General features: G+C 43.5%; 2 protein-coding genes across 2 annotated transcripts in view; one reads left to right on the top strand and one right to left on the bottom strand.

Annotated features, from left to right (window-relative positions):
• Positions 1-6,933: 6,933 nt before the first annotated feature.
• LOC147898764 (transducin family protein / WD-40 repeat family protein) lies at positions 6,934-57,923 on the bottom strand. The gene is made up of 13 exons (XM_087379049.1): positions 57,789-57,923; positions 57,628-57,706; positions 57,474-57,542; positions 54,676-54,729; positions 54,381-54,500; positions 54,057-54,202; positions 52,820-52,967; positions 52,413-52,496; positions 36,478-36,593; positions 36,311-36,369; positions 8,009-8,099; positions 7,742-7,896; positions 6,934-7,459 (listed from the first exon to the last, which is right to left on the bottom strand). The coding sequence occupies exons 1-13, from the start codon at positions 57,816-57,818 to the stop codon at positions 7,390-7,392; spliced, it is 1,221 nt and encodes a 406-aa protein (XP_087235175.1). The 5' UTR covers positions 57,819-57,923; the 3' UTR covers positions 6,934-7,389.
• An 11,764-nt stretch (positions 57,924-69,687) lies between these two features.
• SEC15A (exocyst complex component sec15A) overlaps positions 69,688-72,089 on the top strand; it is a 3,227-nt gene continuing 825 nt past the window's right edge. Inside the window, exons 1-2 of the mRNA XM_087379089.1 lie at positions 69,688-70,042; positions 70,173-72,089. The exon at positions 70,173-72,089 is cut by the window's right edge and continues 825 nt beyond it. Of these exons, the coding sequence (XP_087235215.1) occupies positions 70,194-72,089 (1,896 nt within the window). The 5' untranslated portion in view covers positions 69,688-70,042; positions 70,173-70,193. The remainder of the gene's footprint in view (positions 70,043-70,172) is intronic.

The following is a 72,089-nucleotide window of genomic DNA, read 5'->3' on the forward strand; positions in this document are numbered from 1 at the left end:
AACTTCCACACTTTTTTAGCACCAGAGAAGGTGACCAAACAATGAAAAACATCTTCTTTAAAATTAGGGCATCTTTTATATATGTCATTGCCTTTACCAATTCTTTCACTTCTACAATTCTTCCATACTATTTTTTGCATGATGAGCCAAAGTAAAGTAGACATTCTTTAGTGATTTTCTTGTCCCAAATCAAAAGGAACTTGCTTCTCTATTTGCAGAAGTTGTCAACAACTTTCCATCGAGTATTAAGAGTTATGACTCTCTCTTCTATTCCTTCCACAGGAGTTGTAATTGGCAGAAGATGGGACTACCCAGCCAACTAAACTGCTTGGCAAAAATGAAAACATGACCCCCTTTCCAATTTAAGTCATTGGTTTCACAATAATATCTTGCTCATAATCAATCTCTAGCCCTAGTTTGTTAATCTAAATTCCCTTCTTATTTCCAACCAAGTTTTCCATATAAGATTCCTTTTGTGCCAATCCTAGTCCCATGTCTGAAGTTCTTTTTTGAATATGTGCTAGGATCTCAAGAAATGAGTGTTCATTCAGGGAGAAGTTTTTAAAGAAGATATAGACCCAAATAGATTCTAAGCACATAAAGGAGACTTTCCTTGAGAAAATTTTGAGGACTCACTTGTTCAAAGGTAGACCATACAGTTGGATTTCCTTACTTCGGCATGACTCAAGATTACAAATTGATGATAATTTAGAGTAATTCTCCCATTTTGGCACCCTTAAGGGTCTGACATACTTGAAGTTTCGAAGAAGAAGGTTAGCATAGTCCATGTCAGGATGAAGAATTTCTTTAACAATCCAAGTGGCTACTAGTTTTTAAAATGTTTGTTGAATGTCTACTACTCCCAGACCTACAACAAAATATTAGAACAACAAGGCCTACTCAAGAACAAGCTAAAAACCTAAAGAGAAAAAGAACAATATTATCTCATGCTCAAAAATATGCAAAGAAGATTCTTGATACACCAAGTTTCCCATGCATTTGTTGTGGAATTTTAACATTTCGAGCAAAATTACAAATACTAAAACAGGACGGCTATTTTTCTTGTATCTAATGGAACACACGAATCAACAACTCAATCAAGCAAAGCTTTTCTATGCAATGTATACTACAAAGACATCAAGAATGATAAAATACCGATGCTCTCTACCAAAAATATGAAAATGGTAGAAGTCAAGAGTTGCACAATAAAACTAAATGATATTGAAGCACCTTTGGTTGCTATTAGAATACCATTTGGTCAAATAAGAGAATTATCATATGAAGGACAATTTGGGCTTCATGGAAGTGTTGTGAATGTTTTTGCTGATGTCGATAGAGCACAACAAGTTCTATCATGCTTCTTGGACCAAAATGGCACTATAGTAGTGGCAATCAAACGAAAGTTATCGTACCAATATAGCTATATGAGTGGTATAGTTCGTCCAACTTTCACAATGCTTGCCCTAAGAGAATTGTAGAATACGCCACTGTACATGCAATATAATGTACACATAAACAATCTTTGGAAACAACATGTAAAATGTCTTCAAGCAATGGAAGATGAAATAGAACTAGATACAAACAACATTGTCGAAGATGAGGTTGTAGCTGACACTTTACTTCACCGCATCTACAGCAGCCAACAAGTAGTTGACTATGAAAACCAAAAAATTGTTGTTGCACCATCAAAAGGCTTCTCCCCACTAGGCATTTTCAAGGACAAATTCTGTGAAGAGCTCGCGTATCCAAAACTTTTTTTTGGGACCGCTCGGGCATACACTATTCATGAATGTACGTCCTACCAAACGATAGTAAAATGGGAATTAATGAACAAAGATAAACACTTTGCACTTTCAATAGATAACATTTTTTTCAAAACAATGAAAATTCTCGTGAGGCAGATATTAACTTCATCTTGGGTTCGCATGCACAAAGGCCAACCACAAGGGGGGTCACTCCAAGCAAAGGATGCAATAATAGATACTAACATTAAGAAACTCTTCCAATCAAATATAGGTTATCGTGACTTTACCCACCTTTGAACATCAACAAACTACAAATATTATCTTTAAAAAAATCTTTTTGCAATAGTAAGACAATTGGGAATGCCAACTTTCTTCATCACATTGTCGTCTGCAGAGAAACTTTGGAAACCACTTATAGATTGCATTCATCAACTAAACCCAAATGCATGTACCACTGACCAAGGCAATTTAAACGCCCAACTTAGAAACCTTATATGCTCAGACCCAGTTACTATAGCAAGATATTATGTCCATAAATTTCAAGCTCTTAAAACATTGCTTCGCAATGACCCATCCATTCTAGGGAAAATGAACGACTTTTTTTTTATCACTGAGTTTCAAAATAGAGGAAGCCAACATGATCGTGGTCTCTTGCGGATAGAGAGTGTACCTATTTTTAGAATTTCACCAAACAAAGATATTGAAACTTTTGTTGATAAATACATTACTACAAACATATCTTTGTTTCCATTTGAAAATAAAGAAATTCAAATTCATAAACATCGCAAAAATTGCTACAAAAGACATAAGCAATGCAGATTTGGTTTCCCAAGACCCCCAATGAGCATAATAAAGATTCTAATTCCATCAGAACTTCATTCAAATGACAAGACTCTAGAGCAAAACATGAAGACAATCAAGTCATTGCTACTAGAGGATTCAACATTTCACTAGACTATGCCTATTTCTTAACGGCTACAAAACTATCTGAACCAGAATACATTCAAAGCTTATGTTCTTCTATTACAGGGAACGACCATTTTTTGAGCAAAATCTTTCGAGCGTTCAAGCGAAGGAAAAAAAAGCTTCCAACTATGTAAAAATATGGCAAAATTTGATCGGAAGAAAACATAGTTTCACTTAGAAATATGCAAACTATTATAGAAATGGCTATTTTATACACAAATCTTTACATGAATCTTTGGGAATGGTGAGTAACTTAATGGGATGGCTTTTAAAGAAACCCACATGTAGAATAGACTTCTCCCCTTATGATCCTTCTTACAACTTTTCCTTAATAGGGGGTGACATTGAAAATCCTCTCTCAACCTATCTTCATGCAAGGGTTTCTCCAAAGAAACCTCATTGAAGCAAGCCATCAAGGTAGTTTCGCCACCAGCAAAACCCCTTTGAAGTAGGCCTTCCAAGGTAGTTTCGCTGGCAAAACTACCTTGGACAACACTTTTAAAAGTGGCATAACTTTCACATCCAATGTCCAAATATAGTCATTCAACCACTCATATTGATCAGAAAACCCCATTTGAGCACATCTATGGGGTTATAATATGTCAAATCTTGTATATATAGTATTAAATATTACATGTATTTTATGAGAGTGATATATAAGCCCAAGTTAGTACTTATTTATAATAATTTAAACTTCTCTAGAAACCTATCCATAAATATCTTATTATTTATGCTATAGAAACACTAGAAAGATCTTGTCATATAATATAAATGTGTTTAATAAGTAATTATATATGTATAATATTATTACATTGAGATTGATTATGAGGGATGTTTCTGAAAGGAATTATTTTTCAACACTTTTTTAAGGTAATAAGAGGGTACAAAGGGATGTATTTTATGTTATGCAAAAATGAATGAGTGACTAGTCTGTATATTTTTATGATAAAGCGATCTAGCTCTAGTGAAAATAAAGTGTAAAAACCATATTTCCCAAATAAATATAATTTTTTAAATCTCTTGAAAAACACGCTCAGATAAACCTGCTCATAGGTTTTTGCTCGTAAAATTGATGCATCCTTCTATTACACAACCCACAATTTTCTTTAGAAGGGATCCTAAAGATATATATACAAACAACTTTAATCCAACATTGTCTAATTTATGGGGAGCAAACACTGATGTATAATTTATACTAAATCCACCTGGGTCTGATGCATACTGTACATCGTACATGACAAAGATAGATAGAGACTATCGAGGTAGTGAAAGCTGCTATGTCACAAAGTATGTGGAAAATGCACAACCCAACAAACGCATCAGACGCATAGGCAATGCAATTTTAAATACTCAACACATAAGCATACAACAAGCTATATACTTATCCCTCTCACTACCACTTTCAACATCATCTAGACGTTTTCAATACATCAACACAAGCCCTCCAGAAAAAAGAACATTGTTGTTGAAGAGACGAAAACAATTAGAATAACTAGACCCAGATAGTACAAATATCTTCTTTGACGATATCATTACCAAATATTTGAGGCACTCAATGAATCTACACCACATTTGTCTAGCAACCTTTGCTAGTCAATACACCCTCTCACCAACAAAACATAAACAACAAAAGAAGGAAAGATTTATACGGTTCAACAACTACAGCGTGAACGTTGATCCTGAAAACCACTACAGAGAACTATGCACTTTGTTTCTACCATACCACATTCATGAACCATCTCTTCATGACATAAGTACTACATGGCATGACAAATACAATGATAACAAAGAAAATAGAGCACATTTTAACAAAATTCATATATCTCTTTCACTAAACCGTCCAAATGATTCCAATACTACAACAACCTCAAACCAATCCAATGACTAAAATTTAAATATGTACGACATTGCCATTGATATGCCAAAAACAAGAAAAGGAAATCCAACACCAAAAACATTTCTCTTAACGTATAACCTAACTACACAAAATGACTATTACGCCACATTTAGAAACTAAATAACCAACAACATCTAATTGTCAATGGCATCATGTTGAAAAAAACATTGGATTCAACACAAAAAATCCATCTCTTCTTGAATGGCAACGCAGGTACAAGTAAAACTTTCACATTGCTACTCATTGTACAAGCGCTTTCAAGATATTACTCGCATAAGCAAACTACCAACATTGAATTGCCAAAACTTTTGTTGCTTGCATATACTCGCAAGGCAGCCTTCAATATCGAGGGAACTACTATTCATGCAACTCTCCATTTGTCTCTTATGGTATCCCATTAGACAACCCTTTCAGCGGAGAAGCTCCAAGAATTATCGCAACTTTACAAAGACTTGGAACTAGTGGTATTCGACGAGGTATCTCTAATTGGGCATAGCACACTAGTTGCTGCAGGTTTGCGCCTTAGGGAAACCAAACATAACCACATGCTACCATTTGGGGGGGTAGACATACTATTGTGCGGAGACCTATGCCAAGCAAGCCCCATAAAAGATTCATGGATTTTTATGAAAATTTTAACAAACAATTCAAAAATGTCTACCTATTGGGTAGAGAATGTACTCATGTATGAGCTAACCACCCCTATGCGCCAAACAAATGAACAATATATTCAAGTGCTAAACAAAATAAGAGTGGGAGAACAAACTCTCGATGACATAACATATATAAACAAAAATTTCTATCGCAAGCTAATACACAAACAAGACATACCTCACTTATTCTACACAAATACAGCAAAAGACATTCACAACAAAGAAGCATTTGAATTGCTAACAACAAGCCCATATATCATTCAAGCAACAGACAAAAAACTAAAAACATGTAGCAAAAAAATAGCAATCCCAAAAGACCCTAAGAATACTACTGGACTCCACAAAATATTGCACTTGAAGCCTGGAATGATAGTAGAAATATACTCCGAAATTTTGGACATTTTAGATGACTTGGTCAATGGTGCAGATGGAATATTCAAAGACTCAAGTGGAAGTATAGAACCACATGTTCTTTGGGTCCTCTTCCACAACACCAACATCGGCAAAATGGCTCGTCTCCACAACAAGCACATCTACACTGACAAAATCTCATCCACTTGGACACCAATACATCCAATCACATGCGAATTCCAAATAGGGAAAAACAACTACTACATGGAGCACAATCATTACAATTTAATGAGAAATGCTGCAATCGCCTCTTGAATGACCCAAATGTTTGCCTCTGTCTAGAGAGATTTGACCCCAAGGACCCTTCTCAAGATTCTTATTTCCTCACAAGTATTTGATATATTTCTCATTTAATGGAGCGTTGCACTGAATTTCAGATAAAATTGCAAAATGAATAAGATGATCAAGGTGTCATACCAACAACACCACATTGAAAAATGCAATCATGAACTGAACGCGATAGGCATGGTTTTTCATAGTCTTCTAGAAAATGTATTATTAAATCACCATACATGGCATGAAAGATTGTCGACTCTTAAGCTAGAAGTTAGATTCCTAAGTCAAGGCATTCGCACAATCACACATTGCGAGGTGAACATTAAAATCAAAGGCAAAGAAAACTAATTTCAAGCAATTCAATTATAAAAATACCCAAAAACAATAGTTTGTGAAGGATTTATAAATGGGAGCAAGAAATGAAGACAGTAGTTTAAGTATTTCAAAGAGTAGAAGAAATAAACGGCTATAAAAAAGCAACAACTTCTAACCATTCATGCTAAAGACTACTGAACTATGCATATCTTGTTCAAAGACAAAAGGCCTAGAAATCAAGGCTTGGCTATTCAATTTAATGTCACATTCAAAGCCTATGCTATTTCATTAACAAGCTCAGTCAAAATAGTACATGAAAGGCATGTTATCATGTATGAGTAATAATAGAAACACAAAGGATAAATATAAAGGGGGATTAAATGATGATGGGGCTGTACAAACAAGAAATCTGATTGATAGCATATTTAGAATGGCATTATTTCCAAGAAGAAACACAATTGAATATTGGATTTACATGTTCACTAAATGGATGAAGATTTTTAAGTGAGCCAGAAAAAAAAAACTTAAGAAGCAGAGCACTTAGTTGCATGTTGCAAAAGGTAGTGTTGGATTGAAGCATCTCTTTAAACACTCAAGGATTCAAATAGTATTTACGACTCCAGCATCATCTAGGCACCTAAAAGCCATTCCAGGATCAAAAACACAGCTCTTGTATGACTTTCACATTCAATAGTTATTTAAATTTACAGGTTAAAAATAAGAAAACTTGCAAGCATATGCCACATCATCACTCTAAAGCCTACTGTGTTTAGCAGGGGAAAAATCCCTTACATCCAATGCATATTTAAGCCTAATACAATATTGCAACTCCATTATCCATAAATTATGCTCAAGTTGTTAGTCCTTCTGAATTCTATTATAAAGGTTGGATTTCCTCCTTTATATACATGCATACATCATCATTAGCTTTCTGCAATCTGAGCCTCTTCGCAACTGCTATAAACACCACCGAGTTTCAGCTTGCCCTGTCAAAACATACTCGTAAAGGGGGACCTTTTTACCTGTTCGGTCAGAAATTTGTACTCGGCAAGCAGCATAGTACTTAAAGGCATCTTTTTCTCCGATCAGCAACATACAAGAATTGGTATCTTGTCACATGTCATGCTCATGCCATTGTAAATTCAAAGGCACGGGCAGTGTTGTCATCTGAGCTTGAAAGGATGTACCTTTCCCCTCTGCACCAAAAGTGAGGATTTTAGTTTATCTCTCTAGCCAGCTTTAAGTCTTTGAGTAATTTTAATAGCAAGGCAGGTATTTCAAGAGACTTATCATACTCAAACTACATACTAAATTATTTAGATTTAATTCATGACAAAACATTTCCAACATTCAATTGAATCTTTCTCTCCTTTTCACTACATAATCCTGTAAAAGTACAACAAATCAGCAACCTCAAACCAATAAGTAATATTGAAGTGTTCAACGTCAAGCTCGCTAACAATGGTCATGATACTCACTGTGATAGAGCAAGGTCCAGAATACCATCTTTGTGTCCATGAAAAGTTTTCTCACATATTCCAGTCCGGCAATCCCAAGCTCTTACTTTGCCATCAAGGCATCCAGTCAATATCATTCCAGATGCTTGAGACCAGACCAATTTTACAACACCCTCCTGCACAACGTCCAAGAGCAATCATACAGCAACAGAATCAAACAGACCTAATGAACTTCGAACAACCACATATGGTGACTGAGAATGCAAGAAGTTCATCTCTGGATATTACCTCATGCTGACAAGTGCTGCGAGGGATAAGCGTCTGTAGATCCCAAATTATAAGCTTTCCATCCATTCCGCCTGTGGCAGCCAGAGGGAAACTGAAACAACAAAGCAAACAGTTATCAGACACTCCAGAAAGCGTCAGAAAACTAGTCTTATTTCTGATCCAATGCGTGCGTGCAATAACCAAATACGTCAACATACTGTCACAGCCTACAGTAAAATCGATAAGGGTTACTGCCCTCAGACTAATCCTTACTATGCACTCATGCTGCACACACAAAATTATCATGTTTCTTATCACAGGTACAGTTCAAATATCAATGAGGGGGAAATAGGTTTGTTTAATTCTTATTAGGCCCACCGCTTATTATGATGTAGACGCGCGTCTGCGACTCAATCCAAGATCAGATCTAGCACCTGGAAACAAGACTTGCTCCCATCGGCTCCCTGAGAACTGAACCCCTGGGCCCCTTATATAGACTCGGGCCCCAAGCGCCAAAAATAGCGAAGACCTATAACTGGTCCGTACCCTTGCCACTCAACCCGAGACTCAAGCCTACCTAGCTCTAAGCCTCCCCAGGCTACCTGAGCTAGTCTTGTAAACCCAGTACACGTCGGATACCAATCCGTGCACATGACACAGACGGTGATCATGCCATAGGCACTGGGAGGCTTGGGTATCATTGATCCGGAGATGCAGAGCAGAGCCCTTCTGGGCAAGTTGGTGGTTCATGGCCTCACCCCAGGTGCAAATTCTTGGAAGCTCCTCTTACAGCGAGGGCTTCTAAGGAATACCCCATGCACTGGGGGACAGTGGCAGCCTTCACATAGATGGATCTTCTCAGAGGCAGGGTCCTTTGGCTGTTGGAGCAGATTACCCATGGAGGCAGATGCAAGGCTTGATGCCCTGGCGCATCTGCGAGGGACAGGGCAGCTGATGGGCGACAGTGACTTAGCCATTCCTGAGTCCTGGTAGGAAGAACTTCGCGTTTGGAGAGACAACAGATGGTTGGGGCAGTTTTCCCGTACTAGAGTTCCCTTGAGGATGTTGATGCAACGAGGCAGCACACACCCCAGCTTCTTCCGTGTAGGACCTGGAGGCCTACTCCAGCCACTCACTGAGAGAGACCCCGAGATGGATGGGAGTCTTGATGGAATTCACTTGCAGATAATCAGAATGGTGGGACGTTTGGTGAAGGAGTGGCACATTGACCCTCCCAGTATCTCAGAGCAGGATGCCCCTAGATGGCGTCTTTGGCTGTGGGAGGGTAGACCCCTAAGGGAGGTCCAATGGGAACCAGGAGAGTGGTTCTAGCCCTTTAGGGATGGCCTAGCCGAGCAGGTGGATGAGGTGCCCTTCTTTTCCTACACCACACGGATTGGTAGGAGGCTTCAGATGGACTCGTCGCGGTGGACCCCGTCGAGGGAGAGGCATTGGGTGACCCAGAGAGTGCCCCGAGATGTTCACTCCAGGTTTTGGACGCGGTTGTGGTCCAGTTTGCGGCCAAGGAAGATTTCATACTTCTTCTGGCTGGCCACCCACGGAGACTTGCCCATCGGACCGTGGTTGGAGCAGATGTAAGTGGAGGGGCAGTGCCATTGTTGCTCCGATGGTGTCCTGGAGACTATCCCACATTGCCTGTGAAGCTGTCGTAGCACAGTGAGGATTTGGACGGGAGCCCTCATGATCATGACACGTATGCAGAGTCTTCAGAGAGACTACACTTAGGGGATGGTGGCTTGGTTGACAGAGGGAGTACACGCGTTTTAGATTGATGAGATCTCCCCAGCCTACAGGATACAAGGTCAGAGCATCCAAAGGATAGCACTCCACGAGGTAGTCCCTCCTGACAGCCTAGCTCCTCCTCCTTCTAGGGAGGACAGTGTTTGGGAGGTGGTAGCCAGCATCACGGCTTGGAACATTTGGGTGGCTCGTTGCAGTCTTGTGATGGGTGAGCACTAGGTTCCACCCTCGGCTACCCTAGTTGCCATCTGGTAGGATATCATTCACACTCTACGGTCCACCTGGGAGCGTGGGACTCCAGGCTCCAAGGTGACTATCGAGAGGCGTGCACGTTTCTGCAAGGCTTGGCCTGCAGGAGTTTTCTACACATTCACTCCGTGAGGGATTCACTGGTTGTATAGTCCCCCTACTTGGCTGTTAGCCCCTGTACCAGAGATTCCCTAGGCAATGAGCTGGGTTTCTCTGGAATAGGCTGGTTTCTTCTTTCAGCCTTTTTTGGTTTTTTCCATACTCTTCACCTTCGGGGCTGCTGTTTTGTATGAGGTTTTCTTTCAAGCATTAATAGAAGGTTCCTTTCTTTGAAAAAAAAAAAAACTCATAGTGGAGTATCGGATGCTATAACTACTATCATTCTCGATCATGGAGCCTATGCACGTTCCAGCTCAACATGGTCCAACTTATAGGAAGGAGGTGGGGTGGAGAACAGGGCCAACCTATGGTGGGGGCTTGCACAACAAACATGGATAATGGATTTTTGTGACTTCGTGGGAAACGCTATTGTGTATTAAGTGAGAACTATTATGTGTTATCCACATTTAATAGTATTAGATTTTAGCTAAAATTTGAAATTTAAACCTATCCATTTAAAAGCATAATAGTTTTATATAGATTTTTATTTTGTCGATGGTTTTAGCAACCCTACACTCAAAAAAACATTGCTTTTTTATATGGATCTTTATATATATATATATAATTTTAAAATCCTTGATAATTTCTCAACCAAAAATTCTGATAAGATGCACCTTATGATGCATATTTATTTATTATAGATTGATATTTAGGACAACTTAATGAGATAATGTACAAATACTATTTATTTATTATAGATTGATATTTAGGACTACTTAATGAGATAATGTACAAATACTCTCCAAGGGAGACTCTCTTTAACATGAGAAGCACTGTTTAAAGCAATCAGTGCTACTTCAATCTCTTTCCTTCTCCCTCCAAAGAGAGTTGATTATATTACTTTATTTTAACCTTTCAAAATTGCAAACTTTACACACTTTACAGTTGGAAGCCTTCATCAATTGGATCGTTTAAGTATGATTTTTAAACACAAAAGCATCAGTTAGATTTAAATAGGATACCTCCCGCCTAAAAAGGATAACAAAGATGATATGAAATTTTGAAGGAAAACATTAGTAATTATAATCTTCAAAATTACATAATAAAATATATTAAATAATGTATTGATAAGCAACACTTCAATTTGATATTTAAAATCGTTTTAAACAAAATAAAGAATATTCAACAATCAATTACCATTTGAGCAATCATAAAGGGGATAGAAGAGCTCAACTCTAGAAATGTGTCTGCATCGGAAGAATTGGGAAGCTCTTTTAATGTTAGGGTTATGATTATGTTGCGTCCCACGTGCCACATCAGCACTAGGAGTGGCTGTGTGTCATAGCCTCAGGTGGTTGTATGCCACTGCAGCCCATCTCATCAAGATAATGGATGGCTGCAAACAGATGCCTATGCATCTCATTTTCACCTATGGCTTCTCCTCATTTGCGGGCCCTTTAGGTGAGCAACTAAGGTATAGTAAAGGGTAACAGAAAATGGAGCATTGATTTCCAACATCCCTCTTAATTTCCACACTTTGGGCCATTGCTTTGGTCTGATGCTGAGAAGCTTCAACATATACTCATGAGTCTCCTAACTAAGTGCCTTTGTAAAGATAATTGAAGAATTTTCCAAACGAAGTGCCTTTGTAAAGATAACTGACGCATTCTCCTTGGTCAGACATTGATCTCTTTAATAATGGTCTTTTCACATTATGGGTTGCTCCCCTGCAGGTTACCATGTCAGCACCATACACATCCACGTGGCTGTCTTCCATGTCAGCAACCTTCAGACAGCTGCCATGTGTCCCACTTGCCACATCAGCACCTCAGAGTGGCTCTGTGTCATCATCCCAGGTGGTCGTACATCATATTAAGATGATGGATGGCTGCAGACAGATGCCTATGCATCTCATCTTCACCTATATTATGTTACATGCTTATGGCTTCCAATCATTTGGGGGTTTTACAAGTGAGCAGTAGTGAAGGGTAACAGAGAGTGGAGCATTGACCTCCACCAACCCCCTTAATTTCCACACTTTGGGCTATTGCTTTGGACTAATGCCGAGAAGCTTAAACATATACTCATGAGTCTCCTGACTAAGTGCCTTTGTAAAAATAATTGAAGCGTTCTCCTGACTAAATGCGTTTGTAAAGATAATTGACGCATTCTCCTTGGTCAGACAGTATAGAAGATCAAACTCTTTGGGGATGATCTTGACAATACTGTATTTCAATATGCTTTATCCGAGCATGGAACACTAGGTTGTTTAAAATGGCTATGCAACCCTAGTTGTCGCAGTCTAGGATAGTTGAAGCATCTTGTCCAAAACCCATGTCACCTATAATCCACCTGAACCATACTGCTTTGAATGCAAGCAGCTAGGTACTCTACCTCCGTTGACAGGAGTGCAACTATAGCCAACGTAAACCGATGCCCAAAAGTAGACCTCTGGGGTGTCGAGATCTCCCACCCAACTTGAGTCACAAAAACCACTAAGTATATCTCTCCCTTATTCTGACTCAGTAACACAACCACAGAGCTGAAACTGGGACTCATATTGGGGAGATAAATGGGGTTTCCAATCAATCTCTGTTACTCTGTGATGTCCATCAGTGAAGACAAGTCTTCCTTGATTAGCTTTGTGTTCACCTCCATTGGCATCGTTGCTGGTCTACAATCTTTCATCTGATAAGCCTCCACAATCTCTCTGGTGTATTTCTTCTGAGAGGTGAAGATGTCATTCTTATCGGAGCAAAATACTAGAGAATCCTCTGCTAGACTTGCCAATATATCCAAATCCCAAATAGCATCTTTAGTATGGTTCCCAGTTTTGGATTCCCAAGTCACACCAACTAGAATCTTTGGATTGGTTCCTAGATCTGGATTTCCAAGTCCCCCCCTATGGGATTTGGTGGATTGGAACAAAAATATTTTTGAAGCACAACAATCCCAAGAAAGTAATGCAGTAATCTCACGTTCATCATCTCGACTCTTGGTCAATGAATCTCCTTCTTGCGGTCACATAAAGGGATTATACCGTTAAGATACAAAAGAAGCATTAATCTCTATTCTCCTTCCTGTAAGAGATGTAGGCTGGTATCTAAAGAACTTCTGAACAATCTGATCCGTCTTACAAATGTATCAATGCTTATACAACGAGGGCCAGTATCAGCCCATAGAGTGCCTTCCAGAGTTTGCACACCTTATCACTTGAAAGCTGACACCCTGGAGCCTGTTCCACATAAATTTCTTCCTCAAGGTCCTTGTTTAGAAAGGCTGACTTCACGCCTATCTGAAGTACTAACCATCTATGATGTACAGCAATAGCAAGAGTTATCATGATGGTAGGCATTCATGCTGTCAGAGCAAATTTTCGACAGTCAAATCCTTCCGCCTACTCGTATCTTTTGGCTGCTAGTCTAGCCTTGTACTTGTCCACTGCGCTGTCAGACTTAACTTTGAAGACCCAATTAGTTCATATGACCTTCCTCTTTGTAGGCCTAGTTTTGGAGTATAGTCTTCACGGCTTCCTCCTAGTTGGGGTTTCCCTCTACTCCATCAAATGTCTTCGGCTCCACGATTTTAGAGGAAGTCCTGATCGAAGACTAGAATGAGAGTAGATTGACCCTGCTGCTTCTGCTCCCCCTAGCTCCTCACCCCCCCCTTCGCTCCTCCCTCCCATCAGCCCCTCCTCTCACCTGCACCTCTCAACCTCCTCTAGTCCCCTAAGTCTCCCCCCTTCGCACCACCCCTGCTCTGCCTGTCGCATCTCCCCCCGCCCTTCTTTCGTGCCCCCCCCTTCCCACCACCTCTTGCTTCTCTGTCCGTTCTCTGCTCCATCCCCTTCTACCATCTTCGTGCCTCTCTTCTGCCCCCCCCCGGGGTTTCTTCCTGGACTGCCTGTGGGGGTTTTGACCACACTTTTTCGAGCTACTAAGGACTATCACTCCATTTTGTCTTCTATCAAACGGTGCTTTGGCATAGTGCTAGAGCCTTCACCCATAGCAACCACTTCCCCCAAGACTCAAAGTAATTGCAGAGTGCCTGGAGTCGTACCACAGGAGATCTTTCTAAAGACCTTCAATGGGGGTCCTTCCGTCAAAGGGTCAAGACTCCCATAGTAGTGCTTGCGCAGCAGATAGATGGGGCACCTTGCAAGACCCTTCCCACGCAATACAAATACATCCACTGCTTGCCCACCTCCTTCAGGACAGCACCGAGAAGGCTGTGTAGAACAACGGGAGGGATGTGTAGAACTGTAGCAGGAGGGCTATGCAGCCAGGCCACCACACTCAGACAAATAACAACATGCAGCCCACACTCCTTGGGTTGAGCCTTCTCAGGGAACTTGGACTCGATGGATCGAAAGAAACTGGGCAAGCGTGCCGCGAAAAATCGCAGATGCCGGGCACATCATCGTCAATAGGGGGTTGGACTCTCACTAGCCCCCACATTGTAGGAGTAGGAGGAGGAGGAAGCCCTTACAGGTTGACCCCAGACACTAAAGCGGACGTCATCTTCAATCTTCCGACGGGCCCGAGTCTCCCAACTGCCCTACAAGGCTCTCGACGGGTTCTTGAGTCCACTCCTGGCTTTAGCTCCAACTCTCACTCTAGCTCACGGAAGCTACCCTTTTCCATCCCCCCCCCCCCCCCCTTGTTTGCATCACTCAGCAACCCCCCCCTCCCGGCCACTACCCCTGGATCCCCTCCGCCGACACCTCCTTCCACCCCCCACTTAGTCCCCACCTCCTCCACTGCCCTCTGCTTTTGTCGTAGTGAGGTCACGGATCACCTTCACTACCCATCCCCCCTTCCCTCCCCCTCCTCCCATTGTCACAACCTCTTCTTCCTTACCCCTCCCCCACGGCCGCAGTTTCTCCTTCCTCCCCCCTCCTCCGCCTTGTCAGCCACTCAACGTTCTGCCTCTGCCCAAACCCCCGAGCCAAAGTTCATGTTAAATGCACCCCTGCACTTGGGTGCATAGTGACACACTGGCTACATCGACAAGTGCATAATAGTTCCCTAATAGGAGATTTTGTCGTATGTTGTGACCCCTTCGTGAGCCCTTGTCTAGGGACAGTCAAGCACAAGCTACTTCTCTCAGTCTTAGGTCAAGTCAGAAGATCAGTTCTTGTTCACTGGTACCCACTGGAGAACACTAGGTTAGTGTTTCCATCTTAGGTTTAGTGATAGGTCTGGGTCCAACCTAGGATACGAGCCCTTTCGGGCCCCCTCAGGGATGGAACATATGAAAGGGAATGGGCTGGGGGAGGGCTGCTTATATTGGCTGCCCCACACCCTACCCAAGGTGGGCTTTTATGGGGCAAAGGGCTGCAAATCCAGCCCTAAATCAGCCGACTAGAAGTCCGGGCAGGTTGGCTCACACCCAGCCCCCTATTTAAGGGGGAGGCCCTTGCCTCTTTCCTCATTCAGTTCCCTCACACCTTCAGCCTCCTGCAGCTCCTCTCCAGCCCCCTCTGAACAGCCTGACACTCACCCCCAGTGGCCCTCTGACCAGCCTAAGCCTTTGGCATCAGTTCAGCCCTCTCGGAACATGTTACTCAGCGCATCAGACGGGGAGTCGGGACAGCAAAAGGAGTAAGGTTTGGGGTCTGTTTCAGCAGCTCTTTTTAGTTATCTTTTACAGTTTTACACAGCTCATTCTCAGCTCTTTATTGCAGTCATCTCTTAGCTCTCTTATAGGATCTATCATTCCTAGCTTTCACTCTCTCACTCACGCAGTAACCCTGCATTCCGGTGGACAGCACAAGCCTCTCCCTCGCCTTGTAGAAGCGTCCTACATCGTCAGTGTGGACAGCATCAAGGTCTTGGTATTGGTCGGCGTTGCCTCTCAAGTCTTTGGGTCTGCTATACATGTGCACAGTGAGCTCTTCAAAAGCGTGTTTCCGTGCTCTCTCAAAGAGTGTTCTTTGTATTTCTCAGTTCTCCAAGTATGAAGCAAATTCCCCCCTAATTGAGGGAGGGGGCCCTCAGTGGGTACAGGAACCCAATCGGTTCTACTCTCTCTCTACCCTCATCTCCTTTGTCTCTATATGGTGTGTAACGCTAATACCTCGCTAAAGGTTTAAAGAAAGTCTTGCTGTGAATTACACGATCAGATTACCGTTACATGTTACATTGGTATCAAAGCTTCGGTCTATATCCAGCTTGACTATCACAAGTGTATGGTTGTGTTGAGATCCGGAAAGGACACACAATCAAGCGCCATGGAAGGGTCAAGAAAAGAAGTCATCGTTGAAGACTATGAAGAGAAGAAAGACCACCAACAAGATACGCTTCCACCAAGTGATCAAGAAGTGATGGCGAACCTTCTAGAGTAGAATCACGTCCTCCTACAGCAACTCAAAGAACACTCATCCCAGCTAGAAGAAAGCAGAAGAGAGACAGCTAGACCAGACAAAACAATGTCTGGAGAAAAAGAAGTAGAAAAGCCGCAGAAGAAAGAGGAATCATAGATTTCGCAAAATTGCTCTTGTTGATGCAAAAATAAAAAGGCATGCGACGCAAAAATAAAAAGGCATGCGACGCGCAGAGCTCGCCCAGGCAGAGAGGCAACAAAAGCTAGACTAAGGAGCAATGCTTCTCCAACACAAACAGATGTTAGCCGCTATGCAGGCAAGTTTGAGCACAACAACCGTCACTACCACAGCTTCGTCATCGACAAACGTAACACCACTCACTCGGTCCACTCCAAATTTTATTAAGTATGATGGTAAGTGTGACCATTCAGCAATTTTGCAACTTATTCATCAGTACGTAGCTCATTTTCCATTAGCACGGATTCAAGATGAGCAAGACAAAGTCCACCTCGTAGCCCCTTATCTTACGCGTGAGGCGGTTACCTGGTAGCAACATTGGGCTAGTAAGCATATTGACCCAACAACGTTTAAGACAAATTTCGTTTGGGCAACGTTTGTGACCGACCTCAAAGCCGGTTTTCTCCCATCCCAATATGAGCTTAACCTGGAGGATGAGGTTTCTCATCTCTCTCAAAATGGTTTGCCTGGACGTGTCGAAGAGCGCCAAGATGAAGCAATTCATTCGAGGATTGGACACCAACATACGCTATACCATTCAGAACTTGGACTTGCCGGATTACAAGCGGGCGCTGACTTTTGCACAGAATCAGGAGATGATGCTAAATGGGAGAAAGCCCAAGCAGGTCCAGAAAGATTCCAAATCCCTGCAGCAATCAAACAACACAGCGGGTAAGGATCAGAAGAAGGACAACCAGTTCCAAAAGAAAGATGGCCATGCTTCTGGCCAAAGGGAGTCGTCCAAGCCAAAGATGACTCCAGATGAGAAGGCTAAAGCGGTTATTATGGGAGGCTATCAACAACCCGACAAGCACAAGCGGTACCACCAAGAGCATCGTTGCTGTTATTGCCACCACATCACTGGGCATGGCAAGAAGGATTGTCCGAAGTGGCTTGCCGAAAAGGCTGCAAAAGCGCCTACTTCGTTCGTCCAATGTATTGGCTCTCCCAGCTCCGCCTCCATCCTTAGCTATGAATGCCATCTTCCCTGCTTTGAACGCCGTTCCCATGGTGGTCTTTCAAGGTAAGGAGGAGGGCAACTTCTTGGATCAAAAGAAGGCGCTCATTCGAGCGTACGGCACAGCTAATGGGCATCAGTTTATTATCCTTTTTGATACGAGGAGTTCAAAAGTGGGGTGAACCTTGGTGCCTCACGAGCTTGCAGTGGACAGGTTCATGTCCGGCTTGCGCACACATCACGCATAAGGCCATCCATTTCGCTTTTTCAGTTCAGAAGGCCATGTTTACGTGGGATTTTATTCTGACTCCTTTAATGAGGTGCAACATGATACTCTGGATTCAGTGGTTCCGTGAGCATGTACCGACGCCTGATTGGCGACAAGATACCTTCACTATTGTGGAAGGTTTAACTGAGCCTGTCGTGATATGCCGTGATCGGAGTATACTAGGAATCTCTTGTATTCAAGCAGGCCACGCCGCCTGCAAGGGTGCCATGTGTGCACTTCTCTACATCCAGTGTCAAATCACTGCAGTTCAAGCCGCTTCTCCGATGGGGCAAGCGATGGTGGATCTACTCCAAGAGTTCCAAGACATCATGCTCCGGGATGATCTGCCACCCCAGCTTCCTCCCAACCAACCGGAAGACCATCACATTGATCTACTTCCAGACTCGACACCTCCAAGTTCATTCCTGTATCAACTTTCCAAGTCTATGGAGGGGGAGTTAGGGCAGCAGTTATCTCAATTATTGCGCGCAGGGTTTATAAGACCTTCTTCACCTTTCGCTGCACCCATTCTATTTGTGGCAAAGAGGGATAAGTCCGCACGACTATGCGTCGACTACAGAGCACTCAACAAGCTTACAGTAAGCAACAAGTTTCATATGCCCGCATTGAGTATATCTTGGAACGACTCAATGGTGCAAAATTTTTCTCAAAGATTGACCTCAAGCGTGGCTACCATCAAGTCCGGATTTTTGAAGCTGACATCCCAAAGACAGCTTTCCGAGCAGAGCGAGCTCATTACGAGTTCGTTATCCTGCCCTTTCGTCTGAAGAAAGCACCACCAACATTCAACAAGATGATGTTGCGGGTATTTGCAAAGTATATTGTGAAGTGCATGTTCATCTTTCTCGATGACATCCTTATCTTTTCCGCTACACGGAAGAAGCATATTAAGGATGTGTGATGTGCCCTACAATTATTGCGCGATAACCAGCTATACCTCAACACAAAGAAAGTGAATTCAGCTTGCTGGAAATTCAGTCTTTGCGCTACATCATTAGTGCTCAAGGATTCAATTTAATCCAGATAAGATTCAAGCTATCACAAGTTGGGTTGTCCCCACGACAGCTCAAGAGATCCGAACCTTTGTCAAGCATACAGCTCGCACATGGATGGTTTCTCGACACATGCAGCCCCTCTTACAGATTTACTAAAGGGGATAAAGACACGCAGACAAAAAGTTCAAGTCACAGGCACAGCTTTGCAGGACTTCCATGACTTGCAACGGTTGGCCATGACAGCACTAGTTATGAAGATCACCTCTTGGGCTAGCAATGTCGCCATCGGGAAAGTCTTACAGCAAGAAGATAGGCCCGTGGCATATTACAGCAAAAAGCTTAACGATGCCAAAAAGAACTATTTAGTTTATGATAGAGAGCTCCTCGGTGTCATCCAGGCATTAAAACATTGGAAGCCTTTCCTATACGGACGGACTTTCACGGTTAAGACAGATCACCAAGCCCTAATGTGGCTTCAGACAATGCCTAGTTCACAATGGAGTGATCGGCAACAACGGTAGAGCCAAATATTCCAGCAGTGTGGGGGAATGATTGAGTACGTTCCTGGCAAAAACAACCCCGTTGCCGACGCTCTCAGTCGGAAGGTTCTATCCAGACCATTGAGCAGGCCACTGTGCTCGAAATCAAAGAAAAGGATCTTGATAGCATGAAGGCACAATACGCGGAGTCAGCAGAGTTTGGCACGCAATTCCAGTTAACCACAATACTTGCCCCATGCCATTACTCATTAGAGGACGGTTGGCTTTACTATAAAAAAAGATTATGCGTACTCAAAGACAAACCGCAGTTGCTTCTTCATGATGCCCACGACGCCCTTACCGATGGTCACCGAGATATCAACGGGACTTTGGAGAAGTTAGAGCGCTATTTCTAGTAGCCAAAGATGCGAAAGGATGTATACGGCAATGTTCAGAATTGTTAGATATGCCAAAAGGTCAAGGCTTCCCACAAGAAAGCGGCAAGCTTACTTATGCCATTGCCAATTCTCGACGGTCCTTTTCAGGACATAGGTATGGATTTTCTGGAGCCACTTTCAGCATCCACAGGTATGCGTAACACTCAATGTCTTACTATTGTATGCTTATTACCTGCACACACGGCCAGCGCTAAAGATGTAGCTCGTTTGTTTATCAAGTATTGGTATCCCATTGGAGGGTTGCCAAAGACCATCATATCTGAAAGGGACTCCAAGTTTACATCTAACTTTTGGCGAGCCTTGTTTGATAATTTTGGTACTAAGCTGCAAATGTCCAACGCTTTCCATCCGCAATCAAACGGCGAGACGGAAAAGTACAATGGTATGGTGTTTGATATTTTGAAATCAAATTGTCATGATGCTCAGGGAAAAAGTAGGAGTAGTTTCTTCCGCTTGTGCAGGCCATTTTGGACGATACCTATTCTTCAAGTATTGGTCGCACACCTTATGAAGCGGCGTTTGGACAACGATTTGCATCACTCCTCACCCGGATGGTGTCTCCATCTCTTGAAACCAACAAAACCACCGAATCAATGGGAGAGATTATGGAGTCTGTGAAAAGCCGCATCGCCAAAGCTCAAGCATTGTACACATGCTAGGCTAACAAATCCAGACGAGATGTCCACTATAAAGAGGTATTGGTCGCACACCTTATGAAGCGGCGTTTGGACAACGATTTGCATCACTCCTCACCCGGATGGTGTCTCCATCTCTTGAAACCAACAAAACCACCGAATCAATGGGAGAGATTATGGAGTCTGTGAAAAGCCGCATCGCCAAAGCTCAAGCATTGTACACATGCTAGGCTAACAAATCCAGACGAGATGTCCACTATAAAGAGGGTCAATGGGTGTATTTATGCATTATCAAGCAAAGATAGAAGCAGGTGGGCAAGCGATGCCCTAAGCTGTCCTTCAGGAGCGTCGAACCATTTCCTATTATTCAAAATATCAACAATGTCTCAATGAAGTTACGCCTTCCAACCAGTTGGACTATGCACAATGTGTTCCATGTAGCTTGGTTGAAGCCATATTTTGGACCTCCTCTTTCAAAGATTTCCAACAAGCAACAACCTGAAGTTCTTGATGAAGCCGAAGTTTTGCAGCCAGAACAGATCCTTCTTCATAAATTCAAGCATGGGTCAAGAAGTAGGATCCAGGAGTTTTACACAGTTCCGTGATCAAGGTACCCATGAAGCAGCGTGGTTGGACGAAGATTTTTTCCAAGAGTTTCCCCATATATTGGCGAACTACTTGGAAGCAATGAACCTATCGCCAAGTAAAAGAGGAAATGTCACATGCACCCTTGCACTTGGGTGCAAAGTGACACGCTGGCTACATCGACAAGTGCATAATAGTTCCCTAATAGGAGATTTTGTCGTATGGTGTGACCCCTTTGTAAGCCCTAGTCCAGGGACAGTCAGGCACAAGCTACGTAAATCAGTCTCCCAGTCTTAGGTCAAGTCAGAAGATCAGTTCTTGTTCGCTGGTACCCACTGGAGAACACTAGGTTAGTGTTTCCATCTTAGGTTTAGTGATAGGTCTAGGTCCAGCCTAGCATAGGAGCCCTTCTGGGCCCCCTCAGGGATGGAACATATGAAAGGGAATGGGCTGGGGGGGGGGGCTGCTTATATAGGCTGCCCTGCACCCCACCCAAGGTGGGCTTTTATGGGGCAAAGGGCTGCAAAGCCAGCCCTAAATCAGCCCACTAAAAGTCGGCCTGTTTAGGGCAGGTTGGCTCAGACCCAGCCCCCTATTTAAGGGGGAGGCCCTTGCCTCTTTCCTCATTCAGTTCCCTCACACCTTCAGCCTCCTGCAGCTCCTCTCCAGCCCCCTCTGAACAGCCTGACACTCACCCCCAGTGGCCCTCTGACCAGCCTCAGCCTTTGGCATCACTTCAGCCCTCTAGGAAGGTGTTATGCAGCCACCATCAGACGGAGAGTCGGGACAGAAAATGGAGTAAGGTCTGGGGTCTGTTTCGGCAGCTCTTTTCAGTCTTTTACAGTTTCACACAGCTCATTCTCGGCTCTTTATTGCAGTCATCTCTCTGCACTCTTACTAGCTTTCACTCTCTCACTCACGCAGTAACCCTGCATTCCGGTGGACAGCACAAGCCTCTCCCTTGCCTTGCAGAAGCATCCTACATCATCAGTGTGGACGGCATCAAGGTCTCGGTATTGGTCGGCGTTGCCTCTATGGTCTTTGGGTTTGCAATACGTGTGCACAATGAGCTCTTCAGAAGCACGTTTCCGTGCTCTCTCAGAGAGTGTTCTTTGTATTTCTCAGTTCTCCAAGTATAAAGCAAATTCTCCCTTGATTGGGGGAGAAGGCCCTCAGTTGGGTACAGGGACCCAATCGGTCGTCGACTCTACTCTCTCTCTCTCTCTCTCTCTACCCTCATCTCCTTTCTCTCTCTATAGTGTATAATGCTAATACCTCGCTAAATGTTTAAAGAAGGCATGCTGTGAATTACACGATCAGATTCCCGTTGCATGTTACGGTTCAGCTTCATTGCCTCGGCATAGCTTTCTTCATCACAAGGTCAGGGCGAGACTCCTCCACTTCCAGCTCAGAACATCTTTCCCTTTCCTTAGACTCCAAGGCCAAAGCCTCACCCAAGGATAGAAACTTCCACAGAATTTGTGGCAGCTCGGGCCCTAGAACCATCTAGACATTCCACACGATACCTGCTTGTACTAGAGGTGTCAGGTATGATCTTGAATGCATCATGTCTCGTCCTATTGGGGCTTCATCTTTGCTTCCACAAGAGAGGAGTGGATCCGCCTTCTTCGAGGTAATGGTGAGGGATCAGATGTTCAAGATGACGGACAAGTGGTCGGGGCAGCAGGGGGAGAAGTTTTGGATCACGCATGGACACATGGCTACTTTCCAGTTGGCTTTCTACCTTGGCACACAAGGCTAGGGCCTGGCAAGTTTAGACCATCACAAAGCATTGCCATGGACTTTATTTTTTATCTTCTCTGTACACCAACAAGTCATTATGGTATGTGGACCATGATTTCTAGGTTTAGCAAACAGGCCCATTTTATTCCAATGAGGAAGAAAATTTCAGTAGATCAGATGGCAAAGCTATTCATGTCCCATGTTTTTAAATATGACACGATGCCACAGTCTATTGTCAATGGCAGAGATCCGAGGACTGTTTGAGAATATGGGTACCACGCTAAAGTTCTCATCTTCGGTTCACCCACAGACTGACTGACAGTTAGAAGAGGCAAAATTCCACGATCCTAGATCTTTTGAAATGCTATGCCTCGGAACACAAGGCAAAATGGGAGCACTATTTACCACTGGTTGAGTTTGCATACAACAATACAGTGCATACTTCTACACGAAAAGCTCCGTTCAAAATCGTGGAAGGAAACAGAAAAGTTCCGTCCATTTCGCACACCAAAGATAAAAATTTTGCATACAACATACAGTGCATACTTCTACAGGAAAAGCTCCGTTCGAAATCGTGGAAGGAAACATAAAAGTTCCGTCCATTTCGCACACCAAAGATAAAAATTTTGCATACAACATACAGTGCATACTTCTACAGGAAAAGCTCCGTTTGAGCTCGTGGAAGGAAACAGAAAAGTTCCGGCCATTTCGCACACCAAAGATAAAATCTTTGAAGCTGATAAGTTTGTGGAAAATTCAAATGAGGCGTACAGGAAATAAAGATAGCTCTCCAGAGGACTCAAGAAAAGCAAAAGAGAGCAGCCAAACGTCATCGTCGCCAATTGATATTTAAAGAAGGTGATCCGGTTCTCGTCCTCAATTGCCAAAAATTACATGTAAAAGAAAGCCAAGTGGAAACACTACAATGTTTGTTAGGCAAAAGACAAGCAAAAATCCCACATACATGCATTCACAAACAATATGCTCCCCACCATGTCCGATCCACCTTACGTATGGCCATCCCTAAGGACCCACTGCCAGTGGTACATCATGAGCATATGTAAACACTTAATGCATGCACATAGATACTCAAACTGTACTTCCTAGGGATAGTTCATGCATGCTTTACCCACCTATGGCCATCTCTTCAGACCCACACTAGTGGTACATCATGAACATCCAAAGTACCTGAGATATCAAATCCAAATCTAAGTGGACAGCCAATCATGCCGCCAACAGATCACCAATAGTGCATATACGATTTGTAGAGCTGCAGATAACAAATATGTATAGCACTGCAAACCAAAGCGACTAGTACACCCAATGTGACTAGTACACCACGTACATCACGACCAACAATGCACGACATAAATCACTTCCAGGAATTGCACATCCGGAACTAAGGTCTAGGGGAATCCATTCTCTTTTTGTCAAAACCACATGACAAAAAAGAGTATTCCCATCTTGTCAAATCCTCATGACAAGAATAACATGCATATTTTACCGTTACCTCATGGCAAAAATAGCATCCAAAAGTAGCAAGGAAAACACCATCCTACAAACCGTATAACATACATCATCTAGAATCGGATGCCAAAAAGAGTGGCAGACTTTGCCATACAAATTTCTTTTTACAAGTACCTGTATATGGCGTTATACAAAACCAGCCGTAAACAACCCACTGTGGAATTCGAAACTCTTACGGTGGCTCATCCGTGTCACTAGCCGGCTCCATCCTCTTACGGTTAGAACAATCTCTAGGCCCATGTCCCTCCTCTTTGCAAATAAAACATTTGCCAGCTTCATATAAAGTGCCTCGTTCCTCTAGAAACTAACCATTACGTTCATCCTTTTGACGACTAGCTTTTCTATCAGACTTATCCCCGCGAGATCCATTCTTCCTCTCATCCTTCACCGGATCGGTATCATGCTTCTAACCACCTTTGAACCCAAAAGTCCTCCCCTACATCAAAGCATATGCCGTGCTAGCATTCTCGATAAGCTGAGACATATTGGAAACTTTAGTCTTTGTGCAATAGTCTCTCAACTCCTTAGGCAGCCCGCAATAATATTTCTCAACCTGCTCAGTGAAAGGAACAATCCAGTAGGAGCTAACACGCAACAAAGCCGCCCAAAACTTGATGTTATACTCCTCCAAATTACGGCAATTATTGGAATTCAGCTCATGTCAAGCAGTCATGATATCCACTTCAAAAGTCGTGGTAAGCCACGCAGCTGAAAACACCTGCTTGAAACCTACGCACGTGTTGGTGCAATCTTTTGCATAAGCATAGTGGTCCACCACTGAAGTGCATTCCCCTTTAGAAAACTTGCAGCCCAGCATATTTTGGATAACTCTATAAAATTCCCTCCTGTGTAGGCTGCCTCAAAAAGGTCAAGGCCTTAAGTTTATCCTGCACCCCACTAAATGTCTCAAATTTTACAGCTACACCGGCCTCTTTAAAGTCCATCTTCTTCCCTTGAGGTGCCAAATTATCATATACAGGTGCCTGGGCAAAAGGGACAGCAGCACTCACTCTATCTCCCACACTACCAGCATTGGGAAAAGCTGTATTATTCAGACCAGCACCCATATTTTGCATATTTTCCAAACCAAGGTTATCTGCTGCTGCATTAGGCATACCTATTTGCATCCTGGAACTGCTCCAACATTTGCATACATCATATTCTGTCCAATGGGCTCTAAACTAGGCTGAAACCCAACTGTTTGACTAGCAAGCATACCTGAAAATCGGGCTTGTGGGCTGACCATAGCCTGAAACACTGAATCACCACCAAAATAACCAAGTTGCACCGGGTTTGCCATAACTTCTTGCTGTCCGGAAACCATGGACTGAAAATTATTACCTTGAGTTGGCCCCGGAATAGCATTAGGCTGCTGCTGACCATAGAGGTTTTGAGAGGGCTGATCCTGAAAGCTGACATGTGGTCTCTTGTTAGCTTCAACATCTCTGTCCCCATCATCAGACTTCCTTTTCTTCGGCTGCACATCAAAATTCATCATCTTCTGGAAGCGAGGATCCTGCGTAAATTGCGTGAAAGCACTCATTAAACTCTGCATCTGTGCCTTGAATAATTCCACTCCTCCTCGTCGGTCCGATCATCCTGATGCTCAGCAACATGCTGGGACTCCTCTCTTGCACCCTGATCATCATCATGACACTGAGACATCCGCTCTTCCTCCTCCTCTCCAGTAAGACTTAGAGATCACTCCTTGTGAGACATAATTACTGAATAGTATGATGTCTTCTTCACTTAGTCTGCTAGATTTGCACCAAGCCAACCACAGGGTCCCCTCTTGAAGAAGTTAGGTGAATCCCGGCAATGGAACCACTGAAACCAGCCTCAACAACGTAAAGGGTGGTAGGATCCACTAAATTATAGCATACACAGTAAATTGACAAATAAATATGCACCACAAATTAAATCGCAGGGGAGCTAGAGCGCTCCTACTCAGAAAGAAGGACACTGATTGGCCCCAAACATTGGCGCCCCTTGCGGTATTTATTTAACATTCATTTGAAGCCAAACGGCTGATTACAAAGGTCTCTAGGAAGCTGCACCACAGCCAACCCAATGCCCGCAGACTCCCCGTCTAGCCCACCTTATAATTCCCTGCTCAACTCCAAACGCTGAAGGGCATCCAATTACTAGACAATCTTGTATCCTAAGCCAACCAAAGCATGCGACAAAGACCCCAAAAGCATCCACTATCTCTGCTACACCTACAATTGCACAATCAAGTACCCAACCAGCTAGACGCGGCTAAACAACTACAAGACAAAGCCTTCAACAACCAAACTCTGGTGCAATCAATCGACGAACCACTTCCAAGCAAGTTGCCTCTGTAAACTACTCAGTGCTTTCTATTAATTCAGACAACGGATTTTGCAGAGGCGTTTGAATGAAATGAATGCAAGTTGCCAAACACATATACTTGAACTTAAGAGTTTGCAATTAAGCTGGAATTAAGACTTATACAGCTTAAACACAAAGTGACATCATTGGAAATTGCAATATGATTGAGGGGCCAAGACGGCCCCCCCCCCCCTTATCCAAGCTCTCTTGAAAATGGAGATACAAGACCAAGGTGCAATGCACCTTCCAAACTGATGAACTCAGTGAAAACCTAGGACCTAGATACAAGACTCAAGAGCATATGTACAAGGTAGACAACAAAAAAAAGAGGACTCCAAGCTCAGGTTTCAACTCTTGGCTTGCCCAATCCACAAGGAAGAAGCCTGCAACAATCACCACTTATATCCAACATTAGAGGCAAGCACTAGTTTCTAGAAATATAGTAGAAACAACACGAAATAGTGCTATAAATGAGATAAACTTGACAATACAGGCTCCCTTCGTGACTTGACCCTTTTGTAGATGAAGTCCTTGATGCATCTGAAGCTACCTTGGGTGAGGAGAGTGTGGAAATGGGGCTGGAATGAGAACAGCTTAAAAAAACAGTCTGTAGGCTAGAGAGAGAAAGCCTTTATGGAGTGATAGCTGTAGAGGGAGAGTGCCAATGCTGATCCCAAGGGAGGGGATGTAAGAGAGGAGCTGCTGCTGTTCCAGAGGTGCACAGAAAGGCAGATTTCTGCAAGGGAAATGGGCTGGAACAGTAGAGAGAGAGATTCTGCAGTAGAGAGAGAAAGATTGCAGCAGGAGAGAGAAAGGGGCTGTAGCTGCTCCAGGCTAGGAGAAGGAGAGAGGATGCTGCTGCTGTTCCAGAAGAGCTGAGAGGGGACAGATTTCTGGATAGGAGGGGCTGGAACTGTAGAGAGAGAATGTGCTGCTGTAGAGAGAGAATGTGCTGCTGAGGTGAGAAGAAGAAGAAGAATGTATTACCGTCCTCTGGGGGCCAAGAAACCGACCCATGGGACCCATGAAAATCACAATACAAGTGTCTCCCTTCTTTTATGGAAGGGGTAGGAAAACAACTATTCTGAAATACATTGAGTAATACAACATTCCCGATATTGAAGAATCTTGGCAATAAAATTGCCCAGAGTGGCTATATGGGTATGTGAAAGCAAGCTTGCGAGGGTGTCGTGTTCCTTTGTAATGTTGTTAAAGTCCCTCCTTATGCATGCATATCGTGGGCATGTAAGGAGGACATGTGCCTCTGTCTCTACTTGTTCTTGGTCACATAACTTGCAAAATCTTTGTTCCCTTGAGACATCTCCCCAAGCACCTTTCTCTACCTCCAAAGTGTGTGATCGGGTGCGGACGAGTGCAATACTTCTTCTTGCATTTGCAGGTATGGGTATAGTTATGTACTTTTGTGCATTATCTTCCTCCTTGGAGTAGGTGTCCCAATAGATGGGATTGATATGTGTACAATAGTACTCATACTTAGCCCTTTTCTCAGCTGATTGCCATTTTTGTTGCAATATTCCCAACAAAGCTTTATGAAATGCCTTCTCATCCATTTCCCCGGATGACATCTCAAGGTAGGATGTTACTCTCCATCTTTGGAACCATCTTTGAATGTCTTGCCACCAACCAGATGATAACATCTTGCTTTTGTTTGTCTTTTGAGGCCTTTTACTTGCTTCCCATGCTTTCATTGGTAATCTCTGCCACCCCATGTTCTTGACCTTCTTCACATATTTGAAAACCCTTCGTAGTGCTCTCAGTTCAATGGGCCTTGTACCAGTCTCAATAAGCATGATTGAGTACGGTGTAGTAATTTTGACTCCTAGATGCCGTCTTAGAAATGATTTCTGTATTTTTTCAATATCATTCCATTTTGATGCTGAGATGCTTCCTCCCCATACTTCTACTGCATATAGCACTGTTTGCACCACATATGCATCAAATAGAATCCGTTTGATGCTCCATCTCTTAGTGTCACTATTTCTGCAGTCATTTTCAAAATGATAATACTTTCCCCACCCAGCATCTATCCTTCTATGGACACAATCATTCCATCTATGATTTGCTGGCACATCTATTCCCAAGTATTTGAATGTGTTTACCCTCTCAATTTCCTGCTCATTGAACATAATACTTGGGGTGTTTGCAGGCTGCTTTGTTTTTACTATCATCATTTTAGTTTTGGTGGCATTTACCATGAGTCCACTCTCTGCACAGAGCTTGTGTAGAATGGGCATCATCCTCTGCATACTTTCTGCTGTGTATGAGAAAAAGACAACATCATCTGCATATAACAACAGTAGTACGGTGTATGCACATATTTCAGGGCCCTCTAGCTGCTGCTCTTGCATCATTTCTTTGACCAACTCCTCCAATCTGTCAATACATAGTCCAAATAATGTTGGTGACAAAGGGCAACCCTGTTTAACCCCCATATTACTGTGGAATGTATTTGACAATCCGTTTCTGCCTTTGAGTTGGCAAGTTACCCTCTCATACAATCTGAAAACTGCTGTTTTTAAGTGGTTTGGCACTCTTAATTGGTCCATTCTTTCCCCCAACTTGTTTCTAGGCACTGTGTCAAATGCCTTCTTGAAATCTATGAAGCAACAATAGAGAGGCTTTCCTTGCAACCGGCTCTCTTCCATTAGAACCCGTAGTGTGACCAAGTGATCCACAGTGCTATGGTTTCTTCGAAAACCAGCTTGTCCGATGGCCCTCTTACCATTTAGTTCTGCCCATATACTAAGTTCTGTCTCAATGATTGTGCCAAAGAGCTTGGCCATGGTGGATCCCACCATGATGGTTCTATAATTGGAAAGCTAGTTACGATCTCCACCTTTATATATTGGTTTTATCCAATTTTCTTGCCACTCTGGGGGGAAGCCATTGGCAATTGCATCATTAAGCAAAGAGACTAGGCATATTCGTGTGTAGTCCCCTGTCCATTTTAGTAGCTCAGCCTTTATATGCAATGTATCATCTGCTTTTCCATTGGCCATTTTCTTCAAGCCCTCATTCACATCGTCCAAAGAGAAAATATGTGGGCTATTGTAGTGAGCTATGTCTGTGAATATAGGTAAGGCATGTGGATGGGTGTAAAGTTGCTTGGCATATTGGAGCATTTCCTCATCTGTGAAGTCTCCCATGATTTCTTTTGATCTCCCTTTAGTTTGTCTTCATGTTCCTCTCGGGTTCTTAGCAAAATCAATGGCATCTTGCCACTCTTTGTCTAACTGATATTTCCTCTTTTTTCTCCGAGTAAGTGCATGGAAGTGCTTTTCAGCCTCTTTACGTTGCAAGTCATTTGGCATCTGTTTAATTTTCAGCCTGACTTTTATGCATTCACCATCAAACCATTTGTTTTGTGGTAAACCCTTTGTGCTTACTCTCTTGATCTTTTTCTGTCCCATGACTGTATGTGCAGCTGAGAGTAAAGCCTGTTTCATTTCACTCCAGTTCAGCCTGCAAACATTCTTAATAAGAGCATCAGTGGTGTCAGCATACTCCTCCCTCTTGTCTATGTCCATCCGAAAAGACCAATTCTTTGCTGCCTGGGCTGTAGTTTCTGCCGAATGAGGTATGTGCATTTTGAGATAAAGGGGGGTATGATCTGATTCTGGATATTTTGGGCCAATTATATAATCATGTACCAAATGTACTGCATCTAGTGAAATTAAGGCGTAGTCTATCACACTTGACCCTCCACTAGCTGGGAAACATGTTGGAACTTTTGTATGTGGAAAGAGGCCTGATCCATTCAGCACTATCATATTAAGCCCATTCACTAGGCTTGTCAATGCCTCTCCATGTGCATTTACTTCCTTGTCCTCCGAGTATCTCTGCCACTTGGGGTCTATCTCAATTTCTTTATCTTTGTCATATTCATGTCCTGTAAGTGACTGAAACTGGGTGTCCCCAATGCGTGCATTCATGTCTCCTAGAATCAATACTCTCCCCTTGGAATTAAATTCCACCAAATCTGAGCATAAGTCTCCGTATGGATCTGATGCATCTCTATCATATCGTTGAGAGAATGGCCTGGGGAGAAGCTGGCTGCACCCAAGGAGCTGGAGAGGTTCTACTGCATCAACCAAAAGGAGAGAGAAGAAAAGTGACGAATTTTTCATGTAGGGAATGAAGGGGAGAGGCCTTCTTTTATAGGCTCAGCCCCCCCCCCCAAGGCCTAGAGTGGAAGGTGGATACTTGTCCCAGATTTTTGGTGGGCTGCAGTCCCAAAGAGGACAGCCCACAACCTGCCCCAAATCTACCAGATTTGGGGCCAGACACTTGGCCTGCATGCCCTGCCACTTGCCATGCATGCTGCCACATGTGTGGGACAGGTGGACTGACCTGCCAGCTTAGATTCCATGTGGCAGCCTGCCACGTGTCAGCTGCAAAAACCCTAAAATTTCAAAGTTGTCAGAATTCAATTTTGATCGCACCCACGGGTTCCTAACAGCTTCAACTACCTATTGACGTACTCTAAGGTCATAATTGAGCCATACTGAGCTCATTTGTTTGTCATCTTATCTTGCATTTCCATTACTCTTGGCATGCTGCCAGGCCCACACCCAAAGCTCAGGGAACATTCTCTTGAATGGTTCCTAGGTCAATATGCAATCTGTGCATTTGATTGGTCCCATGTTTGGGTACTCAGGTGGGGTGAAATGTCCCTCTCAAAGAGAGGCCATCACTCTTGTGGGTCACTAATGCCCATAACCCCAAGCAAGGGGGTCCACCCTCAAATGCTAGACCTAGTCCCCATTGTCCGTAACTGAACGGTAGGAAAACATTTCATTTCTTAATAAGCATACTATTGAAAAACAAAAAGAAATAGTACCAAGCAAGTGGATACATGTTGAAGCAGGATGACAGCCTCAATCTATAGCCTCCCTGGCCACTGCCCAACAGCCTAAATCAACCTTTCTTCGTGAGGAAAGAAACCCAAACGCAATAACTAGCCAGCAACCAATCAGGGAACGGCAAAAGCAGGCAAAAAGCAAGCCATCTTCTAACCAGTATGCACAGAAGATAGGTCACTAGGGCTGGAAAACCCTAGATCCTGCAAAGAAAAGAGGATTCTGCTCTGGCACAGCCCCAAGAGTAGCTTAGAAGTGAACACCCACGCCTGGAAAGGTACACTGTTGCACACTTTGGCCCTAGGAATTAATTGCCTAGTAACTAGGTGCACATTCACTATTTCCAAGGGCCCACTAGGGAATTTTAATTCCCCACCCATGGCCGGACCCTCACGACCAAAAGGCTCAAGGCAGTCACACGCAAATTACGGGCGCAAATCAAAAGTCCCATAATTTCACGTCCTCCTGACAGGACTTGCCATCATTGACCTGAAGATGCACAGCAAAGCCCTTTTGGCAAGTTGGTAGTGCGGGGTCTCAATCTAGGATTGGAGCCCTAGGAGCTCTTGCTCTAGATAAGGCTTGTCAAGAACACACTCCGCACAGAGGTCCAACAGTCCCATAGGTGTTCTTTTCAGAGGCTCCCCTCAATGGGAAGGGATCACCCCTACTGAGGAGTCTTCACAAAGTTTGGTAGCATTTGTCAGGAGGACTAATTCGAGCCAGCCCACGGCCCTTGAGGAGTTCAAGCGACATCCGCTCCCAAGGCATCGAAAGAGATAGAGACACGACAGACTCACAGCCAGTTGATGCAAAGATCAGGCTTGGGGACCTTCCCTCCATGGTCACCAAATCGGATGCATGCCCAGCAAGGATGACATAGTCAGTTGTCTGATGCAGGGCCATAGCTACAAGACCACAATGGACCACACATACCGACCGTTGCCAGCATTCTATCACATGTTTTATGCCATTGGAGCCTCGTACACGGGCGGACGACCCCTTGGGTTCCCTTGTGCCAACTTCCAGAGGGTCATCACAGTGATGCCACACCACAATTTCCATCCTCTCGATGGGCGGAGACATTTGCTCCACCCAATCATCTCATTGTATCAGGTTCTTTCAATCTCATAGACCATTCGGTCTTTTGAAGACTTTTGATAGAGTTTCTTTCTTTCCCTCTTCCCTCTTGAGTCTTGACTCTTGACCCTTCATACTTGTCCACATCGCACAATGACAAGATCTAGCGCCCTCGTTGGTGAAGATGTGAAGCCAAGGGATGCTTGCCTGGACGCTAAGGAGATCAGGAGGTATGCCCAGTCTAGCTAACACAAGAGTGTATGCTAGTATTCTATCACTCTTTTGATGGCTGGAGCCACACATGCAAGAGCTAATATTTTAGGGGATGGAGGGAGAGGTGTGCTCACGTTTTTTAGAATATTTTTCTTGCTCATGGGGGATGTCATGCCTGATATGTGTAGTTGCTTCCTTGTTTTGCAGCCATCAATTTCATACAAGGCCCTTAATATTATTAAGACTTGAGCAAAGCTGAAGGTGCAACAAGGTGTACATGATGTTACACATGTAGAGGCTGACACCAATGCAGGTACTGGCGTGGGTGGATGCGGTTCAGCTCCTACTCCATCACAAAGTGCTACCCCTACTGGATGCACCTTCCATGGACGTAGTTGGACAATGAGAGGGGCTACTAGTTCTACACCTTTTACCTTCACCCTTCTTTGACACTCAATAGTTAGGTGCCTGCTTTGCAATCTGGACCCATAGTGGAGCCACCAGTCAAGAGGGCACAAGGTCTACCTCAGCCCAACACTACTTTGCGGCAGAGTTGGGGCCCTCTCCTACGATTAGAAGCACAGTGCAATTTTGCAATTGTTGCTACAAGTGCAAAGGCAGCAGTTGCGGGATGTCCTTTCCAGCCAGCTTGTTTAGAGACAATCCTTACTACACTCAAATGGATGGGCTGATGTGCACAAGAAACACATGATCAATATCTGGGTGTCACGTTATGTTTTAAGAAACATAGACGTATCCCTTCCAAGCCTTTCAGTCACAAGCAAAATATTATTCTGTAATTTATAAATAGTAATTTATTTTGGCTCTAGAGTCTACAATGTGCATGATGCAATAAGAGCTCTAGCCTCCAAAAGTATTTTATTGTAGGGGATTTCATTTATTCGCATACTACAATAGAGGATGTGAGACTTGAAAATGTGGTCCAGTGTATCACCAATAATCATTCAGCATGCAAGAATATGGGAGAGCATGCCATGGCACATTGTCCCCATTGTATGGCCACCTTATGTAGCTCATTCCATTGATCTATTGATGGAGAACATTGGCAACCTCCCTTGGTTTTTGGATGTGATAGGAAGATCACATACAATCATTAACTTCATCAATCATTAGCATAGGGTGCTTGCAAAGTTCAGAGATCCTCGCAAGTGAAAATGATATAGAGTATGTGAATTACAACAAGAATTGGGAGCTACTTCTTAAGGGATGGAAGGAGTATGTGAAGCAGGTTTATGAAGGGCAACTTTGCACGTGCCATTGCCCTAGATGTGGATAATCAATCAGATCCATTGTCTTGGAGGACAAAATTTGGCAGACTCCGTGAACTCTTGCACTTGGAGTGTTGTCACGAGATTGCTCCTCTTGTTGTGCAGAGTTTGTGTAGAGTATTATGGCAAATATACATTCTATAAACATATAGGAGAGAAACCAGTCTCTAAAGTGGAAAGTGTAGATTCAAATTTCAATCTTTTCTAGAATCTTGACTGATAAGTGTATTCACTGTTACAACTTACCACTCAACGCATAAACCAGCTTATTTATGTGAATTGCAATCTTCGAAATTTGGAGAGTCTTCAAGGCACAGATGGTGATAGTGTTTTTAGGTAGGAGCCAAATCATGCGACGAAAGAGCAGGTGGAGGTCAAGCATGGTGATGAGTCACAAATGCAGCTATCACATGAGGAGGAGGATGTCTTTAGCTCTGCATTGTTGACGGACATGCTCGCAGATTTGTCATCGTGCAATACTGCATGCAACAAAGGCCTGACACTAGAGCTACTATGGTCAGCAGTACCTCTCAGTCTCAGCCCGTGAAACAATATGTACACCAAGGACAAGCTGAAGAAAAGCAGGTGGATGAGGACAGGTTTCTCAGTGAGTAGTAGAGCAGGGTGTAAGGAGTTAGGCGTGGAGGATAGTGCAGACACTGTTGAGTCACCCAACTCATCCGAGGCTGCATTCACTTTCAGAAGCGAGGATGAGTCTAAGGATCGTGTGACGTCTTCAGAGGAGGAGGAGGATTGGTTTTTTAGTTTTGGGGATTCACTTTTGAGTTTTGATCATTGATTATCTTTATTATCATCGATGATCATGTATAGACTATGATGTCTACAGCCTTATCTAGCTTCTAGTTGCGAGTATGGACCATGTTTATCTCGCATGATCATGCATGTTTGACTTTTTGTGAAGAGTTACAATACCAGTCTTGACTCTTAACTCTTGCATTGTATGCATGAAGCATATTTGACATTGGTAATATGTATGGCAATTGGCTCATGAGTCATCATTTATGACTTTGTATGGGTCGATTCATATCATGGACAAGCTGCGAGCATTGATCTTAAGGCTTCATGTATGATGTAACATGTATGGATCACAATGATGTTAGATGTGCGATATATTATGTATGTACTATTGTGACATTTATGATGTTACTTTAGAACTTAGATCTTTAGGATTTCTAAAAATTATTAAGGTTTCAACTTTTAAGTAACAATTTAAGTTTACTAGTCTCTAGATAGTTGCAGGCTTGACGTTTCACCACGCTTCAGGGTTTCAAAAATTCAAACAAGTTATGATGCTTATTTTAATTAGTTTCCACACTCCATGCCTTAAATAATCATTTATTTTATTCATTTATTCATATATTTAAATATCCTGATAATGTTTTATAGGCACACATTTCAAGGTTTCTTTGAAAGTTTTCAGAGAGCTTGAAACCAGTTCTCTGAAACGTGGTGACTATGGTCCCAAATACGTACTGGGACATGCCTAAAAGAAAAACCAACATTTCCTAAAGTGGGGGAAGGAGAGGGAATGCAAATTTCAAACATTACCCTCAAGCCAGATTCAACCCAGCCCTGTTCTACTGCCCATATGCTTTTCTTCTTCAACTCATTTTTTGGTCTCCTTGTCAAGCCCAAAGGATATATCTAGTTGCTGTCTACCTCCTTCCTGGATCCACGACAGCAGTATACTCTTTCCTATGGTTACCTACAAGCAGGCATGCAGCAGAGAGCCCTGAGCCCTAAACATGCAGTTATCTCGTTTAAAAATTCTATTAATTTTCCGTGTGTCACCTACAAAGCCCTCAGCCTGCAGCATTTTCATTGGCAGTTCAGTCTACATACTACGCTTTCGCACATGCAAACCTCCCCTGGAGTATAAGCCAGAGCCTCATCTATCCAAAACTTCAACTTTTCGCTCGAAAGCATTTGCAGCATGTGCACAGCTGTCCAGTCCACAATGCCCTCCTGATTGGCACACATGGTACAGTAAAACCAGAAAATGGCTCTTTATTGAGGGGATTCTTGCAAAACATAAGGAGTTGTATATCCTTTACTTCGCAAAAAATTTCAAGACTATGGCAATCAACCAATATTCTCTGATTTCTTTCATATACAGAAGTTGTCAAATGCGGGTACATTTATGCATACCTACTTGAAAGCCCAACGCACTCGATTGATTTAGAATGGCCCCTGAGCGAGCCAACAATCTGAAAATAAAATTATACAAACTGTTAAAAGCATGTCATGTATGCACTTCAAAGCCTGCTCCACTCAATCATTTTGATTCCAATTCATGAAGAAGAAATAATGACCACCTTTCCAGTTCGAATGTTCACAATGTGAACACTAGAATCCGTTGATCCAGTAATAGCAATGCCAGAATCTGTGTGGACGCCAAGGCTGGTAAGACCTTCGGTATGGTAAGGATGCCCTGGACCAACATCAACACTGCCTTGTGTCATAAAAATTTGAAAACTTTGGAACACACATTGCATCAACCTTCACTCATAAGGTTTCATCACATGGGCAAATCAGGACTTCTTGGGTTAAAGACTAGGCCGGTGAACAACCAAGACATTCCATCTCTACTGTGAAAAGACTCAACTATGAACATATTTATGGTATAGAATGTTTATCAGGGCACGCAAAATCTCAGACACCACGAGTGTTCATTTTGAAACAGCTTACAGCAGGTTCGTTGGCAGGAACTTCTACAAAGGCCTGCAAATTACACGACAGACTCGACAGCGGGTTGATGCACGGCTCATGCTCGGGGGTCTTCCCTCCATGCTCACTAGATTGGGGGCACGACTGACAGGTGTTACAGTGGCTTTTGTCAGACATAGCGCCGCTGCAAGGAGACCACAGCGGACCACACGCACAGACCACTGTCAGAGGTCTATCACAGGTTTCTGTTAGCACAGCCTCATTCACCGTCAGCCCCTCTTGAGAATCTATCCTGGCCTTCTCCCATGTATTAGATCTGATGTGATTTGATAATGTTGTATTCACTGTGCGTGATGATGCCCGAATTCACTGTGGGTGATGATGCCCAATAGTCTCATAGTCTTTCGAAGACTTTCATAAACTTTCTTTCTTTTCTTACTTTCTTTACTCAACCATATCAGCAAGCATTTATCTCTGTGAGGAGGTTATCTGATTGAAATGGAAACTCTCGGAGGTAATTCTATTGTGCAATGAAAGGGGTCCACCTCCCCAGTATAATCAGAATCTAGGGCCAAGGGCTGAGCTCGAGTATAAGCCTGGAATGGCCCAACGTGGAGACTACATACGGAGTGAGCCCTCTTGACAAAGTGGGTGGTGCTCGAGGTACGCAATTCTGAGAAGCTGAGTTCTTATGTATGTTCTTCTTGCCTTGAGCATGTTGTCCTCAGGAAGAGGAGACCTGACATGAGGTATAGGGTCTTGCTAAGCCGGCATGAACTCATCCTTTTGAGCCAATTGCATGCACTCAATTTCACCATCAGGTTAACGGGTGTCGTTTCGGGTTCCATGATGAATAATTCTCCTCCTCAAACTCTGGCTACTCATCATGAGGGATGAGGCTTCTTGAAGTGATGGGACCACATGCCTGAGAACTTGCAGCCGCATACTGCTCTGGATGCTTTTCCTACAGCCCTGAATCTGAAATAGGAGGGGTGTCTTTTTTGGATTAAAATTGGTCACCTCCCCACATGTCAGCCCCCCAATGAGGAGTGCGTCAACAGGAGTGGATCATAGGATAATAGAACAAGTTTTGGGGCTACCACATGGGCAGCAAATAGGCTGCCATGTGGACAGCAGGGAGAGGAGTGCACCTCTCCAAGAAAGCATCCCCAGGTGGGCAGATCTGAGGCAGCAAGTTCCACAAGTTCCAAAGGCTGACCCACGCATCTATAGGTGAAGCTGCTACTGTACGGATCAGTGGGCACTGATTTCGAGGCATTCTTGTTGCTGTACGGCTGATCTATGTCCATTTCGAGGTGTTTTCCTTGCTGGTTTCAGTGAATGCATGCACTACGAGGCCTTTCCATGGCTGGCTGTATGCTCTCCCTCTCCTGCCCGTGACCCTTCTGCACTCTCTCTGATTCCAGCCCGTTATCTCTCTTCCTTCCCCTCTCCAAGCTGCTGCCATTTCCTCCTGCTACCTCTTGCTTGCTGGGATCTGTTGCCCCTGGAGGTGTTTTGGAGCTGGATTAAAGTCATTGTGGAAGCTTGTTGTTGCTCCTTTGTTGTTGGAAGCCCCTCTTGGCCCTTCATGCAGTGAATAGGCACCCAATCATAGAGGGTGTAACCAGATTAGAGTCAAAGGGGGCAGTGTGTGGATTTTCTTCCCGTATCATGGTCACTTGTTCAGTTTGAGATCTGTGTTGAAGCTTGGTCACCCTGAGAGGCTGGTCAGTGGGTTGTGGGATGGTTGAGCAAGTTGGATGCTTTGTGGAATGCTTGGACACCTTTACAGTTGGTCATGGACAATGGTGAATGCCTTAGCCTTGCCTTGGCACTTGGGTACTAGTGTGTGCACTAGGATGGAATGCAGGTTGTAGCCAAAGTTCGGCTTGGACAGTGGAAATAGCCCGTGGGGAAGAGCACAAGGGTGAGCCCTTGTTGTATGTACCAATTTCATTCCTAAAGAAATAAATAAATACCAGAAGGGGTGCCAAGTGTTTGGGGCCAATGTGGTGTCTTGTACTTGGTTTCATTGAGCAGGGGCACTCTAGCCTCCATCCAGTTATTTCTCAAATTGTTTCTAAGTGGTATTGTTTAAAGTTAAGAGGTTGGAAATGATGCAATGTGGCTGTGAGTAAGGAATATGTAATGCAAATTATGGTCTACTGCCCTTTAGGAAACTGAAGGCCGGTTACAGTGGTTCCATTGCTGGGATCATCACCGTCTTTCTACAAAGGTGAGCCCTGGGAGTGTTGGGTGAAGAAAGCCCCATTGCATTTTTGTTAGAGCCAGATTATCAACAATCATGTCACACCGCGAGAGATCATTGACTATCTCCGAGCAAGAAGTAGACAGCTTTGAGGAGGAGCACAACACCAATGAGGGTGAAGAAGAACAGAATGATGAGGGATAGCATGTTTCTCCTGAGCATGCCACTGAGGATTACCAGGACAAGGTAGACGAGGAAGAGGATCTTAATCCCAATGCCCTTTTTTAGTTACGAATGCAAAGTGCAGTGGGAGCCCTGTCACAGCTACAACAAACTTTCATGGAAATTATGCAAGCTTCTCCTAGTAGTAATGCTCCCCCTGGAGGCCAAAGACAGCATAGGAGAAGCAGAAGAAGCATAAGAAGACTCATAGGCATGTATCATTCAGTGGACAGCCACCAGAGATGCCCACAGTCACCCCTACAGTGGGTCATGCCAATAATGTTCATTCAATCAATCAAGGACAGCAAGTCTTCCCTCAGCCGATACTTTGGAGGGGGATCAGTTTTCCATGCAATGGTGGCACACCCCACAGAAGGGCCCGGAATGCCAAGCGGTTATGTGGGTAGTTTTCAGCCAATGCAGAATTTCCAGCAGCACATGGAGGGAGGAATGCCCCCGGCAAATGCCAACATGATGTATGCAAACATCGGGATGCAGCCCGGTATGCAGACAGGGATGTCTAGAATTATGAGTAGCAGTATGCCACAAATGCAGGGAATGGGATCTGGAATGGTCAACCCCACCATGGGCACAAGCAATATGGCACAGAATATGGGATTCACAATGCCTCCACCATATTTACAGCCCCCCATTTATGATAATCTTACTCCCAAAGGTAAGCTGAAAGATTATAAGGAGGGAGGGGCAGCCCAGTGTAAGCAACACTTCCAAAGGTTATGAACCGTGACTACTTTGGCTTAGGGGACCATCCTAGGGTAAGCAACACTTCCTAGAAGTTGGAGGCTAGAGTGCCCCTGCTCAATGAAACCAAGTACAAGACACCACATTGGCCCCAATCACTTGGCGCCCCTTCTGGTATTTATTTATTTCTTTAGGAATAAAATTGGTACATACAACAAGGGCTCACCCTTGTGCTCTGCCCCACGGGCTATTTCCACTGTCCAAGCCAAACTTTGGCTACAACCTGCATTCCATCCTAGTGGACACACTAGTACCCCAGTGCCAAGGCAAGGCTAAGGCATTCACCATTGTCCATGACCAACTGTAAAGGTGTCCAAGCATTCCACAAAGCATCCAACTTGCTCAACCATCCCACAACCCACTGACCAGCCTCTCAGGGTGACCAAGCTTCAACACAGATCTCAAACTAAACAAGTGACCACGATACAGGAAGAAAATCCACACACTGCCCCCTTTGACTCCAATCTGGTTACACCCTCTATGATTGGGTGCCTATTCACTGCATGGAGAGCCAAGAGGGGCTTCCAACAACAAAGGAGCAACAACAAGCTTCCACAATGACTTCAATCCAGCTCCAAAACACCTCCAGGGGCAGCAGATCCCAGCAAGCAAGAGGTAGCAGGAGGAAATGGCAGCTTGGAGAGGGGAAGTAAGAGAGATAACGGGCTGGAATGAGAGAGAGAGTGCATAAGGGTCACGGGCAGGAGAGGGAGAGCGTACAGCCAGCCATGGAAAGGCCTCGTAGTGCATGCATTCACTGAAACCAGCAAGGAAAACACCTCGAAATGGACGTAGATCAGCCGTACAGTAACAAGAATGCCTCGAAATCAGTGCCCACTGATCCGTACAGTCAGCTTCACCTATAGATGCATGCAGGAGAAAAACAGCCGTACATCAGCGTGGAAGAACCGTACACCAGCGTTGGGAAAGCGTACAATCAATGGAACAGCTGCTTGGGATGCATGAGCAGCAGAAAAGAACAGCCCGTACAGTCCACCTTGGAGAAAACTAGGAAAAACTGCACGTACAGCTCCCGTACAACCACCTTAAAGGCTCTGTACAATCTGTACGGAACCTATGGAGTAAGGTTGGCAGCCTTGGAAAATGAGCCAGCCACCAATTAAGGTCCAAAATGCAACGAGGAAAACACCCGTACCCTTCTCCACGGGATGCGTGAAATGAACAAGAAGAAGCACGTCAAAAGAAATCCGTACCTTAGCCTTAGAGGGAGAGGAAGGGGCTAGGTGTGCATGAGGGGCTGCCATGTGGGCCTGTGGCCCCCTCATTAATGCTCTAACCCACAAAAACCAATGAAACATTGGTTTGCCCCTCACACTTAAATCCTAACCCTTCTAACCAATGGAATATTGGTTTCCTTGGGCCTAACTTTAAGACCCCTCCGAACCTTGCATTGCCCCTCGCAAGTAGGCCTAGTGTGTACAGCTAGGGACTTCTGGGAAGTGTCGCTTCCCGAGGGCTAGTCCCCTAAGCCAAAGTTAGTCACGGTTCATAACTTCACGTCCCCGTGACGCCTACTATGGGCTGCATCAGCCTGGGCCATTGGCTGGTTGCCATGTGCCTAGGTCGGTCAGCACAAGAGCCTCCCAATGTGGTTTTCTAAATGCCACGAGTTGCAAGTCTTGTATTAAATTTCTCTTTCGAGTAATAAAATTTCCGTGGGGGGGGGAATCTAGCTCGGTTGGTCCTGAGCACTAGTGTGGTGTCGTGTGTGAGCCAATTTTTCTCTCTCCTTTCCCTTAGCAATCAATTAACAGAGGATCAAGGATTTGAGGTTGGATGTTGTAGTAGATTCTGTGTGAACCGAACACCAGCAGGTTCCATAACATGGTAGCAAATTATGTGTGTACTAGAGAATGTCGCAGCAGAATCTGTGTGAACCAGAGCACCAACAAATTCCACTACCCACATGGAAGGAGGCCTTCACATCATTGACCCAAAGATAACGAGTGTCGAGCCCTCTTGGGCAACCTTATAATTTGAGGTCTCAATTGTCACTCCTACAGTTGGAGGCAGGGGTAGAGGTACAAATGCAGCACAAGTAGTTGGAGCAGCCGCTCCAAGAGCTCCCACGGCAGAGCAAAAAAGATGGGACTCTAGAGATGCACAAGCTCTTTTAGTAATTTCTCTTTCTGTCAAGAGGTTCATTATACCTCGTATTCGGTCATGCAAGACATCTATGGCAGCTTGGGAGATACTAGAGAGTATGTTTGCAGCAAGAAATGATGTCAAGGTTTCCTTTCTGAAGCGAGAACTTTCCCATACGCATATGGAGGAGGAAGATTCCATGAATTTTCACCTCACAAAGCTTCAAGACCTCAAGGAACAATTGCTGAATATTGATGAAGTCATTCCGGATTCAGAGATGATCATCACCACTCTGAACTCTCTTCTTGAGTCCTATCTCGGTTTCCACACCTCGCTGAATTTGTCATTGACGGGGGGCAGCAATCCTCTCTCTTTTCACGAGTTGGTAGGACTTCTGTTGCAGGAGGAACAAACTCGTAGAAATATGGCAACCTAGGTTGGCGAGCATGCTATGCTCTCCAAGTTCAAGCCCAAGGGTAAAGGGCAGCAAAAGCCACATGCCAATCAGCCCACACATCAGCATAAAGCTGATTCTGGACAGCCTTCTTATAAGGCAAAGGGTGATACAAATAAGCAGAAAAAGAAGGGCATCTGTCATTATTGCAAGAACCAAGTCATTATATTGGAGAGTGCAAGAAGCGCATAGCCAAAGAGAAGAAAAGGGATTCTCGTATGGCTATGTCAGATGCATCAGTTCCACATTCTCATGATGGAGGAAATGTTGCAGCTAACTTTCTAAAAGAGCACTATGCCTTTCTGTCTTGCACTTCAGATTTTTCAGTGGGTAATTCTGATATTACAGCCACTAATGATGATGACCCATATGCTTTCTTGACTTGCAGTTATGATCCTTCAAAGGATGTATGCTCTTTTAGCGTCGATGAGACACTTCATACTTGGTATTTTGACAGTGGTGCTTCAAAGCACATCACTTCCAAGAAGAATCTCTTTTGTATCTCTGCATTCTCCACCCACCAAAAAGAAGGTAACTTGTGCGAATAATTCTTCTTATTCAGTGTGTGGAGTGGGAGACATTATTCTCACATCCACTAATGGCACAGATTTCAGAATTTCAGATGTTCTCTATGTGCCAGGGATAAAGAAGAATTTGCTTTTAGTGTCCTCACTCAATAGAGGAGGATTTCAGGTTGTTTTTTATGATGACAAGTGTGCAGTCAGAGATAAAGAAAATGACTATGTTTTGATGTTGTCTGGCACTTTGTATCGGGGTCTTTTTCAGCTTGATCTATATGAAAAAATATCTTGTCTTGCATTATCAGTTAACACTCCCACTGCGGCGATGCAGAATGCGGAGTTATGGCATGCCACGTATGGGCACATGAGCTATGGCAGCTTAATGACACTTCAAAGGCATGATATGGTTGACGCATTGCCTCCTTTGGAGTCGCCTCCTCCTCATGCATGTGAAGGCTGCATTCTTGGCAAAATGCATAGACTTCCCTTCAAAAAGGATGGTGCAATGAAAGCTACACGAAAATTACGGCTTATTCACAGTGATGTTTGCGGTCCCATGAGGACACTTGCTTTTGGGGGTTATCTCTATTTTGTTACATTCATAGATGACTTTACCAACTACACTTGGGTCTATGGTCTCAAGGCAAAATCAGAAGTGTTTATACATTTCAAACACTTTGTGGCTATGGTTGAGAATGAGACAGAACTCAAGGTGTAGACACTTTGAACAAATCGAGGGAGGGAGTATATGTCTCATGAATTTGAGACATTTTTTAAAGAAAAAGGAATCATGCATTAGCTTAGAGTGAGGCTTACACCTCAACAGAATGGCAAAGCTGAGCGGAAGAATCGCACTGCCATGGAAATGGATAGATGCATGCTCACAAGTAAGAAGTTGCCTCACAAGTTTTGGCTAGAAGGCCTCATGTGTGCCAACTATATTTTAAATCGCGCTCCTACAAAGGCTTTGAAGACAATCACTCCCTATGAGGCATGGCATGGGAGAAGCCTTCAGTGGACCATTTCAGAGTTTTTGGTTGTGTTGCATATGCCCACGTGCCTGTGGAGTTTAGACACAAGTCGTCACATAAGGCACTCAAATGCATTTTGGTGGGATATAGTTCACAAAGCGAAGGCTATCGTCTCTACAATCCTGCTACACGGAAGATTTTTGTTAGTAGAGATGTTATATTCTTTGAAAATTCCGCACGTACACATGCTGAATTTCAAATTCCAGCCTCTTCAGATGATGTGTTTGAGGGGATGCTTCCTATAGCATTTGGCTCCCCCACTAAAGCTCAGAATTTACAGCAACCTCCGCCAAATCCACATGGGCAGATTCAGCCCCTGGCTGATTTAGTACAACTTCAGGGTGTGGATGAAGTTATCAGGCAAGAAATTCAAGAGATACACGCAGCCAAAACAGTCCCGAATTGGTTGCTTCAGATTCTCAGGGAGAGTAAGCTTGAGGCTCTATTCCTTGGCAGGACTCATAGTGCAGTAAGGCACACAGGGGGAGCTCTTTCAACTTATGCAGGTACTCTTCTTGATGAGGAGGAGCCTGAGACATTTGAAGAAGCAAAGGATAATGTGCATTGGATGAATGCCACGCACGATGAATTGCAGTCCATTCATAAAAATCAGACTTGGGATGTCGTGGATTTGCCACTAGGCAAGAATACCATAGGTACACATTGGGTTTTCAAAGTCAAAAGAAAGCCAGATGGGTCCATTGATCGGTACAAGGCAAGGCTGGTTGCAAAAGGATATGCTCAGAAAAAGGGCATAGATTATGAGGAGACTTTTGCTCCTACATCCAGAATAACCACCATCAGGTCAGTTATAGCAATAGCTGCAAATTTTGAATGGAATGTTCATCAGTTGGACATTAAAACGGCTTTCCTTAATAGAGACTTGTTGGAAGAGGTTTATGTCAAACAACCTCCGGGCTTTGAAATTTCAGGAAATGCACATCAGGTATGCAAGCTGAATAAGGCTTTGTATGGGCTGAAACAAGCCCACGTGCGTGGTATGCAAAAATTGATGCATTTCTAACCAGCAAGGGGCTGCATAGTAGTCCAACTGAGAGCACCCTCTACATCAAGAAGGATGGGGGGGATATTTTGGTCATCATTCTTTATGTAGATGACATGCTGCTCACCGGATCAAATGAGGAAGTAATTGCAGATTTCAAAGTCCAATTGAAAGCTACATTTGATATGTCAGACTTGGGCTTGTTACATTTCTATTTGGGGATCCAGTTTATTCAAGAGAAACGTGGCATTGTTATGTCTCGGCTGTTGGATGCCTCATTTATCTTTGCAATACACGACGTGATATTCAGTTTTCAGTTTCTCAGGTGAGCAGGTATATGCACAGCCCAAAGATTATGCATTGGCAGGCTGTAAAACGCATCTTCCGTTACTTGCAAGGTACAAAGTCTTTTGGCTTGATGTTTCCCAGGGGGGGTGACTTGCAGATGCATGCTTACAGTGACTCAGATTGGGCTGGAGACTATGATACTAGGCAGTCCACAAGTGGGAATTGTTTCTTTCTAGGACATGCTTGCATTTCTTGGTTGAGCAAGAAACAATCTACAGTGGCTACCTCCTCATGTGAAGCTGAGTACAGGGCAGTTTTCACAGCGACAGTTGAATGTGTTTGGCTGCGTCGTTTGTTTGTTGATCTTCATCTTTCATTGGAGGGCCCTTCTCCAATTCTCACTGATAGTCAGAGTGCCATAGCAGTGGCAAAGAATCCTATGTTTCATGCTCGCACAAAGCACATTAAGGTTCACTATCACTATGTCAGAGAGAAGTTACATGCAGGAGAGATCAGTATGATCTATGTGTCAACACATGACAATGTTGCAAACATCTTCACCAAAGCACTTCCACGTGAAAAGTTTGAGGCATTTCGCAGTGTCCTGAACTTATCTCCTTTTGGTGATTGATCATTTCCTTGTACATGACATTGGCACTGCAGGGGGGTGTTAGAATTATTATTACATTCTAGCAGTGACCAATGTAATGTAATAAGTAGGCTAGGGGCACTTTTCTCTCTTAAGAGGTTTTTCCCCCTAATCCCAGTTAGTTCACTAACTACGGTTAGTGAAGGATAAGGTTTTGTCACTTAGACAAAACCTTTCCCTACTTTTATATTACTCACTTCATCTATTGCAACTTACATTCAGCACTCTATCTCTCCTACTCTCTCTTTCTTTAACAAGCACATGCATGCACATGCATGACAAATGGCCCTTCATTAAAGTGCTAGCACACATGAGAGGGGCAGCTCGCATTGGAAGAGGGGGCTTCATTTTTGGGTTGCAGATGCCAGAAGTCCCATTGGATATGTCAATTTCCAAGATAGAATTCCATATCAAGGCCCTTTTCATGGACTATTAGCTCTGGATATGCATGAAGCCAAATAGAGGCCCCGAGGGCCCCCTTATATAGGGGCAAAGCCCTCTCTATTTTAGCCGACTGGTAGAGGGTTAATGGCCAACCCAGACAGCCCCCCCCCCACTCCTTTGAGGGCCCTGGTGGACCGCACCTGGCCACGTGGCATCTAGCCACCGGCCCATGCCTTCCCGACCTCTGTGAGGCCCCTTTGCTGCCCAATATGCCGCAATCTGCTGCGCCTCTTCCTGCTGGTGTTTCCACCTCCTGCCAGGCCCTTTGCAACCCCCCGGATCTGCTCCAATCAGCCTGTACTTGCTACGCAAGCTTCCCTACAGTCTATGCCCTGACTGCCATCATCTGCTGAGTCATCACAGCCTATCTGCGCAGTCTTGCCTTTCCCAAGCAAGGACTGCCTCTGGACTCTTCTGCCTCAGAGCTCCCTCCATGGTGGCTTCCCTTTGCCACGTACTTGCTCTCTTGTTTCTTTGTCTGATTACCGCCCACATGCCAGCAACAATGCTGCCCATGTGGCATCCTCTCAAACCCTAGGTTCAGCACCCCCCCCCTGCTCTTCTCATCTCATATGGGGGCTCACATATGGAGGTGACCTCTAGTATTCCAACACCCCCTCTAATATTCCAACATATGGAGGTGACCTCTAATACCCCTCTCACCGACGCATCTTGGCATGAACCCAATCCGTCAACATAGATGCTCTAGTAGCTCCTGTGTCTAGCCCACTGGAACACCTTGGTGTCACAGTCGTTCCTGGCTTTTCATCCAGTCGCTCCTACTCCACCAGGGCCAGTTCCGCATAAGCACACCAGTCTTGTACACAAGTCCATCCAAGGTAGCACCTGATGGCACCACCACCTTCGAAGTTGAGCACTCCAAGTACCAGTATCCTCCAACTATCCCCCTCTAATGAATGAACAACCTGAAATCCTCCACGCACCATGCTCTTAGTGTCTGTTGCAACCCGTCCTCCATCTGGCTACATCTGCAACCAAACGGCATACCCAAGGCATTATATCCCAAGCATAATCCATATTAAATCCTCAGTATAAACCAAACAGCATAAATCGCCAGTATCCCCCTGGCTAGGTCTGCAACCAAAAAGCATAAATCCCTAGCACCCTCCAACTATGCCCCTCGTGATGAATGAACAGCCTGAAGTCCTCCAAGCACCATGCTCTTAGGGTCTGTTTCAACCCATGCTCCATCTGGCTAGGTCTGCAACCAAACAGCATACCCGAGACATTATATCCCAAGCATAAATCCAGATTACCTGAACCATAAAGCTCCACCTCTAAGTCACAGCCTCCGTCTAACTCTAAGTCCTCAAGTCCTATCAAAGAATCCCCCTCTATGTCAGCAACAGCAGCCAAGCACCCAGATGGCTGAAGGATTCGCCAGGAAGTATTTAGAGTTGCTACTAAATAAGATGTTTAGTAACTCCTTATTCTAGCAGACAAAGGCCTGCTTCTTTTGGTAGACCAAATGTGGATACTCACATACAGCCCCCGTCGCACTCAAAAGATGGTGCTTGGTTTTGAACCTAAGTTGGCCACATATTGCCTTACACTCATCATCACACCATCTATTGCAGGGAATTGAGCCAATAGGTGGCGGATGGGTGGAGCATGTGGTATAGGGAAAGGGGGCGGCAACATGAAGGGAGGGGGGGATCAGAGTAGCTTGATCCTCCATATATGGATGTCATCAAGATCGCGAGAGGCAGGTGGCATACTCGGGGGATAAACTATGGTCGAAGAACTTTTCTTGATGGCATCTCCCAGTGCTCCTGAGATTAGGTATACAAACCCCAGAGTTACTGCCAGGACGTCCGACATTGAGAATCCACAATTATGTATTGCCATCTAAAACCGGACACAATATAAAAGAGATGCAGAGTCCCACCAAACCATGGTCCTCTGATCTTACCAAAGCTCTCCTACTATTGGCTGGCACTCCTAGATCTCTGAGCCCACATGCTCCTCTGAGCTTAAGTAGACTCTTTGTCCAGTGATCCTTCCACCTTACTCCCCTGGTAGTCAGCCTGGGTGGGAAGCTTCTCTTTAGCTAGGTCTGCAGCCTTCTGTATGCCCCCTTCACCTCCTCAATGTAGGCCCAAGGAAGCCTTCCTTTCTGCTCTGGATATGCTGCTCCAATTGATGCCAAATGGAGGCCCCAGGAGCCCCCTTATATAGGGGGAAAGTGCCCTCTATTTCAGCCGACTGATAGGGGGTTATTGGCCGACCCAAACAGGGCCCCCCCACCGACTTTGTTGCTGTATATCAGCCCCCTTTGAGGGCCCTGGTGGAACCCGCCTGGCCACGTGGCATCCAGCCACTGGCCCAGGCCTTGCTGACCTGAAACCTGACCTCTGTGAGGCCCCTTTGCTGCACAATATGCCTCTTCCTGCTGGTGTTTCCGCCTCCTGCCAGGCCCTTGGCAACCCTCCGGATCTGCTCCAATCAGCTGTACTTGCTGATGCAAGCTTCCGTACAGTCTGTGCCCTGGTTGCGCAGCCTATCACAGCTGCAAACCCTGTGCAGTCTTGCCTTCCCCAAGGTCTACTGCCTTTGGACTCTTCTGCCTTAGAGCTGTGCTCCATGGTGGCTTCCCTCTGCCAGGTACTTGCTCTCTTTGTTCCTCTGTCTTATAACTGCCCACATGTCAGCCACAATGCTGCACTCTCTCAAACCCTAGGTTCACCCCCCCCCCCCCAAACAAATGGGGAGGTGACCTCTAATATTCCAATGCTAGAGTGATGCTAGAGGGCATTGACCACAATCGAGTGGATGATGAGGGGTCGGACTCCCTCGAGTGGCAAAGGATCAGAGCAAGACGGTTTGGGAATAGATGGGCTCTCAATCTCAAAATGGGCAGAAAGGAGTACACATAGAGGAGATCCAAGAGAATGTTTTGTCCAGCCAAGGTAGGGCACTCTAAAGAGGATGGAGCAGACCCCATTCTCCTCTTACACCACCCATATTGATGAGCATCTGCACTTGGCTTCCTTCCCATGAAGCCCATCCATTGAGAGACATTGACTAGAGGAGCAAGTACCACACAAAGCAGGTTTTGGTCAAGCCTGTGGACTATAGCCTACGCCGAGCAATTTCTCCGACTTCTTTTGGTGGGTGGTCCATGTCTTTCAAGTGAATGAGGAGAAATGGCTCGTCACTGTTGTGCAATAGTTGATCTAGGGATGATTTTGCACTAACTATGAAGTTGCCACGTGCCCAGAGGGCATGGCACCGATCCCTCAAGATTGTCACATGAGGAGTTTGACACGCATTTACGAGGAGTATGGCAGCCTGGTTGATGAATGGACGGTATGCTCTTTCCATAGACATGCTCTCCCCAACCTATATGGTGGATGGGGAGCAAGTCACAAGCCAAGAGATCAAGATTTGGTGCCGCCCTCTTGGAAGCGGCCCATGTTCTGAACCGGGGACAGCGTCCCGGAGACAATGGCCAACACCAATGCCTGGAATATTTGGATTACCAGTTGCAGCCTAGTGGGGGGGGGGGGCGGGGCGGGTTGTTCCTGGTTGTTGGGGGAGAGGGGGAGAGTGGGGCGGTTGCATCAAGTTTGTTTGGATGTTCCAACAAGCCCGTTAAGAGACAGAAGCGTTTTTGTAAAACTTGATCTGCATGCATCTTTTACATATTGACAAATCAAGAAATCCAGTGGTTGATAGTCCAACACGCTAGTTGTTGGCACCTACCCTAGGTAGTTGTTGGCACCTACCCTAGGCAGTGAAATAGGACCGTGTAATGCAAGCTACATGACATACATCTAGATGAATCCAAGAACATGACTAAACTCATCCTTTAAAAACACAACCCATAGTGCAATTTCAATCTCATGCCAATCACTCCCAAGATTGAAAACCATAATCTGCATCCTGAACAGCAAGAATACTGACATCATCAGTGCTCAATGATGGGTGTAGACCATAGTATGAACATATGCTCTCACACATACATATCCAAACACCCACGCATACTTGAGCAACCATTTATACAAAGGTCTTCGTAATGGGTTTTTGTCAGCACTCCGGAGGTAAGGACAGACTCGGCCATGACAAAGGATAGTACTAAAGTAGAAGGCTAATCAAAAAGTAGTCCACACTCTCTTTTCATTCAAGTAGAAGCTACAACTACTTGTGTAGACTAAACAATTTCATTTTAGTCTCTTGCAAATGAGCATTTCTAAGCAACAAATGCTAAAATGGAAAAAATTTATCACAATATCAGTAAGTCACAAACATGGACAAGAACATATATATATATATATATGGATCCAAGAACATGCCTAAACTCATCCTCAGAAAACACACACAGTGTGTAACTTCAAATCATGACAATCACTCACAAGATTTGAAAACCATAAACACCCTCATGCATAGCAATGACAAGCTACTATGGCATCCAGATTGACAACTCATACGCACCCAATGATGGGTGTAGAACATATGCTCTCACACATACATATCCACACACCCACACATGCTTGAGCATCCATGTATACAAAGGTCATCGTGCTGAGTTTCTGTCACACTGCAGAGGTGAAGCGCAGACTCAGCTGTGTGAGGGCATAGTATAAACATATGCTCTCATACATACATATCCAAACACCCACACATACTCAAGCGACCATTTATACAAATGTCTTTTAACTGAGTTTCTGTCACACCCCGGACGTGAAGGGAAGACACAACTGTGACAAAAGCTAGTACTAAAGGAGAAGGCTAATGAAAAACTAGTCATACTAATCAAAAGGAGTCCACATTCTCTTCATTCAAGCTGCTGTGAAAACTATACAATTTCATTTTAGCTAGTAGGGCAAAGCACCACTCCATTAAATGGAAAGAATTTATTCCAATATCAGCAGCAAGCTGCAACATGGACAAAACTTCACAAGATAAAATTTGCATAACTTAAAGGGTGCCTTAAGTTCAAATGGAAAACTAAGTGGTCTAAAGTCACATGATTCGCACAAAATGATTCAGGTAACATTATTTCCACTTGATTTCGACGCATTTTCTAAAACTTGTTTCAATTTTACTAACACATCATTATTTCAATAGTATGTACTCCCAATTTCTTGCGGGGATGTGGTACTAAAGATGAGTCAAAGGCCATCAACAAGCTCGGTGTATTTTTAAGGTATGTCAGAGGGTTTGTGAATGCATGTCTAATTTTCCTTCTCGTTGCAAAAGTTAGTTCCATTGCTTACCGACATATAAATGCAAGTGGGTAGAGATCAAGAAATCTTCCATTCCCAAAATGACAATTCTCGCCATCAAAGCCAGAAATGTTTAATTGAAAAGGCATTTCCAACAAGTATCACGGGAAGTCCACTAATATAACGAGAACATCCAGGAATATGCCTAAACTCATCCTCCAGAAACTCAACACAGTGTGCAATTTCAATCTCATGACATTCACTCACAAGATTGAAAACCATAGCAAGGACTAGCTACTATGACATTCCCACCCAACATCATCAATGTCCAACGATAGGTGCTGACCATAATATAAACATATGCTCGGGCAGCTGGTTTTTTAAAGCCCCTATGGACAATTGACTATTTGTATTGTGTTTTTCACCTTTTAATAGATGTTTTGTTTTCTTTTTTTTATTTACTTATTCTAGGCTGAACATGTCTCCTTGTATGATTGCTCCCGATGTTTCAGGCAAGATTCAAGTAAAAACAATTATCCCTCACAAAACAAAAGAGAATCATGGGCTCTATGTTAACAATTTTCTAAATATGGAGGAGTGGTCTATTGATGAAAAAACCGTTCTGTATTGAACAGGAGAAATACCGAGGATGGCATGAAACTTACACTAGCTATTGTCAATCAAAATCTAGCAGTTGCATACCTTGCACAATATGAATACTTTCCCCTGACTTTGGGTTCCAAACCCTCAAGCTGCAATCCTCAGATCCTGTGCAAATGCTTCTGCCTGCATCATTTACATCGCACTTTTTGGGAAAATGTTCCTATAAACAGGACCTTCCTAACCCAAAACAGACCGTTAATTATGCTTCACTACATCATGCATAGCAGTACATAAATCGTTTATAGCATATAGAATGAACTCCATGAAGTGACCAACAGAGGTTCTGAACAGTATTTCCCTTTACCAAACATAGTTTGCCAAGTTTCTAGAGAATAACCGATCCGATTTCAGCGCAACAATAGGAACAGTTGCAAGCCATGCTGATATGAACAAAAATGTTACATAGACAAAGCAACCTAAAAGATCTTCTGAAAGAACATACTCACCATCTGGAGTGAAGTCACCACACGTAACAGAACCATTATGCCCAGCAAGCACGGTGAGACATGCTGCAGTGTCAGCATTCCACATCCAGCTAGTAAAGTCCGCTGATCCTGCTAACACCACGTGCCCTCGTGGATGCCATCTTACCCACTGCGCAACCAAACTGTATGACAAATTAGATTAATTTCTTTTATCCAATCCACAACAGAAGGAACATGATAAATTGGATTAGTTCTTCCATGAGTTGCAGACTCTGCTCCAGGTGCTGTAAAAGCTCCTCATTGAATACCCAAACCAGCCACATGCTGCCCTATTTATATTGGAGCTTACCAAGCAAAGGAACAAATTCAATGCCTTGATAGTAGACAGTCAATTTTTGTGTCACAAAAGAGCCCACACAGAGTAGACATCACAAGATGCTGCCACTTTCCCAACATGCCAGACAAAGATGCAGCTATTATTTATGCGGGATCCTCTGTGGCACCTTGTCAAAGGACTTGACAAGAAGCTTAAAGAAAATGCAGAAAAGATTCGACTTTGGCAGGATTGCAATGACAAAGCAATTGCTCTAATCAGTCTCAGCCTTGCTGACAGTATGATAGATCCTATAGATCTCACAAAGTCAGTAAAGGAGTATGGGAGAAAATAATGTTCAATCATATCTCCTAAGACCTATGTCAACTCTGAGTTTTATGTTGCCATGTTTATATTCATGAAGGATGTTGACAAAAAAGGGCTGGCTTTAGAATCGATGTGTCACCACTATCTGCTTGCATGCAAGTCCTCTGCCTCATGTGCCTCAACAAAAGTGTCACCCTCATTCCCATGTTTGATAGCACCCAGAACATGTTCACCCATCAATCCTGATATCGCTTTGCACAACATGGCAGTGATGTATAGAAAATGTGTTATGCAACCCAACTTTAATGGGTTAATGATTGGGTCGACTGAATTGCTTAACACTTCCTTGTTAAGCAAGCGATCTTCACAGACAAACTGGAGCAAAGCCTAATACATTGCTGATGGTGACAATACTATTCTTATTGATAGAACAGAGCCCACTACAAAAAAAATTGTTAGAAACTCCGACATTCCACATGCGTGTAAACTAAAAAGTTCATTGAAAATGCTAAAGGCCAGTTTCTGCATCACTTGGAATCCGAACTCATGCATTGTATCCAAAAACACAATTTGTAATATCAAAAAGGTGTACTTAAAATATTAACCTTGACTGCCCACCTCAATTGCCTCACTTGGACCCTCAAGAGTCTGCCTCAACACACCAGAGGATGTTTCCCAGATGTTGACTACACCATCTAAACCTCCTGAAGCCAGCAAAAGTCCATCGCTACTAAAAGCCAACGCTCCAACTGAATCAGAATGATCTGAATTTAAATGAGACAAATGCTGTAGTGTTAAAATTGGGTGCAGTAATGTCCCCTTCATTCGACATAAAAGAAGCACATCCTCAAGAAAATCAGAAATAAATCATAAGCTGTGAAATTATAGTTGCACGACCATAATAAGTACTCTTCACAATATACGCTCTATTGGAAATCATACTTTTCAGCTCAAGAGGAGATCTACTATCTCTCAATCTCCAGACGTAAGCTTTGTCATCCCCACCACCTGTTGCTACTACATCTGGATCTGTCGGACTGCAAGCAACTGCATATACAGGGTCTGTTTGCAAATGTAACATGAAAAAGAATCAATACCAGCCATTCACTTCAAAAAGGGCAAGCCAATTGAATGCATGCAATTGTAAAACAAGTTGAGTTAAACAATGCAACCCCTGGTCATCACGACTTCAGCCTGCACAACTTGTCCTAAATGATACACAAGAATATGTGCATACCAGAATGACCAGTGAAGATATGCACTGAGTCATCTTCCTCCCAGTTGCCATCTTCTGCATCAAGTTGAAAAGAAAACATGCAGTGAGCCTCTATATCAAAGCCAACCAAAGTACATAGCACTATGCTTCAGCTTCAAAAGCAAGCTCTCAGATGAATACCCTTGAAGTAAGAGAGAGAACTGACGTGTACAGAAGTTTGAAAAAGGCCCCTGTGTGAATGATCCACTTGATGAGCTAAGAGGAGTAATGGTGTTTGACAAGTTAGATCTTAAGTTTGGATATCACCAAGTGAGAATGAAAGAAAAGCACATACACGAGAGGGCCTTTTGTACTCCTACAGGCCATTATACATTCCTAGTGATGCCTTAAGTCTCAAAAACACTCTTTGCCATATTCTATAAATATATAAGAAATGTTTTACAGCCATACCTTAATAAATTTATAGTGGTCTTCTTTGGCAATATCCTAGTGTTTAGCAACATTATCACTATGAGAATGAGTTGTGTATGGGAGGTAGACTTTTATGTCCATAACAGGACCAACGAGGGCCTCACCAAGACCTGACTGTCTAAGGTCAAGGCCAGGCTAACCTATGATCTTGGATTGGAACTAGGGTTAGGGCGTAGTCTAACCTATGATTTAGGTTAACCTCGGGTTGAGACTAGAGCTAGCGTGAATGAGGTTTAGACCCTGTGGATTGGGGCTAGTGTAAGAAAGGCATGGCTACTCCAGAATTAGCAAAGTTATATTACCGAAAAGCACGGCTTTAAGCAAAGTAAAGCTATGAAGCCTAACGTTAGGATTAACTGCTAAAAATAGCATGTGCTAGGACTATAAGTATGAGCTAGGGGCTCACGATGACTGGGATCCTCCTTTGGACGGACACATTGGTCAAGGAGTTGTAGCTAGAGAAGGGTCATGTGACGTGGGACACATGATCTGACCCTGATGCTGGTAATCTCTCGTGGTAGTCTAGATCTCAGGCTCGAGTATGGCTCGAAGTACTGGCAGGTGAGCTGCTAGCTCTACTGTAAGCGGTTTAAGATTCTTGCTGAAGGGCTATACCCTAGAAAGGTCAGAAGTGACTTGACCTGTGTTTCGTTTGTATCAGAGCCAGCTTTGAGAGTGAACATTCCACTTGCTTGGGGAAAGCGAATATTCCCACCTATGTGCTTGTGGAGGATGCACATGTTCCTGGCAGAAATAGCCAGAATCGGATGGGGAACGTCTTGGTTAAACTTGCAAACAGCTAACTCAATTCAATGGACTATTGGAAGTGTAACCATCAGCTGGTAGTGCGTAGCAGTCCTGGATGCAGTTGAATCTGGTTTGCGTTGTGGACAGCCCATGCAAACAGGTTTGAGCTTGCAGCAGGTTGATCTGCAAGAGTCATTTTGTCGGGGCTGATTGTGTTGCTGGCTGCTATGTTCTGATGATCAAAGAAGCATAAGCTTTTGTGTCGTTGCGATTCAAGCTTAGCTATTACTAGCTGATGTTGGACAAAGCAGTATGAACTGAAACAGTGACAGTACAGGGACTTTGGCGCTCTGTTCAGAGCTGAATTGCCAGATTAAACTGGCTGTGGGGATGGCAAAAATTGCAGAAGTCTGCTGCAAGGTAGTTCACCTACCTTCTGGTGTGTACCATGGAAGTACATGCATGCAGAACAAGGGAAAGGTTGCTGTATTCTTGTCTACTTTGGCAACCAGAAGGCTTCTGGACTGAAGCTGAAGGTTCGACTTTAACACCTTGGATAGTATGCTCTTCCTTTCAATGCATGCAAATGCAACTTTGGAAGCTTCAAGCTGCTGCATGCAGTTGCATGCAAGCTCTACCCTTGTTTGGCACGCATTCACCTAATTGGGCCCACTGTTTGTATGCATGCATACTTTTGCAATTACATGTGCATGCTAAAGTCTATCCTCCTGGTAGCATGCACTGATGATCTGACTTTGTATGCACTGATTGCATGGTCATGCATGGGCTGGAAAGCCATGCATGTAGAAAGGCTAGTGTGCATGGAAATTTTTAGTTCATGTAGTACTTCTATGCACGCATGCACTAGTTACCTTACTAGAAGTATAGTTAGTAAAGTGTCTGTTTGAATTCCACACTCTAGTCGGCTCTGTTTCCTACTCCACATTTTGAATTAGGATGGGGCAAGAATTTCATTTTTTGTAGACGAGCCCTCGCCTCATGTAAGGTTTAGTCACCTTGTTGGCCAGCTTCCTGCAAGGATCCCATGGCCCATGGGCCATAGCTCTCATGCAGACAGTCAGGCCACTGGTTTCCCTGCAAAGGGATGGCCCATAGCTCTCATGCAGACAATTATGCTAGGCTATGCATTCCCTTCCAGAGAGACATCGTGATATACTTCTCTACGTGTCTTCTCATAGCCTTGGGAGTGAATGGTGGCTCCATCCTTAGCCTTCATTGTATTTGGTTTCTGAAATCTCATATACCCTTCGGTCTTTCAAAGACTTTCATAAATTTTCTTTCTCACTCGTTCTTCAAGCTGCCACAGGGGAAGCAATGAAAGACTTTCATAATCTCTCTCTCTCTCTCTCTCTCTCTCTCTCTCTCCAAGCTGCCATAGGGGAAGCAAAACCTTTCTAGCCCAGACGTCTTCCTGAGTTGATGGCAACACCAAAAATGTAGTCCCGAGCATGGCACTCTACCAATGGTTAACATTGAGGATTCCACCTAAAGCAATTCTCTTGTATTTCCCGACCTTTTGGCCATGATATGAGCTTTCACCCAGACACGTTCATGCCGACACTATTTGAGGATAGGTGTACCTGTCTCAGAGCCAACGTCACTTCCGGGAAGCACTTCGACATCGTCAGCTTCGTCCACCTCGGGAAGGTCTAGAAGTGAGATACATCCAGCAAATTTAGTAAATTTAAGCTTACGGAGTATGGAACAAATCAAGACTGAGTGAAACATTCAAACCTTCCTCGTCCATCAAAATCTCCTGCTCCACATCATCGTCATCCAGGAAGACACCACCTTCCTCCTCATCGTGGTTATCCTGCCGGAACGGATGAGAATGCATCAAAGGAGAGCGATCAAGAAAGGCATAAAACCCAATCGAAGGAAGGGAGGAGAGATACCGGGGCAGAATTGGGTGGAGGTACAGCCATCGATTAGCAAAACGGGTGTACTGAGATTCTTAGCGACTAGAAGTGCATATAAGACTTTGTACACGTGTCCAACCTTCACGTGCTGACATGGATCACCACATCAGCCCACACTTTTATGTAGGTTGCCATACATACATACATAATATGATAATTTATGAGTCTGGTTATCTCAAAATAAGGCAACCCCCTTTCTTCGGGTTGCGGGTATGGAGACTAGCTAGGTGAGTGCCTAATTCATCGATTTTGTAGTATGTTGCGATGCCTAATCCTTGGTCTTGACGAACACTTCTAAATCCCTTGATTGTTGTAGTTTTTGAAGATTTGAATCTTGTCTCTTGAAGACATAGTATGGTTGATGCTAGTACGCTTTTCCTCGAATTGATTTATTGTTATATGCATTGTATTCTCTCGTATTTAATGATTGTACATTGCATCGTTTTGTTTGTTGTGCTCTGAAGCCCCTACTTGTTGCAGTTTCCAAGAACGTGTAGTTTTCAAGCACTCGATCTCTTGAAGGACCAATGTATCCACTTTGATTTGTTTTTCTCTAGCTTGTTTTTTGGAATTGTTTCAACGCATGCTACACGACCTCATTAGTTGTTTTGTCCACCTTGGTCATGTATGAGATGCAATATGGTGCAGCTCCATGCGTATTTGCTTCAAATAGTTAGGACAATGCTGGGTTGAAATTGTTTGTGTGTATGTTCTTCAAGTGCCTCTTTAGAAATAATGTTGGTTATGTCATGCTTGAGCTCAAAGTGGTGATCTACTCTTCTTCACATAGAGAGAGTCTTCCTAGGAAACTTTCATTATCAAGTAATAATGTTGATTCATGTAATAGCAATGTTGAGATGAGATTTGACTTTTGCTTGATCTTCGAGTTGGTTGCGAGTTGGTTGATTCCTTCTTCAAGGGGACCAGTAGCTTTGTTTTCCCATAGGAGGCCGTGGGAATCCAAAGTGGCAAGTTGTCTTCTTCTTCTTACTGATCTTGCATTTGCTCACTATGAATGTGTTGCACACTACAAAGTTTTCATTAAGGTGTTTCCAAACATAAGAAATGGACTCATTTGAATTAGATGATTATGACGTAGAAAGAAATGCAATGTTCAAAAACAATCATGTTGACAACATGAATGTGTTAAACAGCATGCTTGAGTTCTTCCCTTTACACAACTATGGCACACTTTGGCAAATGCTTTGTAGATCAATTGTGAATTTCATGTGCATCGCATCACCGTGTTTGCTTTGATAACTAAGTCCATGCAAGCAAGTATGACAAACTCTACATCCAATTCACATCAGCCAATTTGTTGAGGACTCTTCAAATTCTAGATCACTACTCCATGATTGCTTGGGTCATTTTGCAAGAGACTTTAAGTGTCGTTTCCAGTTGTGGCAATAGAGTGATGGGAATTCCTACAAATTATTTGATGTTGGTGATTGATCAATAATCACACATTGTTTTACTTGATCAGGACACTTCCCCTCTCATATAAGCCCTTTGTTTTGGAAAACTGCGAAACAAAGATACAATTATTAGCACGAGGATGAAAAAAATAAACTAATAGCCTTGCTAGAAACGAGACTAGGCCTAACCTGCAAGGCATGCAGCAATACTATACATCACAAGGAATTCAAAGGCAACATACCCTCTCCACTCGATCATCAATAAAATATATAGAATGAGGGCGATGACCAATGAAGAAGCAAGTCACATTAATACCTTCTCTTCATAAAACCGTGGCATGACAGAACTCCACAATGTCTTATGCCTTTTCTCAATTGGAATACCCTTTACACAAAACAAAATACACAAACGCTAAACACAATTGAGGCACCACTCGTCTCAATTAGGATACCCTTTGCACAAATTTATGAGTTGACTTTTGAAGGTCAATACAGTTTGCATGGTAGTGTGGTAGATGTGTTTGCAACTGTGGACAAGGCTGAGCACGTTCTACCACATTTCCTAGCGAATGGATCAACGGTCATGGTCGCACTAAAAAGAAAGCTTGAATACCCACATAATTTCACAAGTGGTCTTGTGCACCCCAATTTGACAATGCGAGCCTTACATGAACTTCTTCAAACTCTATTATACAAAGACAACAAAGTCGATCTCAATTCCACATGGATGGAACACATTGCTAATTGCAACCACCACCATATGTCAATGATAGTGACTCGATAAATGACCTCTCAAACTTACAAGAAGAAGATGAGATAGACATGCTTGTTCATGGCATCTACACCAGCCAGCAAGTCATAGACTCTGAAGACAAGGCATCTCCTATCGCACCCTTAGAAAGTTTTGTATTTTCAAGGATAAACATTGTGAAGAGTTAGCTCTCCCAAAACTATTCTATGGCTACCATTGCACACACAACATTCATGAGCACACATCTTACCAAGACATAGTCCGATGGGGGCTCACTGATTCAGATAGAAGGTTCACAATGTCAATAGAAAGCATATTCTCTAAGACCATGAAGGTGTTGGTTAGATAGGTGTTTTTGCCCTCATGGGTGCTGATGCAAAAGGGGGCCAATTCTAAGGTCGAAGATTGCGGGTAAAAACTAGCATTATAGGACACAAATGTGGAGAGACTACTTCAATCACAAATTTGATACCATACTTTGCATAACTTAGAATATCGAATGATTACTAGAACAAGCTCCAAAAGAACCTGTTTGGGATGGTTCCACAACTTGGGCCACCAACATTGTTTGTAATATTCTCCATGTAGAGAAATTATGGCTACCATAGCTTGAATGCCTAAAGAACTTGCAAGAATGAGATAGTGATGTAAGGGAATCTCCCTTGGAATTGGAAACATGAAATCTCATATGGGGGGATCCAAGAACAATGAAAATGTGAAGAATGTGATGTCAGAGAATAAGAGCCAAGTATATTAGAACTAAAGTCATTCTATGTCATAGTTGTCTACTTTATATGTTCCAAGTAATAAGTCCTGTAGCATTCATTCATAGTGGAAAAATGCACAAAGTGTGGAAATCTAAATGAGTTGATCTCATATTATAAGGCCAAAGTTTATTATAACCAAAGCCCACTGTTGCTATGAAGAAGGTGCTAGCATACTACAACCAAGGTGTAGAAGCTATCTCAAGCAGCTGCATCAAAACCTATACCAAATCCATAGTTATTTATGGTGAAGCATCTAGTGGGCTTGGTGTCAAGTAGCATGGATCCTTGCCAGTGGATGCCTTGAGATGTATACTATTGTGGTTTGCCTTGCAGTTAGGCCTAGCGTTATATCTCACAAGGCTTTATTTTCATTGTTGTCGTGCCAAAAATTGCATCTCTTTTTTGGTGTTTTCCAAAACAAGGGGCTTATAGTGGGAGGGCAAGTGTCGTGATCGAGTAAAAGAGTGTGTGATTGTTGATCAAATCCATCACCACCAACATCAAACAATTTGTAATAATACCCATCACTTTGAGATCACAATTGGAAATGGCACCTAAAGGCTCTTGCAAAATGTCCCAGGCAATGATGGAGTAGTGATCTAGAATTCAAAGAGTCATGAACAAATTGGCTAATGTGAATTGGATGCACAGTTGTCCTACCTGCTTGCATGGACTTAGTGATCAAAGCAAACCATGGTGATGATGTGCTGTACATGACATTAACAATAGATATGCAAAGCATTGCAAAAGTGTGCCATAGCTCTATAAAGGGAAGAACTCAAGCATACACTTTGACACATTCTTGTTGTGAACATGATTGCTTTTGTACATTGCATTTTTTTCTATGTCATAATTTAATTCAAATGTGTCATTTCTTACACTTTAATTGTAGACGCTTACACTTTAATGGTCACTCTCGATTTTGTCATTTCGTCTTCCATTTGGTTTGTCATTTGATTCAATTCATCATTGTATTTGGTGATTTGGTCTATCATTCCATTCGGTCCATTTAGTCCATTCAATTCCTGGTCCCTAGTCTTTTCCATGAACATCCAATCATGAAGTTTCATTTCATGTGCATCCTTCGGCTAGCCTACTTTTGACCTTGCACATGTAATGGCATGCTTTGTCGATGCTTCCATGCCTCGTGGTTGTTTGTGTGAGGCTACATCGCTTGAAACTTTGTTAATATCATTGGTCTGTGTGTGCTCGTACATGCAAACATCCTTTCATGCTTGCTTGGTCTCCTTTTCTTTCCCTTTGTTCATAACAATATGAATAACTATGGTTGCGACCTTGCACTCTAATAGCATTCTCTTCTTGAGACTATCAATGGAAGATGGTAGCTTGCCTTTATTCCCTATGTTTTTGACTATATGAGATGTGTCATCCTTGCTTTTAGGATTTTTGGCCTTGTCACTTGAATCCTTCTACTATTCTTGCATAATTGTTGGCATGTGTGTGCTCGTACATGCAAACACCCTTTCATGCTTGCTTGGTCTCCTTTACTTTCCCTTTGTTCATAACAACAGGAATAACTATGGTTGTGACCTAGCACTCTAATAGCAGTCTCAACCTAAGACTATCGATGGAAGATGGTAGCTTGCCTTTATTCCCTATGTTTTTTACTAAATGAGATGTGTCATCCTTGCTTTTAGGATTTTTGGCCTCATCACTCGAATCCTTCTACTATTCTTGCATAATTTTTATTGCTATAGCTAGTAGGGCAAAATGCGCTATAGAATTCCCAAGCATCTTGAATCGGTGGTGACAACCTTGGGGAGTAATTGTTTGCGCCCTCTTACTTTAAGGCAAGAGAAAAATGAACATTCTTCTCGTTCCAAGAACAAGAATCTGCACTTGTACGCTTCAAGTATTTGGACTTGACTCTACACCTCAATGATGTTGAATTCACACCCCCTCCCCTCCCTTTTCTACAAGATTTATGGATTGTGGATTGGAGGAGTGAGTGACTTAAAACCTTGGGAATTTCCCCGGGTGATCACTATTTAACTATGCTCATTATGGAGTTGGAGAATGTCGAGAGAGCTTGTGTCTTGACAAGACACTTGTGGCTGTCATTGGGAGAGTGCCCTTCCAATTTCTTTTCTCAAGTTGTTGGAAGAAGCATGCTATGGAGGCTATTGGTAGAGTCATGGATTAACAAGGTAATTTGGTTTATGAATTTTTGAACATTGCTAAAGTTATTGGAAAAGAATTGGCAAGCATTGTGGGTGTTAAAGGGGACAAGGATGCTGAATGGAGTAGGGCTATGATAGAGGTTCTCGTAGGGATCATGCCTAGGGTCTCCTTCCTAGCCCAAAGAGAAACATCAGAAAGAGGTCTTTTGGAGGATAGGTTATGGGATGCCTTGCAAAAGTTGGAGAATGATAAATCCTTGGGCCAGATGGGTTGACTATTGAATTTTATAGGGCCTTTTGGCATGTGTTAAAGCAAGATTTCATGGAGATGGTTCAACAAGCAATGTTGGTGGGTAAATTGTCTAAAGACTGTAATGCAAGGCTCGTTAAGTTTTTTCCTAAAAGGCAAAATAGATTGAAAGCCAGGGACAAGAGACCAATTTCTATGCAAAAAAAATCTTATAAAATAGTGTCTAAGACCTTAGCCACCAAGATTAGGGAGTTGTGTATGTTTGTGGGGTTGACTAGGAGCAGATAGCATTTGTGAGATCCAAATATACAATCATTTTGGATGTCTCATTTGTGTGAGACTTTGTTGAGACATGTCAGAAATGTCTGCTAATGGGGTTATATTTTGATTGAGCTTATGACAGGATAAACTGGGATTACATATTGGAAGTGTTGGATAAATTGGGCTTTGGTTTGGGTTTCGTAAAATGGTTGGAACCTTGTTTGGAAATGCTTCTGCTATGCTTTGTCTAAATGGGGGAGTTGTGATAGGTTCAAGCTGCATAGGTCGTGATAGGTTCAAGCTGCATAGGTCCACCTTTGCTATTTGCAACTTTCACTATGCCTTTAATGCTTATGATTAATGAAGGGGTGAATGCAAGAGAGATCAAAGAGATAAGGATCCCTTTAGGTAAGTAGTTTTGCTAGCACTTTTTTGCTGATGATCAGGTGGCCCTTATGGTTGAAAATAAGGAGAGTGTGGAAAAAAATTGAGTGCTGAGTAAGTTTTGTGTGGCACCTCGATCAGTATGCAAGTGGCAGAAACACTTGGGTTTTTGGGAATTTGTCGGAATGGTTGGTTGACCTTTCCTTGAAGTGGATTGAGAAAGGCAAATTGATATGGTATCTTGGGGCTCATTTGGGGGTTGAGGTGTCTCTAAGGCAAATATTTGATTGGTTTAAGGACAAATTGTGGTAGAAGTTCAGATTTTAGGGTGGAGTTATCTTGGGATGGAATGCCAGAGTGCTTGTGGCTAAGCATGTAATGTTTGCTTGCACTACCTATTTATCGACCATTGGTTGGAGGTAGAGAAAATGTTGAGAGGGTTTGTTTACACAAAAGATAGGGAAAAGAGAAAATGGCATTATATTCCTTGGGATGCCATGAAACCGTCTAAAACTATTATGGGATTGGGTGTATTTGACATTGAAAAAAAGGATGTTGCTCTAATTTGTAAGTGGTTGCCTAGATTATTTGAATGCCACACTCCTTGGATGGAATGTGTAAATGGTTTATTGAGAATCTGGTGGTAGAGGTGTGGGGCCTTGGAAGGAATTGGATTGGTATGGCAAGCTTTGCTCCAGGGTCCCCCTTAAAATCAAGGGATCTGATATGGTATCTGAGCTTGTCAATGCCTGGAAGTCTTGTAGTGATTTGAATGCCATGCTCCTTGGATGGAATGTATAAAAGGTTTATTGAGAATGGGGTGGCAGAAGTGTGGGATCCTAGAAGGAATTGATTAGTATGATAGGCTTTGCTCTAGGTTCCCTCTTAAAATCAAGGGGTCTGGTATGGTGTCATTGGAGCTGGGCAATAATCCTACAGGCCAAAGCCCTTGCATGGATTGATGTGTGGTCTACTAGATTTGCTTTAAAAAAAGTAGTAAGGACTTGGAAGCAACTTTGGGTGTTTGCTCTAGTGCTTGGAGGGTTAACCAGTGGGGGTTGCATACCACAGGTTTGAGGAAGACAACAGCTAGACTTGTTGACATGAAACTTGTGGTGGGAGACCAAACTTTATATTATGCAGGGTTGAATGAGAAGTGGGGATTGAGAAGGTATGGTAACTGGTGGAAGTCTAGGTTTCCTAACAATTGGAAAGGAGGTTAGGCAGGGAAGGTGAGTTTTCTTTTGTGGAGGGTGATGCAAAAATAGCTCCCTATTTTATGGGGCAAATGGCTAGGTGGTCAAGCATAAGCCCAGTGTGTCCTTTGTGTGGGAAACCTTGGAGGATATTATGCATTTGATTTGGTCTTGCCTAGTGTCCAAACGTGTTTGGTTGGTTGTGGGTGGGGCATTTTGTGCACTGTGTGTGTGTGTGTGTGTGTGTGTGTGTGTGTATACTTTCTCATATTCATATTGATTCATGTTGCCAAGAGACACATTAACATACCATATGTCACACCACTCTTAACAAAGGTGTAATTGTATTTATGTGACAAGATCCTAAATAAACCAATGTCTATTGTTACATATATGCATGTAGTTATGCCTCCATACTTGTCCTTCATAATATGAGATCTTAATATGAGTACATATGATTATTACTCTATACTTAATCTTTCGAAAATAAGTCACATCTGGTGATACAATGATGGGAGTGAGTCATGGAATTGATGATTTGACCTTATGCCTTCTCGCAAGTATGAGCTCACATCTTGGGACTACTCAAGTAGGGCATGGTATAGCGAATGATTTCATCCATCTCGATGAAATTTCTAACTTTTGTGTCACAAATGTAGATGTTCCTCCATCCTTCTATTAGATTGAAGGGAAGATAAACTTCCTAATCGCTCCTCGACCCAAAACCTATGAATTAATCCCATCACTTGCCCTGGCCTCCCTATGCTTATTATCTTAAGCTAATTGACGTTAATTGACCTCCTTAGCCATCTCTCCTTTGCCTTCCTGCCTCTCCCTACTACATCCCCCTCCCTGCGCTGTTTATCTCCCTTCCCTCTGCTTAGGCCCCCCTTCTCCATCTCTCCACTCCCTCCTCCCGCTCCCTCTCCCTCTCCCTCTCTACCTCTCTCTCACTCCTCTCCCTCAACCCTCTTTCCTCTCCACCTTGTCATTCCCTCTCCCTCAGCCCCACTACGCTCCCTCTCCTCTGCCTCACCCCCACCCCTCCCTCCCACTCCTCTCCTCTCCCTCTCCCTCCCCCTCTGCCTCCCTCCCTCCCCCACTCCCCTCATATACATGCAAGAGGCGGTTGATGCATAAGGATTTGGAAGACTTGAGATTTTGTAGATTTTGGCACGTGGCAAATTCACAATTCAGTCCAATCACCTAGCATTAGCGTTAAATCAAGCCCATGATTAGCGTTTGATCGAGCCCATGCCTACTCTCCACACAAACAAATTAATTAATAGGGCATTTTTCCTCACTGGGGGGCCCTATTAGTAGATGTGAATCAAATGATCAAGTGTATTATTAGTTTATCAAATATAGTGGTCATATTCTTACATGGATATTGCTTTAGTGCTATAGCACTATCAAACATCAATTGTATATATCAATATATGGTTTGCAATTGGCCTCGTGATTTATTTGCATGGGATACATTTGGTATGTGTGTAGATGTGAATGAACTCCTGGTACGCTTTTAGAGCTTAATGTGCCTTTTTAGCATAGGCCTCAAGTAGTTTGCCCTGTTAAGATGGCCATCCTTTGTAATCTTTTTGTTTGATGCGTCTTTCCCCCCCCCCCCCCCCCCCAAAAAAAAAAAAAAAAAAAAGCTCTCAAGATTGCATGTTCTTATGCATACTACCAAGGTTGGAGTATGAATTTGAGTGAAAATACAATATGAACTTTATGACCAAGAGGCAAACCAGGGATTGATTTGGTAATACAATTTTGGACTGTGGAACTGGATCTGGACCATGGGTCTTCACCTCAGATCCTAGTAATGGATCTAGTTGATTTAATTGATAGTTACTTTTGTTTTTTCAAATAAAAAATTTATGTGCTCAAATTTCTTTTATTGTGGCAAACCATAGATTTAATCTCGCATATTCGGACTAAATATTTCGGTTTTGGCTATTGGACCCAGATGATAGGTGTCGGACCAAGTAATGCGGATGTGGGACCACCACATCTAGATCTAAAACTGTGATCCCAAACTTCTTATACCTACACATGAAACTTATATATGGACTCTAAACTCCCATATGTGATTCCGGACTTCATATACTCGGATCCTAGAATCCAAAAAATGGGAAAAATCTTTAGATTTTTACGTTTACACATGATTTTGAAAGTTATTATCTTACACCACTCCTACTCTTGACATTTATAACATATAGATAGGATTGTTGACATATGTCTTCCCTAACTTGCATTGTTTGGTGTTGGATGGTGGTAGATACCAGGTCCTATCTTTAGAGTTCAATAGACATAATTCAAAATTTCCCCAAAAAAGTTGTTAATCTTTCTTTCGATTTAAGTTGACCTTGATACTCATTAATGGTTTTTATGAATACTTGTACTTTCCCACTTACTTGGATACCTTTGGCAACACCGTTTATCTTTTTAGCATGCACGATGAACATAAATACGTGTATGTAGGAATGCATTTGTCAGGCTTCCCTCTCTCTCTCTCTCTCTCTCTCACACACACTGACACACACACACACACACACACACACACACACACACACACACACACACACACAGAGGCATGCACGCACGTGGCATTTTCATTATAATGGGGAATATTGCTCGGCAATTCTCATTCCACAAAACACATTCCCATGGAAAATTATAAGCCCCTTGGTTTAGTTGCCATCATCCCAATGTGCAACAATGGTAACTATGAATATCTTGATTGACTCCTCCAATCCCATTGATAAAACAATTCATATGTGAAAAATTGAAGTGAGAAGATAAACAATGCAAATGTGAAACAAAAGCAAAAAATTGAAGCAAGGAGATAAAACAATGTAAATGTGAAACAAAAGCAGAAATTGAAGTGAGCTTGAGAGTACTATGAAGTCCCTCTTGAAAAAAACTTGTTGGCTTGATTACCCTTTTGAAAAAAAACTTGTTGGCTTGATTACCCTTTTGAAGTCCCTCTTGAAAAAAACTTGTTGGCTTGAAAAAAACTTGTTGGCTTGATTACCCTTTTTGTTGCTTTTCTCTAAGATCTACCAATCTACATCTTCATACTCATGTGGGGTCTTCGTGAACAATATAGATGTGAGTGTACTTTTGGAAAGGCAATTCACACATCGATTCTGGCGTACCACATGCTAAGCACCCACATTTTGCAAGTGTAGGTCAAGAAAGGGCAAGCTAAACTCTCATGTGAGCATGAGGTATATTTTGCTCTTAGGCTATTGTATGTTCTATACATGTGTCTTAAGAGTCCTTTGGTGGGGACGATCTAGATGTGAGCTCAAGCTTAAGAAACATTGATTGCTGACATGGCATGCCAATTATTACCTACCCACATTTTGTAAGTGTGGGCTAATCTTACATGATAGCATCTTGTCCCTCAAGCGTCTTTAACTAGTGGTGGTGCCCAATTAAACTTGGACATCGGGGATTTGGAAACAACGGTGGGCCCTAGGATGTGCTTAGCTTGAGGAAAGGCAACCACATGTGCCTATTGTGCAAGCATGGAAGGCTTATCATGCTCATATGGCCAAAGGAGCTCCCGAGCTAAGCAAGGAGTCAACTGTGATATTGTCGCATCTCACACAAATGGCATTACGGCGAAGCAAAATTGTGCCTTGGTGCAAGATGAATGTATTGGTGCGGGACAATGGGAGCAAGTTGGTTAGAGGCTGTTGTTGGCGTTGGGGAGTCAGTAGTGGCTTGTCGATTGGGGAGTCGACCTCTATCCTGAAATTTCTTCTACAAGGCAGTGGGCTTCATCGGCTAGCACACCCTGGCCATACGAAAGAAATTGCAGGCTGGGGCTAAAATAGTGAGTAGTTTGGTGGGAGTGAGAGACACTTGACAGAGGCAATGTTGGGTTGGAATCGTCAAATTTCAGGATGCTGGGCTGCTTCACTTAGCCTTGGCTTGACACGGGGCATCGAGAGTCGCATGGTTGGGTGAGTGCCACTAACAGGCACGAGAAGTCCCTTTAAAGAGTCTGTTCACATGGGAGGGTGGTTTGCCTGTCCTATTTAAAGCTGACCATTTTCCTGCTGGCCCCTATTCGAGAGTGCAACCACTAAGTTTTCCCTCCAAAAACCAAGACGTGTGAACCCAATTTAAAATCTTGAGTCCACTTAGTTTGCAAACCGCCTCCTCTCGCATGAAGAGGTTGTAAGGGTGTGTGTAGACTAGAGCCAGATGTGGGTGGGCAATCTTGATTTGTGATGGTGCGCTAGTCTGTGGACCTGTTTCCACGAAGCAGGATGCAATGGCTGAATGGGTAGCGAAGGTCTGAGAGTGCCACGTCGATGATGCAGGTCACATGCTCGAGGAGGGGTTTGTGAAGTTTTGTCTATACAAAAGGCTGGAACGACACAATCGACTGGTTGGGCAAGGTGCCCAGCACGGGTGGTCAAATGAGGTCGATGGGTTTTGTTGGGCTCGCAAGCGAGTGAACCCAGGTGCACTCGAGACTCATGAAAAGCAGCGTCACATTCAGGACCGATGGGAACCAGAGAAACAAACACTCCAAGTGAACAATCAAGGTTGGGTTGAGGAATATTGGGGGGAACAAGAGAGAGTGGGGAGAGGACGTACGTATAGGTAGCAATATACGGCGATGGGTACGAGATCAAGATACGGTGTCGTCTTCTTCTTCTTTTTCTTTTTTTTTCTTCTTCTGAGCTGTGTTTCTCATCAGCGATGGTGCTGCTGCTGCTGCAGACCTCTACGCAAATCGCGCCATTTCTCATTTCTTCCTTCCTTTTGTTTTAACGTCAAGTAGTTCTGGAGAGCTTGGAGTTCAATCCACGATTGAATTAGATCGATGAAAAAAGCTTAGGCTTCCCACAGAAGAGCTTCCTTCCTTCGCGCCCCCAATCGCTTCCTTGCTCCAGATCGCTTTGAATTCATCGGGAACATCGCAGCCAGCTCTCCAATTCGCGGCCGCGTCGGGCGGTTCCTTGGGGCCGATCAGACCTGTTCCTTTTCAAGGATTGCAGCGCGCTTATCGAGCTCAACACGGCTCTTTTATCTTGTGCTGGTAAGTCGCACTGCCTTCTTTTCTCATTCTGTGGTTCCTGGCAGGCAGACTGCCGCCCGTGCAATTTTTTCGCCGATCCATGATAACACATTTTTCAGCAACCCTCTCACTTGCCGTTAATGTTCTCCAGTTTCACAATAAAGAAAGAACGATGTTGGCAAAGTCGAAGAGGAGAGCCTCCGTAGAAAATGGGGACAGAGGCCACGGTGTGGCCGATGAATTGGCTCTTTCTTCGAGCATTGGCAACGGCGAGGACCTAGGTCCGATCATCAGGGCAGCGTTCGAGGTAGGGAAGCCGGAGGCGCTTCTGCACCAGCTTCGCAATTTTGTGAAAAAGAAGGAGGTTGAGATTGAGGATCTTTGTAAGGTTCATTACGAGGAGTTTATCCATGCCGTTGACGAGCTTCGAGGTGTTTTGGTCGACGCCGACGAACTGAAAAATGGACTTGCTTCCGAGAACTCTCAGATGCAGGAAGTGGGAAATGCTTTGCTGGCGAAATTAGATGAGCTGATCGAAGCCCATGCAACCAAAAAGAACCTGACAGAAGCCATAGAGTCTCTGAAGGTTTCCACAGATGTAATGGATTTGTGCGTGAAAGCCAATGAACATATCACAAGCAACATGTACTACCCAGCCTTAAAGTTGCTGGACATGATTGAGAGAGATTATTTGCCGAAAGTTCCTTCAAGGGCTCTTCGTCATTTGCTTGAGAGGCAGATTCCTGGGAGCCGAGGCTTCGTAGAGAAAAGCGTGAGTAATGAGTTCAATGAGTGGCTGGTTCAGATAAGAAGTATTGCAAGGGAGATAGGTCAACAATCTATTGGACAGGCCTCGTCAGGAAGGAAAAGAGAAATGGAGTTACGCATTTTGCAAAGGGAGGCAGAGGAACTGAGCAGGTCAGGCGGAAAAGACTGTGTCTATAGGTTAGAAACAGAAGATCTTGACGAAGATGACTCTTTACTGAAGTTTGACCTCACGCCAGTCTACAGAGCTCACCACATTCATACATGTCTTGGTCTCCAGGAGCAATTTCGAGAGTACTATTATAAGAACCGTCAACTACAGCTGAACTCTGATCTGCAAATTTCTTCAATGCAATCCTTCCTGGAGTTGCATCAAACATACTTTGCACAAGTCGCTGGCTTTTTTATAGTAGAAGATAGGGTTTTGAGGACTGCAGGGGGTTTGATCACAAGTATACAAGTTGAGGATTTATGGGAGACGGCTGTGGCTAAAATGATATCTGTTGTTGAAGATCAATTTTCTCGAATGCAGACAGCTAATCATCTACTGCTTGTAAAGGACTATGTGAGTCTTCTTGGTGCAACCTTGAGAAGATATGGATATCAGGTTGGTCCCCTCCTTGACGTGCTAGATAAGAATAGGGACAAGTATCATGAACTGCTCCTCAGTGACTGTAGACGGCAGATAAACGATTCTTTAGCAAACGACAAATATGAGAAGATGGTCTTCAGAAAGGAGTATGAATACAAGTCAAATGTGCTAGCCTTTCATCTCCAAACAACTGACATTATGCCCGCTTTTCCATTTGTTGCATCTTTCTCTGCTACAGTCCCAGATTGCTGTAGGATTGTGAAGTCTTTTATTGAAGATTCTGTGAGTTTTCTTGCTTATGGTGGCCACATGGACTTTCATGATGTTGTAAAGAAATACTTGGACAAGCTCCTTATCAATGTGTTAAATGAGGCTCTCTTGAAGTTGATCCGGAACACTACCTTGGCTGTTTCCCATGCAATGCAGATAGCTGCTAACATGACGGTGCTTGAACGCTCGTGTGAGTTCTTTGCTCGATATGCAGCACAGCTTTGTGGAATTCCAGTGCGTTTAGTGGATAGGCCCCATGCATCATTGGCTGCCAAATCTGTGCTTCAAACATCGCAATGTGCTGCTCATGAACAAATGCTAGTCCTTGTGAAGTCAAAGGTGGATGAATTCATGCAACTGACTGACAACATCAATTGGAGCCCTGATGATCCCCCTCAAAATTGCAATGAATACCTCAACGAGGTTATCGTTTATTTGGAA

The sequence above is a fragment of the Dipteris shenzhenensis genome, chromosome 9 (genome assembly GCF_047967505.1).
Source record: "Dipteris shenzhenensis isolate YYH24624 ecotype China chromosome 9, Dip_SZ_1.0, whole genome shotgun sequence".
Lineage (NCBI taxonomy): Eukaryota > Viridiplantae > Streptophyta > Polypodiopsida > Gleicheniales > Dipteridaceae > Dipteris > Dipteris shenzhenensis.

Coding starts and splice junctions, on each gene's coding strand:
- LOC147898764 (XM_087379049.1), bottom strand. CDS start 57,818: ATGGCTGTACCTCCACCCAATTCTGCCCCG. Junction 57,707..57,788: donor CTCCACCCAATTCTGCCCCG/GTATCTCTCCTC, acceptor CCGTTCCGGCAG/GATAACCACGATGAGGAGGA. Junction 52,968..54,056: donor GTCCAAGTGAGGCAATTGAG/GTGGGCAGTCAA, acceptor TTGGTTGCGCAG/TGGGTAAGATGGCATCCACG.